The 65,274-nt window shown below is 29.1% G+C and overlaps 8 protein-coding genes and 6 pseudogenes across 14 annotated transcripts, besides 48 other annotated features; 9 read left to right on the top strand and 5 right to left on the bottom strand.

The window, feature by feature from the left end:
• The first annotated feature begins 614 nt into the window (after positions 1-614).
• Positions 615-1,536: a mobile genetic element.
• Positions 1,537-3,108: 1,572 nt separating this feature from the next.
• Positions 3,109-3,131: a terminal%2Cinverted (terminal inverted repeat of MuDR-6/TvMULE4 transposon ID:TVAGG3_0028120).
• Positions 3,109-3,211: a mobile genetic element.
• Positions 3,212-4,499: 1,288 nt separating this feature from the next.
• Positions 4,500-5,376: a mobile genetic element.
• A 148-nt stretch (positions 5,377-5,524) lies between these two features.
• Positions 5,525-5,692: a mobile genetic element.
• A 238-nt stretch (positions 5,693-5,930) lies between these two features.
• Positions 5,931-5,953: a mobile genetic element.
• Positions 5,931-5,953: a terminal%2Cinverted (terminal inverted repeat of MuDR-6/TvMULE4 transposon ID:TVAGG3_0028090).
• Positions 5,954-6,312: 359 nt separating this feature from the next.
• Positions 6,313-6,349: a mobile genetic element.
• Positions 6,313-6,349: a terminal%2Cinverted (terminal inverted repeat of Banshee-A3 transposon ID:TVAGG3_0028080).
• Positions 6,350-6,578: 229 nt separating this feature from the next.
• Positions 6,579-6,615: a mobile genetic element.
• Positions 6,579-6,615: a terminal%2Cinverted (terminal inverted repeat of Banshee-A3 transposon ID:TVAGG3_0028070).
• Positions 6,616-7,791: 1,176 nt separating this feature from the next.
• Positions 7,792-7,828: a mobile genetic element.
• Positions 7,792-7,828: a terminal%2Cinverted (terminal inverted repeat of Banshee-A3 transposon ID:TVAGG3_0028060).
• A 155-nt stretch (positions 7,829-7,983) lies between these two features.
• Positions 7,984-10,446: a mobile genetic element.
• Positions 8,700-10,358, top strand: TVAGG3_0028050 (MULE transposase domain-containing protein; the record flags this gene model as incomplete). The annotated part of the gene is made up of 1 exon (XM_051220347.1): positions 8,700-10,358. One exon carries the CDS (start codon positions 8,700-8,702, stop codon positions 10,356-10,358), a length of 1,659 nt encoding a protein of 552 aa, XP_051105333.1.
• A 2,000-nt stretch (positions 10,447-12,446) lies between the features above and the next one.
• Positions 12,447-12,484: a terminal%2Cinverted (terminal inverted repeat of MuDR-5_TvMULE4 transposon ID:TVAGG3_0028030).
• Positions 12,447-13,758: a mobile genetic element.
• Positions 13,722-13,758: a terminal%2Cinverted (terminal inverted repeat of MuDR-5_TvMULE4 transposon ID:TVAGG3_0028030).
• A 273-nt stretch (positions 13,759-14,031) lies between these two features.
• Positions 14,032-14,068: a mobile genetic element.
• Positions 14,032-14,068: a terminal%2Cinverted (terminal inverted repeat of Banshee-A3 transposon ID:TVAGG3_0028020).
• A 1,168-nt stretch (positions 14,069-15,236) lies between these two features.
• Positions 15,237-15,274: a mobile genetic element.
• Positions 15,237-15,274: a terminal%2Cinverted (terminal inverted repeat of Banshee-A3 transposon ID:TVAGG3_0028010).
• Positions 15,275-16,131: 857 nt separating this feature from the next.
• Positions 16,132-17,070: a mobile genetic element.
• A 28-nt stretch (positions 17,071-17,098) lies between these two features.
• Positions 17,099-17,185: a mobile genetic element.
• Positions 17,186-18,322: 1,137 nt separating this feature from the next.
• Positions 18,323-18,360: a mobile genetic element.
• Positions 18,361-18,422: 62 nt separating this feature from the next.
• Positions 18,423-18,460: a mobile genetic element.
• Positions 18,423-18,460: a terminal%2Cinverted (terminal inverted repeat of Banshee-A3 transposon ID:TVAGG3_0027970).
• Positions 18,461-20,387: a mobile genetic element.
• Positions 19,669-20,175, top strand: TVAGG3_0027960 (MULE transposase domain-containing protein; the record flags this gene model as incomplete). The annotated part of the gene is made up of 1 exon (XM_051220346.1): positions 19,669-20,175. The coding sequence occupies one exon, from the start codon at positions 19,669-19,671 to the stop codon at positions 20,173-20,175; it is 507 nt and encodes a 168-aa protein (XP_051105332.1).
• Positions 20,350-20,387: a terminal%2Cinverted (terminal inverted repeat of MuDR-5_TvMULE4 transposon ID:TVAGG3_0027950).
• A 3,735-nt stretch (positions 20,388-24,122) lies between these two features.
• On the top strand, positions 24,123-25,293 carry TVAGG3_0027940 (annotated as a pseudogene). The gene has a single exon. A coding segment is annotated over exon 1 (1,171 nt).
• A 1,308-nt stretch (positions 25,294-26,601) lies between these two features.
• Positions 26,602-34,963: a mobile genetic element.
• TVAGG3_0027930 lies at positions 26,797-27,339 on the top strand (annotated as a pseudogene). Its single transcript has one exon. A coding segment is annotated over exon 1 (543 nt).
• Positions 27,359-27,631, top strand: TVAGG3_0027920 (uncharacterized protein; the record flags this gene model as incomplete). The annotated part of the gene is made up of 1 exon (XM_051220345.1): positions 27,359-27,631. The coding sequence occupies one exon, from the start codon at positions 27,359-27,361 to the stop codon at positions 27,629-27,631; it is 273 nt and encodes a 90-aa protein (XP_051105331.1).
• Positions 28,865-29,734, bottom strand: TVAGG3_0027910 (phage tail repeat-like family; the record flags this gene model as incomplete). The annotated part of the gene is made up of 1 exon (XM_051220344.1): positions 28,865-29,734. One exon carries the CDS (start codon positions 29,732-29,734, stop codon positions 28,865-28,867), a length of 870 nt encoding a protein of 289 aa, XP_051105330.1.
• TVAGG3_0027900 lies at positions 32,141-32,522 on the bottom strand (annotated as a pseudogene). The gene has a single exon. A coding segment is annotated over exon 1 (382 nt).
• On the bottom strand, positions 33,121-33,431 carry TVAGG3_0027890 (annotated as a pseudogene). The gene has a single exon. A coding segment is annotated over exon 1 (311 nt).
• Positions 33,548-34,363, bottom strand: TVAGG3_0027880 (uncharacterized protein; the record flags this gene model as incomplete). The annotated part of the gene is made up of 1 exon (XM_051220343.1): positions 33,548-34,363. One exon carries the CDS (start codon positions 34,361-34,363, stop codon positions 33,548-33,550), a length of 816 nt encoding a protein of 271 aa, XP_051105329.1.
• Positions 34,964-36,098: 1,135 nt separating the features above from the next.
• Positions 36,099-36,314, top strand: TVAGG3_0027860 (uncharacterized protein; the record flags this gene model as incomplete). Its single annotated transcript, XM_051220342.1, has 1 exon — positions 36,099-36,314. The coding sequence occupies one exon, from the start codon at positions 36,099-36,101 to the stop codon at positions 36,312-36,314; it is 216 nt and encodes a 71-aa protein (XP_051105328.1).
• Positions 36,315-36,338: 24 nt separating this feature from the next.
• TVAGG3_0027850 (N-acetylmuramoyl-l-alanine amidase family) lies at positions 36,339-36,575 on the bottom strand (the record flags this gene model as incomplete). The annotated part of the gene is made up of 1 exon (XM_051220341.1): positions 36,339-36,575. One exon carries the CDS (start codon positions 36,573-36,575, stop codon positions 36,339-36,341), a length of 237 nt encoding a protein of 78 aa, XP_051105327.1.
• Positions 36,576-42,708: 6,133 nt separating this feature from the next.
• Positions 42,709-42,756: a mobile genetic element.
• Positions 42,757-46,582: 3,826 nt separating this feature from the next.
• Positions 46,583-46,620: a mobile genetic element.
• Positions 46,583-46,620: a terminal%2Cinverted (terminal inverted repeat of Banshee-A3 transposon ID:TVAGG3_0027830).
• Positions 46,621-50,420: 3,800 nt separating this feature from the next.
• Positions 50,421-51,341: a mobile genetic element.
• A 186-nt stretch (positions 51,342-51,527) lies between these two features.
• Positions 51,528-52,559: a mobile genetic element.
• Positions 52,560-52,815: 256 nt separating this feature from the next.
• Positions 52,816-52,838: a terminal%2Cinverted (terminal inverted repeat of MuDR-6/TvMULE4 transposon ID:TVAGG3_0027800).
• Positions 52,816-52,920: a mobile genetic element.
• Positions 52,921-54,206: 1,286 nt separating this feature from the next.
• Positions 54,207-55,084: a mobile genetic element.
• A 148-nt stretch (positions 55,085-55,232) lies between these two features.
• Positions 55,233-55,401: a mobile genetic element.
• Positions 55,402-55,641: 240 nt separating this feature from the next.
• Positions 55,642-55,664: a mobile genetic element.
• Positions 55,642-55,664: a terminal%2Cinverted (terminal inverted repeat of MuDR-6/TvMULE4 transposon ID:TVAGG3_0027770).
• A 361-nt stretch (positions 55,665-56,025) lies between these two features.
• Positions 56,026-56,061: a mobile genetic element.
• Positions 56,026-56,061: a terminal%2Cinverted (terminal inverted repeat of Banshee-A3 transposon ID:TVAGG3_0027760).
• A 231-nt stretch (positions 56,062-56,292) lies between these two features.
• Positions 56,293-56,329: a mobile genetic element.
• Positions 56,293-56,329: a terminal%2Cinverted (terminal inverted repeat of Banshee-A3 transposon ID:TVAGG3_0027750).
• Positions 56,330-57,500: 1,171 nt separating this feature from the next.
• Positions 57,501-57,537: a mobile genetic element.
• Positions 57,501-57,537: a terminal%2Cinverted (terminal inverted repeat of Banshee-A3 transposon ID:TVAGG3_0027740).
• A 156-nt stretch (positions 57,538-57,693) lies between these two features.
• Positions 57,694-60,035: a mobile genetic element.
• Positions 58,679-59,733, top strand: TVAGG3_0027730 (annotated as a pseudogene). Its single transcript has one exon. A coding segment is annotated over exon 1 (1,055 nt).
• Positions 60,036-60,831, top strand: TVAGG3_0027710 (annotated as a pseudogene). Its single transcript has one exon. A coding segment is annotated over exon 1 (796 nt).
• A 166-nt stretch (positions 60,832-60,997) lies between these two features.
• Positions 60,998-65,274: part of a mobile genetic element that runs on past the window's edge.
• Positions 61,599-62,042, top strand: TVAGG3_0027700 (protein of unknown function, DUF4106 family; the record flags this gene model as incomplete). Its single annotated transcript, XM_051220340.1, has 1 exon — positions 61,599-62,042. One exon carries the CDS (start codon positions 61,599-61,601, stop codon positions 62,040-62,042), a length of 444 nt encoding a protein of 147 aa, XP_051105326.1.

Below are 65,274 nucleotides of genomic sequence, written 5' to 3'. Positions count from 1 at the left end.
AAACGTTATGCATTCCCATTATTTTGGATTCTATATACTTATTCCTAATAATATATATTATAACTCATATAGTACCCCTCATATCTACTGTGATAATATAAAAAAACGATTTCTGTGTTAAGATATAATTTATTCTCACATATCAAACTATGGATTTAACCTATAATAACACAAGAAACATATATATATACATTATGTTCTATATGCGCACATGACAATTAGGCCTATATTAGATAATTTTTCGTTCACAATAATCTTATATATCTGACCAAAAAACTCAGATTTGCCTGAGAGTTACTGAGGATAATCTCATATGTACCCTCTATCTTCCTGCTTAACCTAGGCTCTAAGTCTTTCTTTTATATGTATGCTGAACCTCGGGTATTCAATTTTTCCCAACGGTTCAGCACGATACGAATATAATGCTTATCTATCATAAAACCATATGAAATATCAATTTTTGCTTTAAGCCTAATTTTTGACGACAATTAGAGAAAAATGTTAAATGTTAAACACTCAGTCCATTTTGAATTATGAAAAATAAAATTGACTTTGATTAAATGTTTTTATTTATCATGCAAATTCTTCTTTGCGACCAAGATTTGAATAAAATTAAAGGGAACTAAACTCCTTTCGCCGATCCGATTTGCCCCATATTTAAAATATAGCTTGCATATGTAGAAGAAAAGCTAATTTTGAAGTACGCCGAAATCACCAACAGGATTTCGAGCTACTAAAAAGTTACTTTTAAATGTGATTTTTTTTTTATAAAAAAAAATTAATTATTTTAAGATCAGACTAAAAAACTAATTTTATGGAAAATCTATATTCGACAAATTTATTTACTTATTGGGTATAATAGATTTTGATTATGGCGATTATGTCTGTATATGCTTCCAAAAGCCAAAACACATTTCATACTGATTTCTATAAAAGTATCTTTATTATAGAAGTGTAAGCTTAATCTGTTTGTTTTTTATTTATAACAAATTCAAATTCTCTTATAAGGACTAGATGAAATCTGTATTATTAAATCATTAGCTAAATGAAGGTTCAAATAGAAAGTAAATATCAATTTATATGATACTGAAACCAAATAGTTCTTTTAATAAAAGATAACACGCTGAAAATTATTGAGTATTTGCAAATCTCAAAAATCTATTGGTGAATTTGGCTCAACTTTTAAAAATATAACATCCATATCAAATCATAAAAGCAGACAAAAATTAAAGCCAAACCTATCGGCCAATTTTTTTTGATATTTTGATTTTTGAGGTATACTTTTAAAAGTGGATTTAAAGCACTGATGAAAAAACATTAACTTCTGTCGTTATGATTATTGATTTAGACAATAATGATTTTAATCTTTGATTATCAAAAACATAAAGTCATCTTTAACATTTGCTTGGTAGCATTAACTCAAGTCTAAAGTACTATTTTATGTGGCACTCTTAGAATTTTTGTATTCATTGTACACGCTGAAATAGTACCATTAAAGTTATGGCGGACTTTCCAAAAAATAGTTTGGTCACCTTTAATAAAATTTCAAAAAATAAGATAGCTTAAAAATAATATACGGTAGTGTTTACTAATAGATGAATAGTATATAAAATCTCTTTAAAATGGATTTGATCCAAAAAAATATATAAAATTTGATCATAAATAAAATTGTTTAGTAGTCATTTAAAATGATGTAATTATTCAAATTTTGCTAAGACCCATTTGTCTTGATATATAACTTCCATTTTTGAATTTTGGCTGCGTACCAAAAATTTTTGAAACTTCGGAATAATTCGTTAGGATGTAATTACTAATTCGTTTTTGGATTAATATCGAGAGATAAAATGTGGTGTTTGTTGTATTTTTCAATGAACTGCTGAACTGAGTCCTTGATTTTTGAATATCATCCAACTCGTCTGGCAAAAACTTTTCTAAGCTTGGCCACAGGCGCTCCACCTTGCCGTTCTGTCTTGGCATATACGGCAAGGTGTGCTTCCAAACTATTCCGTTTTCCTGCATAACCTGGCCGAATTCACGCGGTTTTCACCGCCGTTATCGGTCCAGATGCAGTAAGGAATAAACTCCTCTAAAAGTTTTCTTAAAACCTTCGCTTGTTGTTGGAAGACTTGTTTTTCAATAATTTAGTTTTGAGAACTTTACGTGTCATATCATCCAATATGGCAAAAAATGGAAAAGAAACATTACCGTGAAGGTAATGAATATCGCAGTGCCATATCAAATTCTTTATATTGCACAATATTTGGTAGGTGGATCTGCTGGTTTGTAATCTCTTTTTGAAGATAAACCTGATTCCATCATAAATTTTTCCACTTGATGATGCTTTATTTTTTGTAAATTGTCAAAAATTTGATCTTTTGTCAAATCTTCTATATTTTCAAATTCTTTGCAATTTCTTCTTTTTCTTTCTCACAATCGGGATTTTGAGGCAATATTTTGAAACCTTTTAATCAATAAATAAGTTTTTGAAATTCCTCCTTTATATTGTGAAACACAAGAATTAATTAATTGTTTTTGCTCAAATGTTGGTGGATTTGGTTTTCTGCCGCGACTAACTTTGGTAATTCGATTTCTTGAAGTTGAAATGCTCTTCTTATTGTATTTTCGGCAACAATTCAATTTAATTTTACCATTTTCCAATTCAACTTCCTTTCCCACACTTTTGTAAGATTCACCTTCTTCTATTCTTCTTTTAGCTTCAAATAGCCATTCTCTGCTTATAGATTTGGCAGTAGTCATAAAAGTGGTCCTTAACATATTGTAGTAAAAAGATTCATAAAAAAAAATAATAAATGATGTGAGATAAACAAAAAAAACAAACACAAATAAAAAATCTTAAAAAAAATAAATAGATATAATTATAATACATAGAAGAAAAAAAAATTAAACAATAAATTAAAAAAATTAATTTTAATAAGAATAAAAACACATAAATAAAATAAAATAATATCATATTTTAAAGAGGAATCAAACATCATTTTATGAAATTATATATACTTTAACCATACTATTTAGATAAACATACCGTATATATTATTTTTTAAGCTATCTTATTTTTTGAAATTTTATTCAAATCTTTGGTCGCAAGAAGGGGCGGCGACAAATTTGCCCAGCCAGTAAAGTATTCAATTTTTTTGCATTTTTTAAGGGTGCACACGAGAGGATCATGTAAACTTCAGAATTTGCTTCTTAAGGGTCACCCATATGTACGTTTATTTGAGAGGAGGAGGATTACCCTCTCAATTTTTTAGGGATTCGTTAGTTTATTTTCTCGATGAATATGCAATAAAATTTGATTTTTACCTTATCAATTATACTTCATCTAATATACACATGTTCATGTAAAAACTTTTTTCCAAAATCCTCAGTAGGGTTGTTAAAAATATCAAAAATTAGCGTTTTGAAGACACCATGGTGTCTTATAATTTTCCCTTCCTTATTGGCGTGTAGAAATAAATGCGCAATAGATTGAAGAAGAAGAATTGTTTTTCTCTTAATGAACTTTAATCCTTTTGATATAAGAATATTAAAACATTAATATAATTTTCGATTTCGGAAATTAAATTTTCCAAATTTTTTTGTCGATTTCGGAAATAACAGGATCCCGCATCCAACACGCAACAACAAAACACAAAACACACTTTTTTGGTTCTTTCATCGTTTTAATCGTAATTTATGTCATACATGATTTGGATAAATTTTACAAAATAGAACCTATATTATATTCTTTTCAAAGATTCTTGCAAATCATCAAAAATAATTGTATTTTAAAAAAACGATCAAATTATCCTTTCATTATTTTAAACTTAAATTAGTTTTTATGATTGACTTAAGCAATCAATTTATTCATCATTAAATAAACAAAAAATATATTTTGAGAGTTATTCAAAAAACACATTGAATTTATTAATTTGTCTCAATTTCAGTATTATAAATTTTTATAATTTCAATATTTTGAAATACACTTTTTAATATTTCAATATTTATGATATTTCAATGTATTAAGTGGTCTCAAATTGAGCTTCTCAAATATAAGTTGGCCTATTCAAAATAATAAAATTAAATAATATTTAAAATAATAAATAAAAGTGATTGAGGTCATAGCAAAACGACTGTTTCAGTCATTAATTCTTAAAAATAAAAAGGGTAAAAACTAAATACAATGGGTAAAATTCAATAGTGTCTGTGCTATCGTTCAATTTGAAGGTGTCTTTTGAAACCGCAAGACACATTGAATTTTTGAATAGTGTATTATGGTTTGACAGACACCAATGAAAAAAATAAAATGATATTTATTTTAAATATATAAGATCCTTATATAAAATATAAATATTTTATCGTTTTATTTTCTTGTTTTAGAAATGTTTTTTTATTGAAAAATCAATAAAACTAACTCCAAAATAAATTTTTTGATTTAAAGACACTATGATGACACCAGGCAAATCTTCCAAGACACCTATCGTCGGGAATCTAACAACCCTAATCCTCAGGAATTAAGGGATTTTTGAATTTTAAGAATTTTTTTCGAATTTTTTCGAAAAAAATATTTTCAGAACAGCCTTAACGGCTAAGATTTAGGAACAATGTTAAGTATCAAAAAGAAAGGAGGTCTGATATAGACAACATATATCGTTGAAGGTTGAAAAAATCTCTAATATTTGAGCCCAAAATTTCAAATTTTAATTTTTTGAAAAAAGAGGCCACCCGTATGTACGTTTATTTGAGAGGAGGAGGAGGATTATATTTTTGAAAGGGTGAAACATTATGAATATGTTAATTATATAATAATATGTATTATTATAAAAAAGAAAAAATAAAGCACGTTAAAATTTTTCTTTCTTGATTTTTTACAAAATCTACTTAGAATTATGCAAAATATGACTAAATAATTATAAATTTCAAGTTAAATTTTAATTTTGATAAATAATTTAAATTTCAAAATATCAAGTTCAGTTCGACTATGTATGTAGTAATTCCTCAATAAAGTGCCAAAACCCTATTAAAATATATGAACATTTTCAACATTTTAATGTTTTTATTTAAAAATTTGATGGAATATGAGCTTCAAACAATTATTATGTAAATAAAAATAATTAAATATATGTATTTATTCGTATTACAACCGTAGTAAGTCGATTCTTCCTTTCTTCTACTGAGTTTTGAATTTGATTTCGAATTGTAAAGAGATTCAAAGGGAAAATACTAGCGGATAAAAACTACCTCCATGAAAGGGTCATAATGGAGTCAAGTTGTATTTTTTGATATTTTTTGCTTTTCGAGCCTAAATAGGTAGCCAAGATAATGCCTAAAAATAAGGTTCTAAATTCTGAAGTTTACATGATCCTCTCGTGTGCACCCTTAAAAAAAATGCAAAAAAAATGTAATAAAATAAAAAAATTTTTAGTATCGATAATCTGAAATATGTTGTTTACTTAAGCCGCTCGCTTCGCTCGCGGCTTAGTTTCGTAGTTTCATACAATCTTTTTTCAAATCTGTTCTTTTCGTCAGCCGCGAGCGAAGCGAGGGGCTTAGTTTCGTAATTTCATACAACCTTTTTTCGAATCTGTTCTTTTCTTAAGCCGCGAGCGAAGCGAGTGGCTTAGTTTCGTAATTTCATACAATTATTTTTCGAATTTGTTCTTTTTGTCAACCGCGAGCGAAGCGAGTGGCTTAGTTTCGTAATTTCATACAATTATTTTTCGAATTTGTTCTTTTTGTCAACCGCGAGCGAAGCGAGTGGCTTTTTATTTTAAAATTTTTTTTCTTTCTTACTTTTTTCCCCCTTACTTACAAATTTGATAGTAACTTACCAAATCTCTCTATCATATAATAATAAAATAATCCATTTTTTGTTTCAAATCTAACAGTTTACATTTCTGACATGTAAACCCATCACTTTTCACTTCACCTCGCTGGGCAAGTTTGTGCCCCCCTCTTAACATTTAACATTTTTTGCTAATTGTCGTCAAAAATTAGGCGTAAAGCAAAAATTGATATTTCATATGGTTTTATGATAGATAAGCATTATATTCCCACTCATTATATTCGTAAATTTTGAGGTTTATCCTTCGCTTTTAAGATCATTGAATTTGATTTTTATATAAAATAGTTATATATTAGAAAATAATATGAGTTTATGTGATATTATTTTTCAGAAGATTTCATTCTATATGCCTATGAAAAGTACTCTCAAAACTAACTTTTTCCTAATTATAATTAAAACTAGAATATTGTATTATGCTTAGTATTATTTCATTTTTCTCATTCAATTTAGAATTTACAAATGTCAAAAAATTGAGAGCTGTCACTTTTGATGAATTTCTGTTTATTACACTACTCATAATAAAAATGAAAAGCCAAATTCCTCAAAAAGTTAAGTAGGACCAATTTTTTATAAAAAAAATCCAATTCCATTATGAATGTTAATTAATTTATATAATTATTGAATAAAAAATTTTCTTTGAGATTATGAAAAGTTCTTTGAAAAGTTATTTTTTCTCATTTTTAAATATTGTATTAGCCTATTTATTTATAATCCAAATTAAATAACTTTAAATTTGTAATAAACAGAAATTCATCAAAAGTGACAGCTCTCAATTTTTTGACATTTGTAAATTCTAAATTGAATGAGAAAAATGAAATAATACTAAGCATAATACAATATTCTAGTTTTAATTATAATTAGGAAAAAGTTAGTTTTGAGAGTACTTTTCATAGGCATATAGAATGAAATCTTCTGAAAAATAATATCACATAAACTCATATTATTTTCTAATATATAACTATTTTATATAAAAATCAAATTCAATGATCTTAAAAGCGAAGGATAAACCTCAAAATTTACGAATATAATGAGTGGGAATATAATGCTTATCTATCATAAAACCATATGAAATATCAATTTTTGCTTTACGCCTAATTTTTGACGACAATTAGCAAAAAATGTTAAATGTTAACACTCAGTCCATTTGAATATAAAAAATAAAATTGACTTTGATTAAATGTTTTTATTTATCATGCAATTCTTCTTGCGACCAAAGATTTGAATAAAAGTTCAAAAAATAAGATAGCTTAAAAATAATATACGGTAGTGTTTACTAATAGATGAATAGTATATAAATTCTATTAAAATGGATTTGATCCAAAAAAAATATATAAAATTTGATCATAAATAAAATCGTTTTAAATTACTTCTTCATTTAAATTATAACAATTATTTTTGGTTTTATATTTTTTTGGATCAAATCCATTTTAATAGAATTTATATACTATTCATCTATTAGTAAACACTACCGTATATTATTTTTTAAGCTATCTTATTTTTTGAAATTTATTCAAATCTTTGGTCGCAAGAAGAATTGCATGATAAATAAAAACATTTAATCAAAGTCAATTTTATTTTTCATATTCAAATGGACTGAGTGTTAACATTTAACATTTTTTGCTAATTGTCGTCAAAATTAGGCGTAAAGCAAAAATTGATATTTCATATGGTTTTATGATAGATAAGCATTATATTCCCACTCATTATATTCGTAAATTTTGAGGTTTATCCTTCGCTTTTAAGATCATTGAATTTGATTTTTATATAAAATAGTTATATATTAGAAAATATTATGAGTTTATGTGATATTATTTTTCAGAAGATTTTGTGTTCTTCTTCAAAATTTTATTTTTTTATTAAAAAGAATCTTTACAAAATATACATTTACTTTAATTAATATTTAAAAACGTGCTCTATCAAAAGTTCCAAAAATTCAATATTTTAGCTTTTCTGAGGTGTCACTTTTGATGAATTTCTGTTTACAACGAAAAAACCAGAATTTTCGAAAAAGTGACACCAACTATTAAAGTTATTTTATTACTAGATTTATTTACAAATTATAAGATAATATCATTAACCGAATATATTTTTAATATAAATAAAAACTTTTTTTATACAAAAAATTACAATCAATCGATAAAGAGAAAGGGACAAACTATCCAGTGTCACTTTTCAAAGGAATAAAAAAAATAATAAAGATGAAATAATAACATGAACTCTTATATAAATATAATTTTATCTAAATAGATAAATGAATTAAGCAGTTTACAGTTATATATATTTAATGAGAGACAATATCTAGTTCTATGGTAGAAATGACTCTTAGACTCAAATAAGTAACACAGATAGAAAGTACTCAGTATAACAATTATATATGTACACTCAAAGTTAGTCGCTGCTAAAATCTTAACCTTGCATTTCGGGAAAATCTGACTAATGGCTCTTAGACTCAAATAAGTAACACAGATAGAAAGTACTCAGTATAACAATTATATATGTACACTCAAAGTTAGTCGCTGCTAAAATCTTAACCTTGCATTTCGGGAAAATCTGACAATGGCTCTTAGACTCAAATAAGTAACACAGATAGAAAGTACTCAGTATAACAATTATATATGTACACTCAAAGTTAGTCGCTGCTAAAATCTTAACCTTGCATTTCGGGAAAATCTGACAATGGCTCTTAGACTTGTTTTGATAATTAATTCTTCAATTATATTATAATTTATAACAAATTTCCTCAAACTATCTGTATGTCATTCAATTCCCGGCCACTACATTCAATGATGGACCATTTCCTTCAAATTTTGAAATACCTTATTCAATTTGTTGTATGGAGCCCGTGATATTCAACACTATGGAGCTCCTCCAGTTTGGTATCCAAGAAGAGATAAAAGCTAGCATGGGCTACTCTCAAAAATGCAGGAAAGAATACTCCACGATCGAATACAAATGTAAGTATCCACAATGTCAAGCTAAATTCAAAGTCCGGATAATAGATCAAGATAAATATGAACTACTAATCCACTCTGACTCTCATGATCATTCTGCACCTCCGAAATCAACAAAAACAATATCCTCATTATTTGTCAGAAATTATCTTAAACATTACTTTGAAAACAATATGAATCATGCTACAGCTCAACTTAAGTGTTTCCAAGACTTAAATATTTCATATACAGACGAAGAGTTACTTTCAATATTTGCACAAGGTCCAGATGCATTACGTAAATTTGCTCAAAGAGCTGAAATTGTTTCCAAACGCTTTAGTTCGGATGAAAAAGTTTCTTTAGCTATCTTTGTCGAATCTGTTCAAGAAAGTTGTCCAGAAGATTTAATTGAATTTATCTCTGAGCCGGGAAAACTAGTTTTTTTATATGCACCTTTCGAAGCGAAGGCCCTTGGTCACCAAATTTCTACGTTTCACATCGATTCAACGTATAAACTTCTAAGGGCTAACATTCCATTATATGCACTCACAGGAAAAACAGAACATACTATTGTTTTTCCTTTTTTGTATTTCTTTATTTCTCCTGACACAAGCGAAAATATTCAATATTGTGTTTGTCGTTATTTTCAATATATTAATAGAGAACCCGAGATGATAAGTATGGACTGCGCCCCACAAATAGCCGAGGCAATTGAGCGAGGTATTCCAAACTGTCATATTCTTTGGTGTGGCGTGCATGTCCTTCGCGCCATATTAAGAAAAGCGGATAAGTTTAAATCACGAGACAATTTTGAAGAATTTTATAATCTAATGAAATTATTAGTATTCGATACTAAAGAAGAATCTCCCGAGGAAGAACAGAACCAAGAAGAAGAAAATCCTAGAGAGGAACCAGCTCAATCTCACTTACTTCAAGCAGAAGAAATTGAAGAAGAGGAACAATATGAAGAAGAATTCATCGAAAATGAATTTCAACCTTCTCAAATCTTTTTACCACGAGAATCTTCTGATGATCCAAACGATTCTGAATTTATTCCAGAAGAAGAAACGTTTGAAACAAGTGAAGAAGTTCCAGAGCACCTCACTCAAGAAGAAGCTGCAGACCTAGATGCAGTTTATGATCGAATTCTTGAAATTCTTTCCACTGAACCGAAAGCCCAAAAGTACTTCGATAGGCAATGGAGGCATCATTTAGATCGTTGGAATAAGCGCTATCGCAACGGAGGTGACGCGACTAATAACGTCAGTGAGTCACATTTCAAAGTTCTCAAGCATTCTTATTTCCCAGAGAGAAGGAATATTCGATTAGACGATTTTGTTGTTGAATTATACACAACGGTTGTTCCAGCATTATTGATTAAATTTAAAGTTCAATTAATCAATAGTGATAAAGTTGTTCGTATATTACGAAAAGCTAATGACCATGAACAAATATTGGAAAACAAAAAAGTCGAATGTTTGAAAATGCTTGAAGCAATATATTCAAGTTTGCAACAAGGATCAATAGATTCAAATCTTGTTTATTGTACTTTAAAGGTACTTTTAAAAAAGAAACAATTAATGTAAAAGATTCAAATAATTTTTTATTATTATTTTATTAATTTTTTAAAATAAGGTTAATAAAAAGTGACACTGGATAGTTTGTCCCACACTCATCGATAAATATTATAAAACATTTATTCCAAAAAGATTAAGTAATAGGTGGGATCCTGCATATAATATAATTTTATGTCATAAAGTTTACAAATTTTAGATGGACCACAGTGAGAATGTGAGTGGTTAATTTAAAGGTGGTCTGATAAAGATATCGAAGCTTACTCAACACAGCATGAAGCAGTTTCTAATACACAATCTTACTAGTGGTGTTTCGGTCGCCAGCGCTCTCATAGGGTGCTGATTTCAAAAACCACTACTTCAAATTATCAACAATACTTCAATGCAGCATGAAGCAGCTACTAGTGCTGTATCTTACTTGTAGTGTTTTGGTCGTTGGCTCTTGCACAGTCTCTCAGATTTTCAAATTTTTTTTTCAACACTATCTTGTTTCGCTCTCAGAAAGCTATCCTACAAAGACATCGAAGCTTACTCAACACAGCATGAAGCAGTTTCTAATACACAATCTTACTAGTGGTGTTTCGGTCGCCAGCGCTCTCATAGGGGTGCTGATTTCAAAAACCACTACTTCAAATTATTCAACAATACTCAATGCAGCATGAAGCAGCTACTACTGCTGTATCTTACTTGTAGTGTTTTGGTCGTTGGCTCTTGCACAGTCTCTCAGATTTTCAAATTTTTTTTTCAACACTATCTTGTTTCGCTCTCAGAAAGCTATCCTACAAAGACATCGAAGCTTACTCAACACAGCATGAAGCAGTTTCTAATACACAATCTTACTAGTGGTGTTTCGGTCGCCAGCGCTCTCATAGGGGTGCTGATTTCAAAAACCACTACTTCAAATTATTCAACAATACTCAATGCAGCATGAAGCAGCTACTACTGCTGTATCTTACTTGTAGTGTTTTGGTCGTTGGCTCTTGCACAGTCTCTCAGATTTTCAAATTTTTTTTTCAACACTATCTTGTTTCGCTCTCAGAAAGCTATCCTACAAAGACATCGAAGCTTACTCAACACAGCATGAAGCAGTTTCTAATACACAATCTTACTAGTGTGTGTTTCGGTCGCCAGCGCTCTCATAGGGGTGCTGATTTCAAAAACCACTACTTCAAATTATTCAACAATACTCAATGCAGCATGAAGCAGCTACTACTGCTGTATCTTACTGGTACTGTTCTTCGCTTCTTACTATCAACTCTAAAACTAGTTTGATGTATTATTTATTCAATATTAACCTTAATTATTTACAATTCTCACTTTTTTCATTTTTTAAATGAATCAATCCGTTCCTGCCCCTTGCTGATACAAAACAATATATTGATTTCATTCATTATCTTCAATATGGAGTTCAAGCAGAGATGCGTGCTAACTGCAATTATCGGAAAGATTCGCATTTGAATTCAGATGGAGTAACAATTATTAGACATTACTGTAGATGGGGAAGTTGTAGTGCTAACTTTACCTTTGAAATGAAATCTAATCAATACAGATTTGTAAATGGACATCATTTTCATAATCATGTTGGTGAACCACCGTCTTTTAATATATATATATATATATATATAAATATATACATATATAAATATATACATATATAAATATATACATATATAATATATACATATATAAATATATACATATATAAATATATACATATATAAAATATATACATATATAAATATATACATATATAAATATATACATATATAAATAATACATATATAAATACATATATAAATATATACATATATAAATATATACATATATAAATATATACATATATAAATATATACATATATAAATATATACATATATAAATATACATATATAAATATATACATATATATAATAATACATATATAAATAACATATATAAATATATACATATATAAATATATACATATATAAATATATACATATATAAATATATACATATATAAATATATACATATATAAATATATACATATATAAATATATACATATAAATATACATATATAATATATACATATATAAATATATACATATATAAATATATACAGAGAAAGGGACAGACTAGCCCATTGTCACTTTTTAATTTAGCAAATGAACGCTTATGGAGTGGAGTTTTTGGGTAAATCTGATTTGCTTATAAATGAAATAAAATCAAAAGAAACCATATTGGCATTATATTATGCAAAAATAAATGATCTTACTTAGTACTTTTAAAGTTAATTTCAGAAAAAATTTGACACAATGGTATCCGGCACATACAAGTGGTGTACAACCAAAATATAAGTTGGTTTAAACATATATTGCTATATCTCATGATCTTACTTAGTACTTTTAAAGTTAATTTCAGAAAAAATTTGACACAATGGTATCCGGCACATACAAGTGGTGTACAACCAAAATATAAGTTGGTTTAAACATATATTGCTATATCTCATGATCTTACTTAGTACTTTAAGTTAATTTCAGAAAAAATTTGACACAATGGTATCCGGCACATACAAGTGGTGTAACAACCAAAATATAAGTTGGTTTAAACATATATTGCTATATCTCATGATCTTACTTAGTACTTTTAAGTTAATTTCAGAAAAAATTTGACACAAATGGTATCCGGCACATACAAGTGGTGTACAACCAAAATATAAGTTGGTTTAAACATATATTGCTATATCTCATGATCTTACTTAGTACTTTTAAGTTAATTTCAGAAAAATTTGACACAATGGTATCCGGCACATACAAGTGGTGTACAACCAAAATATAAGTTGGTTTAAACATATATTGCTATATCTCATGATCTTACTTAGTACTTTTAAAGTTAATTTCAGAAAAAATTTGACACAATGGTATCCGGCACATACAAGTGGTGTACAACCAAATCTTCGACTCGATGAACTTGTCATCGAGTTATATTCCAGTGTTGTTCCTTCATTCCTGATTAAGTTGCAAATTAAAGGTCTGGATTCAGAGAGAAGTGTTAAAGTTATCAAAAAAGTCACAAGAGATTTCGAAGAAATGACACAATTTAAAAAAGTCGAATGCATCAGTATGCTTGAAGCTGTTCAGAAAGGTCTGAAAAATGATACACTTGATCCCAACATTGTTTACTCAACATTAAAAATATTATTGCAAAGAAAAATTTGATTTAATAAACATTTAATTTATTATAATTAATTTTTATTACAGTATAGTAAAAAATGCTATAAATAAATTATTATATTTTATTAAAATGTGACTTTTAATAGTAAGTGAATAAAATAAATCAGGAATTGGGAAAGAAATAAGGTTAATTAAAAATAATGAAAATTACAAGTTTAAGGTTAATGAAAAGTGACAATGGGCGAGTTTGTCCCCCACTCAATATATACATATATAAATATATACATTATAAATATATACATATATAAATAATACATATATAAATATATACATATATAAATATATCATATATAAATATATACATATATAAATATATACATATATAAATATACATATATAAATATATACATATATAAATATATACATATATAATATATACATATATAAATATATACATATATAAATAATACATATATAAATATACATATAAAATATATACATATATAAATATATACATATATAAATATATACTGTAATAAACAGAAATTCATCAAAAGTAACAGCTCTCAATTTTTTGACATTTGTAAATTCTAAATTGAATGAGAAAAATGAATATACTAAGCCTAATACAATATTCTAGTTTTAATTATAATTAGGAAAAAGTTAGTTTTGAGAGTACTTTTCATAGGCATATAGAATGAAATCTTCTGAAAAATAATATCACATAAACTCATATTATTTTCTAATATATAACTATTTTATATAAAAATCAAATTCAATGATCTTAAAAGCGAAGGATAACCTCAAAATTTACGAATATAATGAGTGGGAATATAATGCTTATCTATCATAAAACCATATGAAATATTAATTTTTGCTTTACGCCTAATTTTTGACGACAATTAGCAAAAATGTTAAATGTTAACACTCAGTCCATTTGAATATGAAAAATAAAATTGACTTTGATTAAATGTTTTTATTTATCATGCAATTCTTCTTGCGACCAAAGATTTGAAAAAGTTCAAAAAATAAGATAGCTTAAAAAATAATATACGGTAGTGTTACTAATAGATGAATAGTATATAAATTCTATTAAAATGGATTTGATCCAAAAAAATATATAAATTTGATCATAAATAAAATCGTTTTTAAATTACTTCGTCATTTAAATTATAACAATTATTTTGGTTTTATATTTTTTCCCATTATATTCTTGTGGAAAGTGACAAATAGCAACTTTGACCCTCTCTCCTACCGTATTATTATTTTTTAAGCTATCTTTTTTTTTGAAATTTTATTCAAATCTTTGGTCGCAAGAAGAATTGCATGATAAATAAAAACATTTAATCAAAGTCAATTTTATTTTCATATTCAAATGGACTGAGTGTTGTAACATTTAACATTTTTGCTAATTGTCGTTCAAAAATTAGGCGTAAAGCAAAAATTGATTTTCATATGGTTTTATGATAGATAAGCATTATATTCCCACTCATTATATTCGTAAATTTTGAGGTTTATCCTTCGCTTTTAAGATCATTGAATTGATTTTATTAAAATAGTTATATATTAGAAAATAATATGAGTTTATGTGATATTATTTTTCAGAAGATTGTTGTGTTCTTTTCTTCAAAATTTATATTTTTTATTAAAAAGAATCTTTACAAAATATATATTTACTTTAATTAATATTTAAAAACGTGCTCTATCAAAAGTTCCAAAAATTCAATAGTTTAGCTTTTCTGAGGTGTCACTTTTGATGAATTTCTGTTTACAACAATACATATATAAATATATACATATATAAATATAACATATATAAATATATACATATATAAATATATACATATATAAATATATACATATATAAATATATACATATATAAATATATACATATATAAATATATACATATATAAATATAACATATAAATATATACATATATAAATATATACATATATAAATATATACATATATAAATATACATATATAAATATATACATATATAAATATATACATATATATATACATATATAAATATATACATATATAAATATATACATATATAAATATATACATATATAAATATATACATATATAATATACATATATAAATATACATATATAAATATACATATATAATATACATATATAAATATACATATATAAATATACTATATAATATACATATATAAATATACATATATAAATATACATATATAAATATACATATATAAATATACATATATAAATATACATATATAAATATACATATATAAATATACATATATAAATATACATATATAAATATACATATATAATATACATATATAAATATGTTGCATGCTAAGTTCGGTCAAAATGTAAACCTCTCAATTTTATCGTCGGGGGAAGTAACTCAATTCCTTCAAAATTATTCTTTAAATATTGAATTTAAAGTTATTTAATTTGGATTATAAATAAATAGGCTAATACAATATTTAAAAATGAGAAAAAATAACTTTTCAAAGAACTTTTCATAATCTCAAAGAAAATTTTTTATTCAATAATTATATAAATTAATTAACATTCATAATGGAATTGGATTTTTTTTATAAAAAATTGGTCCTACTTAACTTTTTGAGAGAATTTGGCTTTCTCGTAAACGAAAAAGGGGATTTGACGGAGTCAAATCCCCGCTCACAAAAAGTGGACTTTACATGTCAAATTTTATATGCATGTAATGTCCACTTTTATGAGTTTTAGGAAGGAATTGGAAGCCATGAGTTACTGACATTGCATCAGTATCTCATAGCCTCCAATTCCTTCAAAAAATGGGAGAAACTTTGTCCGAATAGTTTAACATTCGGACAAAGTTTCTCCCATTTTAAGAAGGAATTGGAGGGTAAGAGATATACCATATGAATGTATATCTCTTACCCTCCAATTCCTTCTAGAAAGTGTCCAAACTTTGGGTTAATTGCAAAGTATTAACCCAAAGTTTGGACACTTTCAAGTGGAGATGGAAGGCTTTGGGGTATATATTAATACAATATACCTCAAAGCCTTCCATCTCCACTACAAATGGGAGAAACTTTGTCCGAATAGTTTAACATTCGGACAAAGTTTCTCCCATCTTTCAATGTAATTGCTACCTGTGAGGTACTGACTTGAAGTCAGTGCTTCACAGGTAGCAATATCCAAAAATTTAAAAACATTTTATCAGTTCGTTAGAGAACTAGAGCCTCCTAGGTACTGAACCAGAATCAGTGCCTAGGGGACTCTAGTGATCTATATAAATCTGAGAAACTTTGAGGAAATTGTTCGACATTTCCTCAAAGTTTCTCAGCAATTTAGCGAGGAATGTTCGTTATCGTGTCGATATTTATAATATATACATGATAACAAACATTCCCGCTAAAAGATGTAAAATCTTATAAGAAATAATTGCAAAAGAATAACAAATTGCAACAAATTTTATATGAAACTGAACCTTATGAGGTAGTGATTCAAGATCACCGCCTCATAAGATTCAGTTTCAATCTCAAGTATCTCAAAAGTAAGGCTCTATTTTTTGCCATGTAAAGTGTCACTTTTTCTATCCAAATGATAAGTTATTCAGAGAAAGTTTCCCAGCTATCAAGAGGGAATTGTTCCTTATGAGGTATATATTCATACTATATACCTCATAAGGAACAATTCCCTCCTTAAAACGAGAAAACTTGTTCGAAATTGTTTATCATTTCGAACAAGTTTTCTCGTTTTTAATAAGAAACTAAAGGCTATGAGGCACTGATTATATATTAGTGCCTCACAGCCTTTAGTTTCTAATAGATAGCTGGGAAACTTTCTCCAAATGATAAGTTATTCAGAGAAAGTTTCCCAGCTATCAAGAGGGAATTGTTCCTTATGAGGTATATAGTTATAATGTATACCTCATAAGGAACAATTCCCTCATTAAAATCGTAGATATTTTTTACTTATTACTCATGCTTTCAAAATCACAATCCTCTGAAAAGTTATTTTTTATTAAGAATTTAGAATTTTGATAAATACCTTTTTTCAATTTGATATAATACTTATATATTTTCAAAAAGACATTTTGAAAAGATATCTCAAAAGTTCTCTGAAAACCTATTTTTGATTAATTTTGAGAAATATCCGTATTAAATTAATCAATAAATTCATTCAACACTACTTTAATTTTTAAATTCAAAAAATTATATGTGCTTCTTAAAATGTCTCACAAAAATTTTATTATAAAATTATATACAATATTAAAAATCCCACAACATTTTTTACTTTACATAATCGTACTTCCTCGACGATTAATTTCCCCTCAATTCCTATCGTTGACCGAACTTAGCATGCAACAAATATACATATATAAATATACATATATACATATATACATATATAAATATACATATATAAATATACATATATAAATATACATATATAAATATACATATATAAATATACATATATAAATATACATATATAAATATACATATATAAATATACATATATAAATATACATATATAAATATACATATATAAATATACATATATAAATATACATATATAAATATACATATATAAATATACATATATAAATATACATATATAAATATACATATATAAATATACATATATAAATATACATATATAAATATACATATATAAATATACATATATAAATATACATATATAAATATACATATATAAATATACATATATAAATATACATATATAAATATACATATAAATATACATATATAAATATACATATATAAATATATAAATAACAAAATACAATCAAAAAATAGTGTTTGGAAATTTAAGGTTAAGTGTCACTTTTCTAGTGTCACTTTTTCGTAAATTCTACCACACTCATATTTAAAAACGTGCTCTATCAAAAGTTCCAAAAATTCAATATTTTAGCTTTTCTGAGGTGTCACTTTTGATGAATTTCTGTTTACAACAGTTTAAACATATATTGCTATATCTCATGATCTTACTTAGTACTTTTAAAGTTAATTTCAGAAAAAATTTGACACAATGGTATCCGGCACATACAAGTGGTGTACAACCAAAATTTCATATCCCTAGTTTTACATTTATGTTTAGTTTTATTTCACCTAATTTTCAAAGATCATAATTGAATTAGATGGCCAAGCTATTCAAAACACGACCAAGCTTATCAAAATAAGACCAATATATTCAAAATTCTTTATTCTTTCAAATCATTTCATTTTAATGCAGATCCAAGATCACGAACTCACATATATCGAGTTGCTTAAGTATGGAGTGCAACAAGAAATCCAAGCAGGTTGTAGTTATTCATATAAAACTAGGAAAGAAAGAAATCAAATCCAATTTAATTGTAAGTGGCCGAATTGTCCATGTCGCTTCCTTGTTGATACACTTCCCGATGACAAGTACCACATACGAAAATGTATTAACACCCACAATCATTCTGCCCCTTTTCCAAACAAATCACAACAAATTACATCATATTTTTATAGATCTTATTTAACAAGATATTTTGAATCAAATCAAGACCGTGTTTACGCACAATTAAGGTGTTTCAAAGATCTTAATATCCCATTTGATAGTGGGATCATTCCGGAAATGTTTCAACAATCTACAGATGCTTTAAAAAAGTTTTCTAAACGCCTTCATGCAATCAATACCAGTTTCTCAGTGGATGATGTTACATCTCTTGCAATTTTTGTCGACATGGTTAAGAGTCATTCTCCGGTGATCTCATCGAGTTTATTCACGAGCCAGATCGTATGATTTTCTATTACGCCCCATTCGAAGCAAATGCTTTTTCACATCAAATACAAACTTATCACATTGATTCCACTTATAAGCTCTTGCGCTCTCGCATACCATTTTATGCCGTCACTGGCAAATTCGCGGAATCAATTGTTTTTCCGTTTTTGTATTTTTTCGTTTGGCCCGACACAAGTGAAAATATACAAGTTTGTCTCACAGCATATTTTGGCTCCATCAATCGCGAACCATCTTATTTTTCAATGGACTGCGCACCTCAAATCACAAATGCTGTTGAAACAGCCATCCCCTTATGCCAGATCATTTGGTGTGGCGTTCATGTGTTGCGCGCTGTCATGAGAAAGGCTGAAAAGTTTCAAGATCGTTCCAACTTCGAAACTTTCTATAACTTAATGAAGTTATTGGTCTTTGGTTCTGAAGAGGAAGAAATTGATCCTGATGAAGTTTACAACAATTTAGAAGAAATTTTAAATGAGGAACCTGCTGCCCGTGAATACTTTGACCGACAGTGGCGCCATCATCTTGACAGGTGGATGCTTCGCTATAGAAATGAAGGAGATGGAACAAACAACATCTCAGAATCACATTTCAAGGTTTTGAAGCACCAGTACTTCCCAGAAAGGCGAAATCTTCGACTCGATGAACTTGTCATCGAGTTATATTCCAGTGTTGTTCCTTCATTCCTGATTAAGTTGCAAATTAAAGGTCTGGATTCAGAGAGAAGTGTTAAAGTTATCAAAAAAGTCACAAGAGATTTCGAAGAAATGACACAATTTAAAAAAGTCGAATGCATCAGTATGCTTGAAGCTGTTCAGAAAGGTCTGAAAAATGATACACTTGATCCCAACATTGTTTACTCAACATTAAAAATATTATTGCAAAGAAAACATTTGATTTAATAAACATTTAATTTATTATAATTAATTTTTTATTACAGTATAGTAAAAAATGCTATAAATAAATTATTATATTTTATTAAAATGTGACTTTTAATAGTAAGTGAATAAAATAAATCAGGAATTGGGAAAGAAATAAGGTTAATTAAAAATAATGAAAATTACAAGTTTAAGGTTAATAAAAAAGTGACGATGGGCGAGTTTGTCCCCCACTCATGTGTTTTTTTTTTGAAATAACTCTCAAATATTATTTTTTTGTTTATTTAATGATGAATAAATATGATTGCTTTAGTCAATCATAAAAACTAATTTAAGTTTAAAATAATGAAAGGATAATTTGATCGTTTTTTAAAATACAATTATTTTTGATGATTTGCAAGAATCTTTGAAAAGAATATAATATAGGTTCTATTATTGTAAAATTTATCCAAATCATGTATTACATAAATTACGATTAAAACGATGAAAGAACCAAAAAGTGTGTTTTGTGTTTTGTTGTTGTGTGTTGGATGCGGGATCCTGTTATTTCCGAAATCGACAAAAAATTTGGAAATTTAAGTAGTATATATTGCGGGTTTTGTGACTTTTTTTGTAAACGTAAGAATTCATACAATATCGAGTGATTTTGTATCATTTTTTTTAACATATGAAGTAAAAAATGTATGATTCTTACGGTTTTTATTCTTACGTTTTTGAATAAATCAAGATTTAAAAAATTTTCAAAATTGTAAGACATTTACACTAAACCCATACATAATGAAATAAAAAAATAAAAAAAATAAAAAATAAACTTTAAAAATTCATGTCTTACATTTTTGAATAATTTATTTTTTAATTTGTATGAAAATGAGTGTCAAAACTAACAACGTTAAAAAATTGGGATTCACAAATGAGGAAATAAAGGATATATTAGAGGAAGCGGTTATGAGGTTAGTAAATATTATTTAAGAAATGTCAAAAATTCGCGGAGTTTTTAAATGAGTTTGATTATGATAGAAAAATGAATAAAGATGATGTTATAATTTCTTATATCCCACATCTGAAGAAGAAAAACCTAAAGAACCTGATGTTTTCCCTGAATATTATGAAGAACGGATTAAAGATGATGAATATGATGAAATTGAAAGACTGGAAAAAATAAGAGATGAAATAGATGAAAAAATTAAGGAATTAAGAGAAGTTGAAAATATAATGAAAATGAAGTAGAGGGTTTAATGAATATCCAGCTTCAGAATCAGCAGTTCAAAAATCTCATGAAGAAAGATATAAAAATTATGTCTCAGAATCAACACAAAATTTATTAGATGGTGAAATAGACGAAACACTTTCAGAAGAAGGTACTAAATTTATTCATAAACATAAGTTACAATTTATTGACGATGGAGATTATCCATGTATATTACTTCACCTCCTCTTGATTCTGAAAAATTCAAAAAGCACTGAAAAATGTAACATATGCAACAAATACGATTAAGAAAGAGACCATGATATTTACACAAATTATTATTTAAATAAATGTACAGGTGTTGATAAAGTTTTTGATTTGTTAGATAAAATATCAAAAGAAACAATTGGTACATATAAAATTTTATGCGATTGTGGTTTCATTATTGAAGATACCAATAATGTTTCATATGAAAGAACAGCACCGAAGGAAGATGAAGTTGAAAGGTCTATACCATTCATTATTAAGAACATAAAAGATATGAAAACGTATAAGCATTATATTTATTCATTTATTTCAGAAAAAATGGAAGCAACCCATAAAACATCATCTCATCATTTTATAGCTATTCATACATTCCTTTTCAAAGTTGTGAAATTAAATAAGACAGGAATTAGATTTAATGTATCAGGGTACGCATTCTTGAGTAAATTAAAATGTATTCGTCACGTCGCAGATGATAAAAATTTATGTGTTCTTAATTCATTTTATGGACTTTAGCCCTGGACTTTAAAAAAATAAACTTTATTTTTATTTATTTTTTTAATTTTTATTCTTACATAAATGAACAAAAACGGAACAGCTAAAATGAATGATAATCAAATTAGAGCAGAAGGTAGAAGGTTATTTAAACGCTTCTATAACATTCCTGATGGTGTTAATCCTAAAACTCGTAGAAGCTATTTAAATGAAGCAATAGATGCATATGAAGGGTTTGACATTTCATCAGAAAGTGAGAGGTTTAGCAAGAATGTTAAACGTTAATATTGATTTTTATTATTGTGACCCTCAACCAGAAGACGTAGACATTAACAAGGTAGACTTTCCATTAGTGGAATCAATAATGATAGATCCAGAATTTGAAACAGTAAATATTTTATTAACACAGAGTCCATGTGGAAAACTTCACGCTGACAGAATAAACACGTTGAAGCACTCACCGGCTATAAAGTTTGTCCATATTGCAAAGAAGAAGTTTATTCTATCCGTGATGATCCAGAAAGGAAAAACCAAAGAAAGATTTTTAAAACATTGTGAGAAATGTAAAGAAAATAATGGAAGATTAATTCAAGACGTTCAATTGCAAAACACACAACAACCATATGCACCACATATCACGAAACAGAAGATATATCAATGGCTATTAGCACATAATTTGCAGGAATATTATAAACCAACAAGATATTATATTACTTTTGACTTCGAAACATTAGAGACTAAAGAAGAACTTCAACTTTCTGAATGTGCAACTTTGAACGCTTACTTAAAACCATTTATGGTATCATCAACTGTCAAAATAAAGCCGCAAAGCGGCGAGGTCGTAGACCGTGATAAAACATTTACGAGGAATTTTTGCTTAACTTCGAGTGATTCTTTTATTTCTGATTGGATTGAGTTTTTATTTTCAACCTGTTCATTAGTTGCTAAATCAAATATTGAACAATATGAAGAATTAATGAAGCCGCAAACGGACCAAACGGCGGGGACTTTGTCTCATACATTAAATGAGAAACAAAAGGAAGCAATGAAAGAGCTTTTAGATGAAGAATTTAATAAAGTGAATATCATAGGTTTTAATTCGGGAAAGTTTGATTTAAATTTAATTCTTCGTGATTTAAACACTGCAAAATGGAAAATAAAATCAATGCTGGGTTCATCTTCTCAATTTAAGCAAATCATTGTAAAGAAAACAAACTGTCCATATGAATTAAGATTTATTGACATCAGAAATTATATAGCGGGTGGGACATTAGACCAATTCACTCAAGATTTCGGAAACAATAAATCACGTGTTAAATCCTTTTTCCCTTATCAATTCATCACGTGGGAAAATTACGAAGATGAATTATATAAAAAGGAACCATTCACGAAAGATTCATTTTATTCAGCATTAACTCAAGAAACTATATCCGATTCAGATTATCAAATATATCTCAATGATGCTAAAAATTTTGAGAATAGATTAGAATATTTTATTCATTATTGCAATAAAGACGTTGAAATTATGATTGACCCAATTGATAAAATTATTGAAGAAACATTTGTTTATAAAATTGACATGCTTCATAATCTTTCTTTATCATCGAATGCATCAATGATTCGTTACGCGTTAGCATATAAGAACTTCAATCCTAACGAAACATATCCAGAAGAAGAAAATGTGGAATCAAGTTTTGAATTAACGAAAAAGTATTGGAAATATAAAATTGAATCATATAAGAAACAAGATGAAAAAGCAGAAAGGGATACTAAAAACAATGTTTCAATGAATGACTATCAATACTATCACGATTTAATCCTTTCATCTAAATGCAAAATGTGTGGTAAAGCGTTTACATATGCTAATAAACCAACATTGGATAGAATCGATAATGAAAAACCACATACCAAAGAAAATTGTCAGTTAATGTGTTGTTATTGCAATGTCGTAAAATCAAATAAAGATGAAGATGTTCAACGTTTAAGAATCAATTTAAGAAATTATGCATTAAAAAATAATTTACCAATGACTTTAGATTCAGTTGAAGCTTATCACATTCTCCGTAATGGAATTACTGGTGGTCTATCAAATGTTCAACATCGTGTTAATCTTAAAGGAATCACGCACATTAATAAACTTTCATATAATCCAGAAACTAAAACTGTATCAAATGAGGACACCACCAACATTATGACTCATTTTGTTGGTGTTGATTTTAATTCATTATATCCTTCATCATTTTCATCTAATCCTCATGATTTCATTCAATATACTGACCATAAAATGTATATGCCGGGAAGATTGAATGGTGTTATCATTTGTGATACAGCAACAAAGAAAGCAAAAGCACTGGGAATAATTAGAAAGAAAAATACTTTATTCGTGGCTGAAGTAAAGGGTCACATTGATGAAAAATACATTAATGATTACATAAACTTTTTACCAATAATAAGAAACTTAGATATTATCACAGATGAAAAAACAATTGGCAGTTTTATGTATAATTACATGAAATCAAACAATCTACCAGTTGACCAGAAACAGAGGAAATTAACTCAGTTAGCATCAACACACAACCAATATCAACCATTTTCTTCTTATTATCTTTGGTATCTAATAGACAGATTTCATTTTATCATTGATGATATTCAATCAATTTTAACATTTACGAAAAACACTTGCTTTAATGAATTTGCGAACGAATTTATGAACGAAAGACAAAAGGCTGAATTAGAAGGAAATAAAGGAAAAAGTTTATTTTGCAAGATTTCACTTAATGGATCATATGGTTACGATGCAATGAATACACAAAATTACGCAAAGACTAAAATAATGAATGCACAGAAGGCACGCGTTGCATGTATGTCAAATAAGTTTAAAAACATAAGAGAAATAGGTGAAGATACGTATCAAGTGATGCTTAAAGATAGATTTTATAGATGTGATACATGTTTACAAGAGGCATTCTTCACTTTAGATAACGCAAAATACTGGTATTTGGTTTTCATTTATGATTTTATGTATAAATGCATGAATGTTAATCGTTTTCATTTCATTGAAGGTGATACTGATTCATCTTATTGGGCAATCGCTGGCGACCCAAATCTTCCTAACACTCAAGCATTTCAAGCAATTGTTACTGATAAACAATTTTATGATAAAAACATTTACAAATTCGCACCTTTTGATTTCTTTTGTTTTAATGAGAAATTTAAACCTAAATTAAAGAATAAAGCTGAAGAAAAAGCACATGAGAAGAAGTTATTGGGTTTAGCAATTGAGAAACAAGGTGATAACATGGTTGCTTTATGCCCTAAGTGTTATACATCATTCAACGGTTCAATTGATGGAAGTGATTTTAAAAAGATTGCACAAAAAATGAAAGGAGTTAGTTTACGACAAAATAAACAATTAACACCTAAAAATTATTTGGATATAATAAATGATAAAGTGATATTTGATGGTCAGAATATTAATTTACAACTTAAAAACGGGTCAATGACTCGCTTAACAATTGGTAAGACTGCATTAACAGGAGCACACACTAAGGCTGTGTGTTGTGAAAATGGATGTTGTATGCCATTTATTTAATAAAATGCCACAGAAGAGACAAAAGGAACCGTTAATGATGTTTTTGATACTATGATTCAAAGAGGTGGGCACCCTTAAAACATTTATTTTATTTTTATATAAATGGATAACGCAGATTTAGAAAATTTAATTGATGATTTAGTACTTAATCAAAAAATTCTTAGTTATTATGAATTAAAATCATATCTCCAAAAATATAATAATAATATAACGGGTGATGATATGGATATTATTATCCATATTATAAAAATGAAATTTTGAAATATCATGATAGAATAATTTCTAAAATTAAAGACAAAATTAAAAATAATGAATATTCAAAGGGAAAAACTAAATCACAACTGAAACAATTGAAAGATTTTAAAAATAAAGTATTAACAGAAGAAGATATTGATGAATTATATAAATTATATAATCCTGAGCCGCAAAAGCAAAAGAAGCAAAAACAAAAGGTGCAAAACGCCCAGGTCCTTCAGACCATAAATGATGCACAAGCTTTAATTTATGATTCATTAGTTAAACCATATTCAGCCCGACTTTTAAATGAAGATCAACTTTTGGAATTCATCCTTCAACATAAACTCGAAGCGGGAAAGTATATTAAACCTTTATATACAGCATATTTAAAACAAATGAATAGAATACATCCAGAATTAATGAAGGAAGGAAGGAATTCCAAAACTTCATCATCCAAAATCAAAGCAGATAAAATTAAACCACTTGCAACACCAAAACCTCTAACGACAGTACCTGCAACACCAAAACCACCTCCTCCTTCAGTTAATCTTCATCATTCACTTTATTATATCCATTTCAAACATTAAAGAAACAAAAAGATTTTAAAAAGGATTTCAAGATATTAAATAAACCAATTGACCCAAAAATTCAACCGTTAAAGGAAAAATTTAGTCGCCCTTCATTTGCACCATATCCATATTCATATGAAATCGATCATTTAGAATATTCAAAAGGAAACGTTACTTATTTATTTACCATTAACATTAACACCAGATATTTATATTGCATTCCAGTGAAAGGGAAAACAGAACAGGAAACAAGAAGAGCTATTCAATACTTACTAGATCATGAAAGAGTAGATAATATCAGGGGTGATGGTGATAAAGGATTTCAGGCAGCTATGACTCATTATTTCCCACAAATTAATTTTTACTTTTCATCCTCTCCATATACGTTTCATAATAAAATAGTTGATGCGGTAATGAGAACTCTTAGAGATGCGTTAGGGGTTAACGGTCAGATATACTGGGATGGAAATCATGACTCCATCATACAACAGTTAGTATATTATTACAATAATACATGGCATAGAACAATAAACATGAAACCAGTGGAAATGAAAAATGATATTTCAAAAGAATGGGAATATATTAGAAAGCAAATGGAAAGGTTGAATGATGTTAAACGTGAACAAATTAATTCGGGGCTCATGAATTTTAAACAAGGGGATAAAGTTTTGATTCATCTCGATTATGGAAAAACTGATAAATCAATGACAAAAAGAAGACGAAGATTTGACACAATAGCTGAATTTGTTAGATATATTAACGGCAATGCATTAGTTGAGGTTAACAATAAATTAATAGAAATTCCGATTTATTTTATTACTCCATTATATTTAAATAATATTTAATTTTTTTATTTCGTAAGAAATGAGTGACAACGAAGCATCCAAGAGTCCAGACAATGAATATAAAAAGAAACTAAACAGAATTAAATCAAAAATATGCTATTACAAAAAGAAGCCACAATGCGGTGAGGTTGAAAACGATAAAGAGAGGAAAGAAATAATCGAAAAATTAGAAACTTACCGTTCAATCCTTAAACTGAGTGAAGCAAAAATAAAAGAATTTAATAGAATAAATAAATTGATTGGAAGAGATGAATTTAATAAAGATGAATTTTTAAACTCAATCCAAATTTAATTTTTATTCCTCTTCGACAACATCTCTCTTTCCATCATTACTGCATAACCACATTTTCTCATTTTAGTGGTTTGTTATTTTTAACATGTTCTTGCATCATTTTTATCATTTCCTCCCTTGTTATGATTCGTGGTAAATTTTGAGCTTGTGGGGTATTCATTTATGATAAAAATAAAAATTTAAATTATGCCGTTTGCTCTTTTGGAGCTCAGGACTTTCAGTCCGTTCTAAAGTTTGAGACAACATGACATTTTGACAACAACACAGGAAATAAATGTTATCGTTTATGTTTTCATTAATGATTTTAGGTTATTCAATAATTAATTATTTTTGAATAACTGGGAAATAAATTTACGTCAAATATGCAATTTATAAAATCTTATGTCGACAGGCTACGTAGCACAGTGGTCTAAGGTGGTGTTATGGAGGGGTCAGGTCTGTGGTTCGAACCGCGACAGCGCCGTATTTTCTTATTTTCTTTGTTTGTCTTGTTTGTCGTGAATAAAAAGTGTCATAAAAGTGCTCTATCTTCCACGGGAATAAATAAAAAATTTACTTTTTCTTATTTCTTCTTTATTTCTTTGTTCCCGTGGAAGAAGGGTTTTGCTTTTTCTCAGCCGAAATCAATGATTTTTTCATTTTTGGAATCCTTAGCGAATGAGGAATCTTTTCTCTCGTGGAAGCTTTGACCTAAAATATATTTAGGTGAAGAGGTGAGATCTCACCTGTTTTTTCACCTGTTTTTATGGTAGCAGTGAAATAAAATTTTGTTATCAGTTATTTTATCATCATTTTATTAAGTTCATCTTTAGTTAATAATTTGAATGGATTCGCTAATGTTCCACCTTGAGTCACAACACTTGCCCCGGCTAATTGTGAAGAACCTGGGATAAGTACTCCACGAAATGATTTCATTGGTATCATTAATTTAGAAATAGTTGGCTTAATTAATTTGGTCATTTATGATAAAAATAAAATTGCATAATTTAAATTTTTTTTCTTTCTCATTTTCTCATTTTCTCATTTTTCATTCTGTTTTGGTTTCAGCAACTTTTCAAGTTGTTGTCTTGTCAGTAACTTTAATTTTAACTTTGGATCAAATATTGGGTTTCCATCTTTATCTCTTCCAATAACACCATATGGTAGAATCTTCATTTATACTAAAATAAAAATTTAAATTATGCTGTTTGCTCTTTTGGAGCTCCTAAAGTTTGTTTCACAAACATTGAGCGTTCATTGAACTCTATACCATGCGAATACAGTCATAAATGGTGGCATGTAATCTTTACTTTGTCCCGTTGTTTGTGTATATCCTGAAACGCGATGTGTATGGTTTCCTTCTCCCTGAGTGTCACTCCAGTAACAATTTATGGCAAACTTAACGTTGTCTTTAACATCATATCCTTTACCTTTTGTCATTCCTGACCAATCCCAATATCTATGCTTATGCCAACCCGCTTGAGATGTACTTAAATCTATGTAGTGACTGTGTGCAGGTAAATTTTCACCTGTAATCGTTTTACTTCCCCCTGTTTCCTTTGAAGAGTTTGCACAATACAAAAACCTGTCGACTATTTGTTCCCATGCACCAACACCAAACATTGCTTGAGGACCTCTCACATCCATAGATGTATAAATAGAACCTACTGGGTTCATTAAATCAAACATATGAGATAATATAGGATTGTCTCTTTTGAACTTAAAATATAGTGTAACTATTTCGGGTTTCTTCTGGTTTGTGTCAGAATATTTTTTATAATATAATCTTATGTTTTCAGGGTATGTAAAATCTTGACTATAATATTTATTTTTGTCATCTATATAATAATATACTATTCTCGTTTTTTCTATTGCATTATATCTTTTATATCTATAATAATCTAAATATAATGTTTGCTTTTGTTCATCTACATGCGGCGTTCTGACATCATCTCCAGAGTCGAAATAATACGGTGCTGGAGCTACGTTAGACAATGTCATATCCGTCATTTCATAAACTCTTAAATATTTCTTTTGTTCGTCTCCATATAAGTTTAAGTAACAGTTGTTGTCTAATGGAACTTTAACTTGTGTGTCATCATTCTTTTTATAACTTACATACATTTCATTGTTATTTTTCGGAATGAGTTTATACCGTATACCATTTTTTAAGGAGTGTACAAACTCCCATCTAAAATATTTATTTTCTTCATAGACGGAAAAGTCACCAGCAATAGTTTCAATATTTTTAGTTGTTCCTATCAAACTTTGGTATATTTCATTCACATATTCTTTATTTGCTTTCTTCTCTAACTCATCGTTAACATAAGTTTTATCTGCTTTAAGGTCTAAACATTCTGAAACCCATCCTGTATCAGCTTTAGTTTTTAAAATCTTCGATGTCCGTTCATGTACCATTCAACCCTTTCGATAATTTCATTATCTTTTTCATTAACATATTCCTTATCTGCTTTCTTCATTAATGCACTAGCCACAAGTTCCTTATCTACCTTCTTCATTAACTCACTATCCACATATTCCTTATCTGCTTTCTTCATTAATGCACTAGCCACAAGTCCCTTATCTGCCTTCTTCATTAACTCACTATCCACATATTCCTTATCTGCTTTCTTCATTATGTCATTTAGGAAACCTTCTATGAATTCCTCATTTAAATTAAATCTTCCAATCTTCAAAACTTTAGGAAATGCATTTAATGCGTAATATCTTTGTTCTTCTGGTGGAATTGATGTTATATCATCCGTTATTCCTTTAATTTTTGAATTCATAAATAAAATTTCTTTTATATTTGATATCACTGCACACCCTTGCAAACGAATTCAAAACGGTCATTTTCAATACTATCTCCAAATCTCCATATTTCAACATTTGCGTTTGTTCTGCCGTCTTTGAATTATATGCATATATGGCGTATGTAATGGTCTGTGCCTTAAGTTGTTGTGGTTGCTGTTGTTTAATCATTTATTATGATTTAAAAATAAATATTTAATCTGTTATCTCATCAGCTATTTTTTCTATTTGAAATTGCCATAATATTTCATTCATAAATTCTAAATCACAATCAAATAGGTCAGTTATTCTAAATTTAATATTTGATAAATCTTTTGAATGAAGAATAAATGAATTCCCGGATAATTGAAACGGATATGATAAAGAAAATATGTTTAAGTTGATGGATAAAATGTTTTGTATTGATGGGTAAGAGTTAGGGTCTAATGTTTGATGTGAAAATCTCATTGGGGTATTAACTTTATCACATTTGATTAAAATGAAATTGGAACCAGTGTCAGAATACAAAACATCCCCAACATCTTTTTCAAAATTTAATATCCCCAACAATGAACGAAGATGAGGAGTACAAAATTTAATTTTCAGCGGAAATTTAATAAGGTTATTTATTTCATCAAGTTCAAAAAGTTTATCAGGTTTTGATTTAAAATTTTCTTCATACCATACGATAAATGATTCATTTAAATAACTTAAAATCGTGTTAATATCCCATTTCGTTATCACATTATTTATATACATATCATACGTTTTTTCAAGGTCATCTTTAATAAATGATATATAATCTGAAGGGTCTAAAAGAATGGGATTAAATTTACCACTCACAGAAACGAGAGTAACATTATAAATTCCACTAACTGTTAAATTTAATTCACAACTATTATTCGAAATAATATTGATAATTGACATTTTTATTACGATTAAAAATATGGTAAAGCGTTATTTTCCAGTGATAAATAAAACTAGAATAAGATTACCTCAAGAATTCATAAATTCAACGAATAAGAAATTCATTCATGTTATAAATTTCAGTGTTTTCAGAAAATATGAGTCAATGTCATATTCATCATCGGGTTATATTTCACTTCATTCAAATTTAGTTCAATCAAACCCATATAATGACCATTTCATAAGATTTTCAGATGGTATTAAAATGCAATTGATAGATTAAAATATGAACAGATTGACAATATCGAATTTTTGGAATTTTGGTTTAAATATCCTGATGGAAAAAAGATTGAAGTTAAAGATAAAGCTGATACTATAACAAAAACAATTACAATGACCGATCCAGATAGTGGGGAACAAAAAGAAATAAAACAAACGATAGAAACTGGTGAAAGGTCAATTATTATTGATTATGATTCAAAGGATTATTATTCAATAATGTTAATGCTTGAATATTAAATAGCCTTAACAAAGAATTTTTCAAGTGATATTTTATATTCATCAACTATTTTATTATAAATATCATTATATGTTAAATGAAGTTCAGTTGTTGTTCCGTTCTTTGATATCTTAATTGTGCTAATATCCTTTATAGGATTTATTTTTGCAACTGTTCCGCAGCATGAAACCTCATCATCTATGAAAAATTGAATCTTAACGTCTGAATCTTGAACATCACAAAGAATGGCGATAATGTGAATTAATGATTCATAAGGTAAAATAATTAAACCGATTGGTCAATTAAATTTATTATTGAATCATAATTATCAGTTATTATATCACGGTAAATTTTCATTAATTCAGAATTAATGTCTATTTTATATGGCGCATTGCGACTGGAATCGTATATTCCTGGGTTCTCGATGTTTGATGAAAGAGGTGGGGGGTATGTTGGATATGTGGGGATTTCAACGGGTTCTTTACCGGGTTCAGATAAAATGATTGGGTCTCCATTCTCATGGTTTTCTTCATTCTCCTCATTCTTCGGTAAGTCACGAGTTAATAAATTTGGTTGAGTTGCTGACCTTGTTAATTCAGGGCTAACATTAACTTTAACATTTTGAATAATTCGTGATTTATCATCATTTACGTTATAACCAACCGTAATCTCTGCTTTTGCGTTAGTGTTCTTTTGACTTGTGAAACGTCTTCTCATTTATAATTGAATAAAAAAAAAAAAATATATATTTAAAGTTTTATTTAGTTGTTACGGTAATATCCCAAGGTTCATCATTGTTTGCTTATACTTTCTTTGTAACTGCACCAATAATGTTATTGATATTGCTTTGAGTTTCTTCCAGTCTTATTTCATCATTTACAATATCTTTAATCATTTCATTACATGCATTCTTAAAACCATCTGATTTTTCTAATTTACGTCTATCACTTTCTTTAATTAAATCAAAGTTATAACCTTGTTGAGAATAAAGTGGTTTCTTTATCAATTCCTTGAACGCTTCTGCAAGTGAAGATGAAGAAATTCTTGCCACTTGAATTGGTTTAAATTCTGCTTTCATTGCTTCTTTCTGTTCATTGAACACTGGATCGAATAAAGCAACTTTAAAGAATTTCTTAGCTGGAATTTCAGGTCTCAAATTTGCATATTGACCATCAAACTGATTAACATATTGTGGTAATCCATCCGGTCCTTCTTCAATAGCGTTTAATTCTTCATTGAAATAAGAATATGGATTATGACGGTATGAATTAATTGGCCATGTTCACCTTCTCCAATGTATTGTTTAACAGCTTTTCCATTTTCATCAAATTGCATAGGATAACATTCATTATATGCTTTACGTTTAGGATAATCAGATACAGTTAATTTGTAACCATTTATGACTTTAATATTACCTCGACCATCAGTAACGAAAACTTCATTTATACCATCAGGTTTTCCATTTGGACCTGTAATGTCTGCTTCATGTGCTTCCCAATTTGGACCTTGACGTTTGGCATATGCTTGAGCTTCTGGTAATGTTAAAACGTTTCTCATTTGTTTAACATCTTTTTGAAGACCAGCAACAATATGAACTAATTCTTTCATTCCGTCTGGAACTTTCATAGTTCTATTATACACACCCCCTTTTTGTTTGTCCCTGTTTTAATGGAACCTGTAAAAGATTTGCTATTTCTGTCATGTTTAATTATAAATAAAAAATAAAAATTAATTATAAAAAGTTAATCAAATTTAACACATCCTTTATTTAAATCAACTATTATTTTTCCATGTTCACCTAATTGTTGATATTGTGTGTAAAGTTCATTAATGCTCATTGGTAAATTCACTTGATAAAGCATAACGTTCAACTGTTGACGACTAAAACCACTGAAAATGAAAAGTGTTGATAGATTTGATTTAATGTTTGTGCTTAATGCTTTGAAGTATTGAACAGCCATGAAGAATGAACACTGAATGTGTCGACATTGAGTTAATAACTGATTAAAATATGATTTCTCATTTGTTATTAGTTTTGATTTCACCGCATCATCTAGAAAAATGAGTGAATGCAAAAATTCTCTATCAAAATTTGAAATAGAAAGTGTTTCAAATAATTCATCCCGTTGTTTATCAATAATTTTATCCTCTAATCCTTGCTTCTTGATTGTATTATATAATTCTTTATACATTAAAAAGTTTTTTAAATAATCTTCTGCTTCTTCTTGTGATAAATAAATAATTGGAATTTTGATTAAATGCTTTAAAGATTCAAATGTATCATCTGAAGGTGAACCTGAACGGTTGATATAAATTAACACATGTGAATGGGGGGAAGTGTTAGCAATAATGATAATTTGTTTTAATATCGTTAATGTTTTACCTTTATTTTGTTTACCAATTGCTGCAGTGATTGAATTTAAGTAACATTCAGAATATGGAATTTTCATTAATTTTTCCTTAGATAGAGCATTTCTATTATCACTCAATGCTTCATTAATCATATCATCTACGTATGTATTATATACTCCCGCTAATTCTTCAGAATTTAAATCCATTTAATCAAAAATAAATTTATAATTTTATACATTTCTATTCATCAATATTTCATCATATGAACTTCTATACTGTGGTGGTGTACCTGTTGGATGATATTTCAAACCTTCATCCGGTGTCCATGTCCAATACGTAGTCCTAGTAAACCAAACCTGAGGAGGATTTGTCACCTTTGAACAGTAAGTGTCATTTACACCCTGAATGATTGGATAAGCTTTCACTTGTACTGTAACTTGTGAGTTGAAAGTTTCTAATCCATCAAAGAATATACCCGCTCCATCACGTTGAACTGGAATAGTGCATAAGAATGAAGTTTGGTCTTTCCATGTTCTAGCTAATGGCGTGCCATTATCATCATTCAGTGGTCTAGTTAATGAGTCCTCGTATTCTTCCGTGCATTCATTCACTCCATCTAAATCAGAAGCTTGAAGCATACGTGTAAAGAATATGTCGCCCACTGTGGTCATCGCTTGATCGGGGAAGTTTCTGGAATCTATAGTGACCTGAAGACCTCGAAGCATTGGATTTTCTAAAACCGTTCTTTGCATTGCATTCTTCGGAAATGCTAACACAACATCTGTAACATTATGAAGAGCGTATGAGAAATCTGAACTGATACCTTCAGGAGTGATGCAACCTCCATTTAGTGAACGAACGTCAATATGTTGAGCTGGAATCATGAATGGATCTTCCTTACTGAATAAACGTGGGTATTGCTTTAACTGATTCTTCAATTAAACCGTATCCTGGTGTAATGCATTTATCCTCTAAAACTTCCATCTTTGTGCATGAAATAATAACGTCATCAACTGTTGCGTCAGCAGATGTAGCGGCTAAGCTTGTAATTAATTTGGCAGGAAGTCCGATTTGTTGGAATTTGCGATCATATTTATAAACATGATTCATAATCTTTTCATAATTTTCATCAGTTATCTTTTCATAAACGTAATTTTGTAAATCAGCAACTCTTAACGGGTCAACCTGACAAAATACTAAAGTATCCCTGAAAACATAATATTTAAGAATGATTTCACCAAATGATTTAGGATAATCATCGAACGCCTGAAATGCTAACAAATCATTTACCGGAATAATCATATCAAAAGTGATATCAACTTCTTCATTTGCTTTCTTGAAAACTTCTGAAGGGTCAATATATTTACCACATACTGAGTTATCATATTTTTGAACATTATTATATAACGAATGAACAAACTTTTTAACTTTCCTTTCTGATTTTGGTTTATATGTTGCAAATGCGAAAGATTCACGGGCGCAATCCATCTGAAGATAACCGGCATCACCTCTTTCGGTTTCTACTTCTAATTGTTTAAAGCTTTGATTTGATGATTTGTAACCAACGAATAAACGCATACATTTAAAAGCGGCATCACATGTGAAAGCTTTATTTGAAACTAGAGTTGCTTTAACTTTGCGTTTAATATATGTGTCACCTAATTGGTTCACATCATGAGCCGGATTTGTAATTCTTAAATGAGTTTGTTTATCATCAAAATATGGAGCATCAGAGTCATAGCATGAACTTTCAAGTTCTCTATAATATCTTCTTCCGTCATTCTTTGCAAATATTTCATTTATCTTTTCGAATGAATGAAACACATTTCCATTAATTGGTTTAGTGTTTGGCACCAAATAGTTAGTCGTCATTTATTATTAAATAAAAAATCAAAATTAAAATATGAAAATGAATTTTTAATTTTAATGAAATAATCAACTATGGCTGCAGGATTCTTTAAGAAACTGTGGGATAAAGTAAAAAGAGGAGCGCATAAAGTTTGGGAAACAATGAAGAAAGGAGCGAATTGGATATTTAAGAATAAAGAAGCAATTAGTGACGTTGCTGAATCAATAACACCAAAAGCTGCCCCAATAAGAGAAATTTTAAATAAAGGAGAAAAAGTTTATCAAAGACTACAACCAATACTAAGATAAAAATAATATTTATTTATTTTTCCACTATTTACCCCCTATTTTATTAAGTATTCCTTCAGCAATTCCACCAATTGCGTTACCTGCTTGTGCTCCCATCGCCGGATTACCTGCTTTAGTACCTAATACTCCACCTATGATAGTTCCTGCCGTTTTCGCTACTGGTGCCAAAAAGTTTGCAACAGGTTTAATAACCTTTTTATAAACCCAACCTGCAGCTTTCTTAATTCCATCCCATAATTTTTTAAAGAATCCTGCCGCCATTTCTGATTTAATATTAATTAAAAAATATATTTCATCACTTATATTCTAATTTTTATTTAATGATAAATGAAACCAATTTTAAAAATAAATGAAACAGAGGAGGAAGAAATAAATGAAAGTGAAAATGTTCAACAAAAAATAAACGTTGTTAAACCAATTACTGAAATAAAATTTTTTTCATCTGTTGATGAATTTAATGACTATTATGCTAATAATAAAAAATTATTTGAAGAATTGACAACATGTAAATTGAATAAAATGTTTAAAGTTGATGGATTCAAAATTTCAAAAATAAAAGGAGTGGTTAGTTTGAAATCTATTCCTCAATCAAGAATCACCTCATTAATGAAAATTGATGATTTAACAAAAAGAATAGAAATTATTGAAGAGCGAATAAATCAAATTATTGATTTCATAAATCATGACTCGTTGAGCCCGGGTCCTTAAAGCTCATCACTGAGTTCAAGGTTATATTCATCAAATATTTCATTATTAAATGCAACTTCTGCTAGTTTATTTATTTTTTCAATACGATCATTTGAAAGTCTATCGTTTAATTTTTTCTGAAGTTTTTCATTTTCTAGTTCTGAAACTTTATTTGGATGATATTTAAACCCGTTAAATTCTTTTTCCTCAGTTTTGATCATTAATTTACAAAGAACTTTTGTGGTTGGAATTTGTTTAAACCATTTATCATTAATATTTGTTATATATTCAATATCTGGAATTAATTCCCAAATTTTTGCATTTTCAATTAATTTATTATCAAATGCAAAAGCAATAAGTTTAATATTAAACTTACCTTTATAATATAAACTTTCTACATAATCATCGAAATAAACATCTACTTGTTTAACATTTTCAAGAATTGGTGAAAGAGCATCCATTAATTGATTGACGGTTACGAATCTTGATCCACTCATTTTCATACAAATTAAAAAATAAATTATTCAAAAATGTAAGACATGAATTTTTAAAGTTTATTTTTTATTTTTTTTTATTTTTTATTTCATTATGTATGGGTTTAGTGTAAATGTCTTACAATTTTGAAAATTTTTTAAATCTTGATTTATTCAAAAACGTAAGAATAAAAACCGTAAGAATCATACATTTTTTACTTCATATGTTAAAAAAAATGATACAAAATCACTCGATATTGTATGAATTCTTACGTTTACAAAAAAAGTCACAAAACCCGCAATATATACTACTAATTTAATTTCCGAAATCGAAATTATATTAATGTTTTTAATATTCTTATATCAAAAGGATTAAAGTTCATTAAGAGAAAAACAATTCTTCTTCTTCAATCTATTGGCGCATTTATTTCTACACGCCAATAAGGAAGGGAAAATTATAAGACACCATGGTGTCTTCAAAACGCTAATTTTTGATATTTTTAACAACCCTAGCTATATAACATATATTAAAAAGTGAAATTAATATAGATTTTTTGTAATATAGTAAAAAAGACACCACAAATCTCAAATATATACGATGGTATTTATAAATTACGTAAAAACAATCTCGAATCCTCATATTTTCGACACACTACTTCTACTTTAATAAATGAAATTCCGAAATATTTGGCCATTCGTGATGTTCCGTAACATATAGTGCAATATTTATAGCTTTATATGTTTTGGTGATATTAATATATTGAGGAGATTTTTCTCTAAAAGAAAATTTAGGTTCTGTAACTACTATTGAATAAAGGTTGCATACAATTTCTTGAACGGTGACAGCAAAATTAAAACTAGGAGGACAGATTTGAACGACACAAGTAAATGGATGCATATAAATACTTCGAATTAGATTGCTTCCTGTAGATCCAACCAACACTCTTAAAGATGCATGGATTTTTGCAATTTCAAGCGTAGTGTTTGTAATATCTGGAACATACATAAATTGTATTGATTCATTAAGATTTTTTGAAAAATTAATAATTTCGTTCAAATTAGCAATCACACGTGTAGGACCTCTTCTTTTGTGCAATCCTACATATAAGGGCTGGATTTTAGTTAAATTAAAATACTTCCTTACTACAATTGACAAATTTCCTAAACAAGGGCCATAATAACCACCATGAGTTCTTGGATCGCAAACTGTATAAAGATCACGACAAAATACAAATTGATCACAGGTTAAGTATATAATTCGATCCTCAAAATCAAGTACTCTGACTAATTCTTCACACATGCTTCTGTTTCCTTGAACAACAATATACGATTTTTTCCTAATTTCAGCAGGGATTAATTGTGAAGGAGCCATTATTTCATTGATAAAATGCCCATATATTGCAGTATATAAATGCCCTATAGCAACAACACTTTCATACTCCCCAACTATGGTTCCATTAAAAAAAGGTGAAACAGTCAAATTGTTTCTGTCTCCTATGTCATAATAATATTTAAGAGTACATATTGCGTTGTCACCTGATACAAACATATTTCTCCCATGAATAACAGTTGAATGAAAATGTTGAATGTCATTATACTCTGGTGTTTGAGGTAAGAAACCGTTATTAGCGAACGTGTTTAGCGTTGTATCATTCTCATATAAAAGCAACATTTTTGTTTTAGGAGGGTTGAATGTTTCGTTGTATTTGCATATGATCTCAAAATCTGGAAAGAAAGAAAATACTTTTTTAGAGAGCTTGATTTCACTGTAAGTAGAAAATAATTCAATATCAAGACGAATCAATGCAGTTTGAACGCGGATAATGAAATTTGTTATTGTCATAATTATTAACATTGAAATCGCGATATGCAGCTTTGAATGAGTGCGATTTAGATTAGTTATCATATTTTGGTTCTCAAATTTTGCAAATTACCTCAGACTTTTCAGAGGATTGAGTGGCAACTCAATCCTCTGAAATAGTCTGTGGTAATTTTTAGTCTCTACACTATTTCAATATAAGCTCCATTTTTAAACAGTTTTTAAAAATCGAGCATTGAAAAGTGTGATGAGACTTTAAAATTACAAATTTTATAACTTTAAATGGTCAAACACAACTGTATATTAGCTTCTAGAAAAAGGAATAAAATAAGAAATTCACACAAATTTGTGAGAACTCATTTAACTTTTTGAAAACTTCGATGCTTGAATTTTTTCCTCAATCAAAAAATGTTTTCTCACGAAATTTTTGATTAGAGATTTAATATGAAGAATTTGATTAATACTATATTAACTTAACGAATAACGGTTTTTTAAAAATTAGGGCAAAATTTAATAGGATAATATTGATCATTTAAATCACCCATCATTAAATATTTTTTTCTCACTCTTTTTGTATTTCAAAGTATCGTTAGATTTTCCGGAAAATATTTAATTGGTATTGTTATAAGAATCATAACAAAAAAAGTATTATACTATTGACTTGCTTCAAATTTTCAAAGTATCTCAAATTATATTTTCTCTCTCTATTTTATTTTGACTAATAATAAACCGTATTTATGGATTCATTACCAATTTTCAAGAAAATTCAAAAATTGAATGCAAAACAGGAGTTATCGTTATCGAAAATCCAAATGTTATTTTAAAAACAGAATATAAATTTCTTATAGAATTAGAATCTATTATTTTTAATAAGCCTTTCCATATCATTTTGGACTTTTAACGATAATTTTCGTATGGCCGAACCACACATCCATCAATCATGCAAGCTAAATTGAATTCAAATTGAATTTCGGCACCCATAATTAGAATATTCAATATTTCTGCGAATACAAATATATAGTTGCTACAATGCAATAATCAAATGAATCAGAAACCATATCGAAAAATTTCTTAAAACAATCCGAAAAGTGTTAGCAGTTCTGGGATTGCTGCCTCTCAAAAAATGAAGAGTATAGCTTCAATTTCCATAACTTTCTCATATCAGCTAAATTCAAGTAGGGTTGTTAGATTCCCGACGATAGGTGTCTTGGAAGATTTGCTTGGTGTCATCATAGTGTCTTTAAATCAAAAATTTTATTTTGGAGTTAGTTTTATTGATTTTTCAATAAAAAACATTTCTAAAACAAGAAAATAAAACGATAAAATATTTATATTTTATATAAGGATCTTATATATTTAAAATAAATATCATTTTATTTTTTTCATTGGTGTCTGTCAAACCATAATACACTATTCAAAAATTCAATGTGTCTTGCGGTTTCAAAAGACACCTTCAAATTGAACGATAGCACAGACACTATTGAATTTTACCCATTGTATTTAGTTTTTACCCTTTTTATTTTTAAGAATTAATGACTGAAACAGCCGTTTTGCTATGACCTCAATCACTTTTATTTATTATTTTAAATATTATTTAATTTTATTATTTGAATAGGCCAACTTATATTTGAGAAGCTCAATTTGAGACCACTTAATACATTGAAATATCATAAATATTGAAATATTAAAAAGTGTATTTCAAAATATTGAAATTATAAAAATTTATAATACTGAAATTGAGACAAATTAATAAATTCAATGTTTTTTTTTGAAATAACTCTCAAATATTATTTTTTTGTTTATTTAATGATGAATAAATATGATTGCTTTAGTCAATCATAAAAACTAATTTAAGTTTAAAATAATGAAAGGATAATTTGATCGTTTTTTAAAATACAATTATTTTTGATGATTTGCAAGAATCTTTGAAAAGAATATAATATAGGTTCTATTATTGTAAAATTTATCCAAATCATGTATTACATAAATTACGATTAAAACGATGAAAGAACCAAAAAGTGTGTTTTGTGTTTTGTTGTTGCGTGTTGGATGCGGGATCCTGTTATTTCCGAAATCGACAAAAAATTTGGAAATTTAATTTCCGAAATCGAAATTATATAGAGGTAGGGCAACGATAGGTCAAAAAGGCTTCTCTGATAGATTTCCTTGCCTTTTGGATATGCTATAATATATAGCCTAGCATGATAGGATATGATGTCAAAAGTTAGAACATAACTTAGGATCTTGAGAAAAATGAAAAACAAAAATTACATAAAAAAAGAAAAATTTTATCTAATTTGTTTTTTTGGACCGAATAAGTAATTTTATTGAATTTCAATACGACACATAGATTTTATTATTAGTAATAAATATAATGGTTTACTATTAACAAGGAACCTAAACTAATGAAAATTTGATTTTAAATATTGTATATGATTATCATAGATTACCAAAATATATTGCTATTTATGAGGATATAATATTGATTATTAGTAAATCGTATAAATTTAATAAATATACCATGAATATTGAATGAATTTCTTGATTCATAGGGGTAAAACGCGCTTTTATATGATTTAGACAGAGAATTTATGAGATGTAAATAACACAATAAAGGTTTATATTGAATATTTTCTAAAAATAAATCGAAATTATAAAAAACAATACATTTATTCATTGAAACTACTTGGACAAATATGAAACAAGCATTCAGGCAATACTTTTGAGACTTCAACGCATCTGATAATTTTTATATAACTTCACCTCTTATGCTTAGAGTGGAGGTATTGAGATCGTATAAGTATAGATGAGCTCACATTCAGATATGATGTGTGAACTTCTGTTTTCACTGCAATTTTGAATCAGAATAAACTCAAAACAAGAATAAAATGATATACTCACTCTCTAAATGTGTTCGAGATTTAAAGTTGTATGAATAAAACGATTCATCTTTCGAAGCCTCCCATTTAATGAGAGACTTCGAAAGATGAATGTATTCATGTAGATGAAATACTATATATGACCATGTGTGATACTAAAGATATCAAAATGTTCATTTTTAAGTGCAATAGAAGGGTTATCTCTCGTAAAATCTCAATTTAAGGAAGATTTAGAAAGAACTCCTTTCCTAAGTAGATAGTGTGTGGTTTCTGTCTTTTGGTTGATCAGGAACTATGAAATTAAGTCGGACAGAAAGAAGTTCTTTCCAAAACAGACTCCAAATGAGTTGTTCGAAAAGAACTTCCTTCTGTATATGGATAATTGTAGTTACCGCACTGAAGTATGTGATTGTGATGATGGAGTTCTCGATAAATCTAAAATCGGATTAAGATTAATTGAAAACTCAAGTAATTCTTTGAAATCTTGTGTTGTCTGGCACTATAATAACCAAAGAATGAGAATATTATGTTGAATGATGAGTACGTGTGCTCGGCATTCGCCGAGCGAATTGAGTTTAACGTACTATGAAAAGTGACGAATTTGGGCTTTTTTTCCTAGGGTTATGATCTCTTCCTTTCTGCTCAATACGACAGAAATGAAAGAATGAATTTGTACTCCCTAATTGATTACTACAATCTGTATCTATCTTTAACATAGAATTAGCTGCATTGTGATTTATACTCCAGAATTATTCAATTTAAGATCAACCTCGTAAATTTTAATCATATTGCACCAATACTCCTACGTTGAGATAAGAACATGATTATACATACCAAAGCCCCATATTAAAAATCAAAATTTAGCACCTCCATTATGCAACCACATTATTCGTCGCAAATAAGTATATTTACGCATATTATGATGCATATTCACACAACTCGTATACATGAAAAGTTATTAAAATCAGACAAAATTATTGCAATAAGGAAAAAAAAACAACTTTATTATATATGTTAGTAATGAATTACAAATATTTCTACAAAGAATGCTCAATACTTCATATAATCTTCGAATATTTCTTATTACAAGTTAATACATTTTGACTCGAACATTATAAACAAAAGCTGACACACTGATTACTACATTTATGAAAATATAGTACGTTTCCATTCATCTGTTTACTTGTTTTTGTTGGAATAAAATCATTTTTTTTTCTTTCATGAAATAAGAATTTTGCTGCGAAAGCAATATCTCTAACAATAATTAATACATTACGTCAACTCTGGAATGAGTATTTATCAAATATGATATCAAAATCAAAAATTAGTTGTTTTTTATGAGTAAAAACGATGTAAATTGATTATTTGACTAATTATCAAATACTTTGATTTTCCAAATTTTTTTCGAAATTGATTTTTTCATGTGAAAATTCAAATTGTTTAATTTCATTTTTGAAATTTTGAGTTGATCAATTCAGCAGAATTGATAATGCTATTGCTTTAGGGCATACCACAAGGTGATGAATAAAAGGTGAACATTAACAAATTATTTTAAATCACAAATATCATCCTCATCAACTTTAATTCTAAAAAGAACTGTACTGAATTATGAAAATGCATGATTTACATTATTAAAATCTTTGAATGAAAATAGTACAAGATAAGTTTTCATTCATTTTTAATTAGATTTAAACGAAAAACTACTCCATATTAAAATTTAAGTCGAGAAATCGTATTTTGTTCTTATTTGTTAGCATTTTGTAGACATTCTAATCTTGAATTAATTTGTTACATGATATTATTAACAAATTTAACTGAAAAAATATGTTAATATGGAATAAACCATGATTATATAAGCTATCAATGCTATATATACATATGTAAAAGATTCATATTAACTCAATTAACAAAAATGATAGATTTTCATATAGGTTCAATCTAGGTTCGTCCGAAAATTTTGATTTTTATATAGAAGACATAGTTTCATATACATAATTAAATTTTCAAACAAATTTGATCATACCATTTATTAAGCAGGATAGTATATTAATTACTATCAGTATAAAAATATAAAAATGATTATATTTAATTATTGCATAATTTAGTCAAAGAGTTATAAGCCTCAAGTGATCGTTATCACCTTCAATGCACGTATACTTTATTGATTCATAGATATTTAATCTATGTTTGACATGTTGTTGTCGTCATTCGTTTTGTTCCCATTCTTCCTAAGTTAGAATTAGAGAATACACCATCCACATCATCTAATTTGGTCCTCAGCGATAGATTGGTTCATTTTGGAGGAGTCCCATCAGACAGTTTTCGAGTACCAAATATCAAATTTTAATGTATACAAATCTTTAGTGATTTATCTCTTTTATGATGAGTAAAAGGTTTCTGCTCATCAACATTTGATTTCCGACATATATGATTTCTAATTGCAATTATTTACTTTCTTTTTATAATCTAACTCTGTGACTCATACCATAAATTAATTATTGGAAAGTGTCAATATGTTTGGCACAACGCATGGCGGAAGATACCAAACCATGCAGGGAATATGATACGTTTAAGATCTCCGAACTTTTTTTCCAAAAATTTTCTATCGTTGCCCTACCTCTAATTATATTAATGTTTTTAATATTCTTATATCAAAAGGATTAAAGTTCATTAAGAGAAAAACAATTCTTCTTCTTCAATCTATTGGCGCATTTATTTCTACACGCCAATAAGGAAGGGAAAATTATAAGACACCATGGTGTCTTCAAAACGCTAATTTTTGATATTTTTAACAACCCTAATTCAAGCATTTTGCTGGATACATTTAACATACTATTTATATTAGGGTAAGGATGTCGTTTGGGGGACATGTAAAGTGTCAAAATACATTTGTAAAGTGTCAAATCTGTATCCTTGAAGGTCTTGTCTTTAATGTTGTGGTTACAGTAATATATGATTTATAAATACGCTTTTTAAATGCTTTTCTTGGAAAAGAATATTTAATAAATCATGGTATCACTCTTGTATCTCATAATTTTTATGATTGTTAATCTCTCTGCTCTATCTGAAATTGAATAGTATGAGTTAATCAACGTTAATCTTTAATTTTCAATAAATCATGGTTTCATTTTTCCGTCTCCCAAGTGGAGGATGCAATTGTCCCCAATGGAATAAACGATATTGCCTGTGTAATTCTTATATCTTGTTCATTACTTGCAAATTTTGTAAAGCTCTCAGTAATGAACTTGAAAACGGCTTCACTCATTCAATTTTGTCCACAATTTGTTAAAATGCGCTGCAAAAGATCGACCTACCCTCGACTTTTTGATGGAAGTTATTCAATTATTTTATTTATAATGACAGGACAAGCATGTCATGAAGCTTTTTGTCAGAATGAAATAAATAAAGTTTAATGATCTGTAGCGTGGATGTATTTGCAACAATTCTTTAGGTAAAAAAAATCAAATTTGATATAATATAATTTCGGGCTTCAGTTGGCTAGACTTGCCCTTCGGGCAAGCCCAGCCAACTTCAGCAAAATAAATATATTATGATTATAGGAAATGAGTTTATACAATGAAATTTTAATTTGAGTGATTAATATTATATTTTAAAGATTATTATGTAAAACATCTGAGAAATTTTTATATGCATCGAAGTGGTTTAGAGAATACTTTGAGATTTTAGAGATTTTTTCAAAAAATATTGAAAGCAAAGCATTTATTAAGAATTTGTTTAGAAATGAATACACTTAGATAAGACATTAGATCAGTTTGTTACTTGACAAAATTAGAGCTGAAGTCATTATCATAAATGAAAAAAATGCCTTAACTATAGCAAACGGTTGTAACGTATTTGAAACATTAATAGTCTTAACGTATCTGATATTTAGATCATAGATATTATTTTGAGAAACTATTCGGAATTTATGCAATTTGTAAGGATATTTAGGAGCTCTAAAGTTAACAATTAATAAAGCACGGATAACAAAGAACTTGTTATAGATGAAAATCTAGAATTTTAGAATTTTCAATATTAATCTGTAACCAAATGTGCAAATTGTGAATCATTGAAGGTATGATGGAACACCAATGATGCATTAGATCAATGTAATACATTAGAAGTTTGTGCGGAATGTCTGGTTAAGAAAATATGAAATGAAAATGAAATATTTCTCTCAATTTTTCATACACCTTTTGTCTATCGTTTACGTAGTGGTGCTTCGCGCCGCTAATCATATTTTGAGAACAACTTTGGTTGTTTGTTCGGCAAAGTTATTTCAACGAATTTTGATTTGCAATCAGATGTAATGTAATAATATCGGATTTTTTTGACTTTTGATAATAAAAATAATAATAATATTTTGAAAAGTCATTTTATTTGCTATTTGATTGGCGCAAAGCGCCAATCTGTTGTAAACAGAAATTCATCAAAAGTGACACCTCAGAAAAGCTAAAATATTGAATTTTTGGAACTTTTGATAGAGCACGTTTTTAAATATTAATTAAAGTAAATGTATATTTTGTAAAGATTCTTTTTAATAAAAAAATAAAATTTTGAAGAAGAACACAAAATCTTCTGAAAAATAATATCACATAAACTCATAATATTTTCTAATATATAACTATTTTATATAAAAATCAAATTCAATGATCTTAAAAGCGAAGGATAAACCTCAAAATTTACGAATATAATGAGTGGGAATATAATGGAGGCGTGCTGAACCGTTGGGTGGAAATTGAATACCCACACTTCAGCATGGACCCTTCTGATGGAGATAGACCCAACATGTATATGGATGAATATTAGGACATTAGGTATAGATGAACATATATAGGAATGAGGACCACCTTGGGTCAGCATCAGATATCGAATTTTAGAACCATCTAATTTTCATTCAATATTCTATAGGTGCAATGTATGTTTCCTATATATAAAGGTTTGATAATAGTTAGGTCTCAATATAGATCTTTGGTCCCAATTTATATTATGAATATCATCAATTTGTGTGTTTTTAACATTATATATTAGTATTGTGTTGATATAATGCTATATTATGTAGTGGTAGGTGTGTCTTGATATAAATTATGTTATTGATTGGGATATGAGTACAAATGCAAGTTATCCCGGGGTGAGGTCAGGGCTATCGCGTCCTAATTCATAAGGAAGGGTTATCATGCCTAGTATGTGTGTGCTGTGCTATCCGTTTGTCCATTGGATGGCACAGCACACACAATCACAAGACAAAACCTCGAAGCGAGGAACAGTTCTTGTAAGGATGTGGTAACTATATACCTATCCTTACAAGAACTTGTATAGTGGAGCAATGTTTCGAATTGCTCCACTTTTCCTCCCATCGAGGTTATCCCGAGGTGAAGTCATAGCAATGGGGCTCATATTGATGGTGCACCATTGCTATGACTTGCACCTTCGTATGGTACTATCCATTATGAATTTTGAAATAATTTTGCAATTGAAATGATCTTAAATTTAACAAAAAAGGCCGAGAAGGGGGTCCTTTCTCAAGGTCAGGGCCACCTTCTAGTCTTTCTGGTATCGGAAGGAGTGGCTTTTGCCAGTATTGCCGCTCCTTCCGGCATCATCTTTGCATTTCGCAATTGTCGCGGCAAGTGCATTCTGGCACCACAGGTGCACTTGCCGCGACATATGATTGCGAGTGTCTGCTGCTCAGCCCCGGATTCGCAGCAGACACTCGCAATGCGAACCAAAGTTCGCCAGAAAGACCGGGAAGGGGGTCCTTTCTTAAGGTCAGGGCCCCCTTCTAGTCTTTCTAGAACTGTAATTTGACTTATTTTGCCGAATCTCAGGGAAAACCGTCCGTGATTTGAACGATCTCCTGAGATTCGGCAAATTTGATTGTAAGCGAGGCTCTGGCCTTTGCTTGGGCCAGAGCCTGTATTTGTATGTCTTTCAGGGCCGAGTTCCTGCGAGATCGTCGACATGATCGACGATCATCGCAGAACTCGGCCCTGAGGATGAATTTTGCAGGCTCTGGCCTTTGCTTGGGCCAGAGCTTCGTATTTTCTACTTCCCAGGGCCGGATTCCACTCCTGCCGCCCGGGATAAGGGCGGCATTTGGGAAAGCCGGCCCTGGGGAATGTAAGCCATGCCCTGGCCTTTGCTATGGCCAGAGCCTGTATTTGCATGTCTTTCAGGGCCGAGAAGAGAGGAGATCGCCAATGATGTGGACGATCTCCCTCAAACTCGGCCCTGCGGATTGTATTTACAAGCTCTGGCCTCGGAAAAGGCCAGAGCTTCGTATGGACGTTCTCTCGGGACTGGATTCCTCTCCGGCCGCCCCGAATCAGGGCGGTCTTTGAGGAAGCCGGCCCCGAGGATTGTTTGCGAAGCTCTGGCTTTTCCTGAGGCCAGAGCTTGTGATTTTCGTTCAAAGCCAAGTTCCTCTCGGATCAGGCCTAATGAGGACGACCGTCGAGGAACTTGGCTCTGAGGGGATGAATTGTTGGCTCTGGCCTCGATGAAGGCCAGAGTTTTGAATGGAATGTTTTGATGGGATGAGCCTATGAGCAGTAAGCTCGTCCCATCAAAACATTCGTTTAAAAATTGAATTAAAAATTATCGTATGCATTCAAAAATTAAAACAATTAATATGTATAATATTATTATGTAATAATAATAGAATAAAATATATATAAAATTATGTAAAATTTTCAAAAAATATTGGAAAATGGAATTTTGAAAGAAAAAATAAGAGTTTGTATATGAAAAATTGATATTAGAAAAAATCTAGATTAGTAGAGTTAGATTATTTAGAATTTAAATGAGAAATGAATTATGAAAAAGGAAGATTAGAAAGAATTGTATATTTATAATTTAATAAAATGAAGGAATCGAACTAAGGAGTTTACAATTACAATACAATAGGACAATATATTGTAATTGTAAACTCCTTTCGAGAAACGATTTTCGAATGTGACATTCGTGCCACAAAGTGAAAGCTTTTCTCGAAAGGAGTTTACAATTACAATACAATAGGACAATATATTGTAATTGTAAACTCCTTTCGAGAAACGATTTTCGAATGTGACATTCATGTCAAACAATTAAGCAAAATTCTTATCTGAGTACATGTATGCAGGGTGCTATGGAAAGACCCTGCATATATGCACTCAGATCGGAAACTTTGTTCACGATGTCACATCGTGGAACAAAAGTGGCCAATATTCCCGATCTGAGTACATGTATGCAGGGTGCCATGGAAAGACCCTGCATATATGCACTCAGATCGGAAACTTTGTTCACGATGTCACATCGTGGAACAAAAGTGGTCAATATTCCCGATCTGAGTACATGTATGCAGGGTGCCATGGAACGACCCTGCATATATGCACTCAGATCGGAAACTTTGTTCACGATGTCACATTGCGGAACAAAAGTGAGAGCAAACCGAACATTTTAACCACATTATAAGTTTATGTAAGGATAAAAATATAAATTCCCTGTCCTTGCACAAACTGTTGCTCGCTACGAAGTTTTGCTTTGTGATTGCGCGTGCAGAATCATTTTAAGCACATTTCAATAGCACAGAGCACATATAATATATGAATAAAACAACTTTATAACCTCATAATATAAAAATAAATGTTTTGAGTTCGCCATAAATTATGCATTCCCATTATTTTGGATCTATATACTTATTCCTAATAATATATATTATAACTCATATAGTACCCCTCATATCTACTGTGATAATATAAAAAAACGATTTCTGTGTTAAGATATAATTTATCTCACATATCAAACTATGGATTTAACCTATAATAACACAAGAAACATATAATATATACATATGTCTATATGCGCACATGACAATTAGGCCTATATTAGATAATTTTTCGTTCACAATAATCTTATATATCTGACCAAAAACTCAGATTTGCCTGAGAGTTACTGAGGATAATCTCATATGTACCCTCTATCTTCCTGCTTAACCCTAGGCTCTAAGTCTTTCATTTTTATATGTATGCTGAACCTCGGGTATTCAATTTTTCCCAACGGTTCAGCACGATACGAATATAATGCTTATCTATCATAAAACCATATGAAATATCAATTTTTGCTTTACGCCTAATTTTTGACGACAATTAGCAAAAAATGTTAAATGTTAACACTCAGTCCATTTGAATATGAAAAATAAAATTGACTTTGATTAAATGTTTTTATTTATCATGCAATTCTTCTTGCGACCAAAGATTTGAATAAAATTAAAGGTAACTAAACTCCTTTCGCCGATCCGATTTGCCCCATATTTAAAATATAGCTTGCATATGTAGAAGAAAAGCTAATTTTGAAGTACGCCCGAAATCCACCAACAGGATTTCGAGCTACTAAAAAGGTACTTTTAAATGTGATTTTTTTTATAAAAAATTAAATTTATTTTAAGATCAGACTAAAAACTAATTTTATGGAAAATCTATATCGACAAATTTATTACTTATTGGGTATATAGATTTTTTGATTATGGCGATTATGTCTGATATGCTTCCAATAAGCCAAAACACATTTCATACTGATTTCTATAAAAGGTATCTTTATTATAGAAGTGTAAGCTATATCTGTTTGTTTTTTTATTATAACAAATTCAAAATTCTCTTATAAGGACTAGATGAAATCTGTATTATTAAATCATTAGCTAAATGAAGGTTCAAATAGAAAGTAAATATCAATTTATATGATACTGAAACCAAATAGTTTTTTAATAAAAGATAACACGCTGAAAATTATTGAGTATTTGCAAATCTCAAAAATCTATTGGTGAATTTGGCTCAACTTTTAAAATTATAACATCCATATCAAATCATAAAAGCAGACAAAAATTAAAGCCAAACCTATCGGCCAATTTTTTTTGATATTTTGATTTTTGAGGTATACTTTTAAAAGTGGATTTAAAGCACTGATGAAAAAACATTAACTTCTGTCGTTATGATTATTGATTTAGACAATAATGATTTTAATCTTTGATTATCAAAACACTAAAGTCATCTTTTTAACATTTGCTTGGTAGCATTAACTCAAGTCTAAAGTACTATTTTATGTGGCACTCTTAGAATTTTTGTATTCATTGTACACGCTGAAATAGTACCATTAAAGTTATGGCGGACTTTCAAAAAATAGTTTGGTCACCTTTATAAAATTTCAAAAAATAAGATAGCTTAAAAAATAATATACGGTAGTGTTTACTAATAGATGAATAGTATATAAATTCTATTAAAATGGATTTGATCCAAAAAAATATATAAAATTTGATCATAAATAAAATTGTTTAGTAGTCATTTAAAATGATGTAATTATTCAAATTTTGCTAAGACCCATTGTCTTTGATATATAACTCCCATTTTTGAATTTCTGGCTCGTACCAAAATTTTGAAACTTCGAATAATTCGTTAGGAGTGTAATTACTATTCGTTTTTGGATTAATATCGAGAGATAAATGTGGTGTATTGTATTTTTCAATGAACTGCTGAACTGAGTCCTTGATTTGTTGAATATCATCCAACTCGTCTGGCAAAAACTTTTCTAAGCTTGGCCACAGGCGCTCCACCTTGCCGTTCTGTCTTGGCATATACGGCAAGGTGTGCTTCCAAACTATTCCGTTTTCCTGCATAACCTGGCCGAATTCACCGCGGTTTTCACCGCCGTTATCGGTCCAGATGCAGTAAGGAATAAACTCCTCTAAAAGTTTTCTTAAAACCTTCGCTGTTGAGTTGGAAGACTTGTTTTTCAATAATTTAGTTTTGAGAACTTTACGTGTCATATCATCCAATATGGCAAAAAATGGAAAAGAAACATTACCGTGAAGGTAATGAATATCGCAGTGCCATATCAAATTCTTTGATATGGCACAATATTTGGTAGGTGGATCTGCTGGTTTGTAATCTCTTTTTGAAGATAAACCTGATTCCATCATAAATTTTTCCACTTGATGATGCTTTATTTTTTGTAAATTGTCAAAAATTTGATCTTTTGTCAAATCTTCTATATTTTCAAATTCTTTTGCAATTTCTTCTTTTTCTTTCTCACAATCGGGATTTTGAGCAATATTTTGAAACCTTTTAATCAATAAATAAGTTTTTGAAATTCCTCCTTTATATTGTGAAACACAAGAATTAATTAATTGTTTTTGCTCAAATGTTGGTGGATTTGGTTTTCTGCCGCGACTAACTTTTGGTAATTCGATTTCTTGAAGTTGAAATGCTCTTCTTATTGTATTTTCGGCAACATTCAATTTAATTTTACCATTTTCCAATTCAACTTCCTTTCCCACACTTTTGTAAGATTCACCTTCTTCTATTCTTCTTTTAGCTTCAAATAGCCATTCTCTGCTTATAGATTTGGCAGTAGTCATAAAAGTGGTCCTTCTTTTGTGATAAGATTCAAATTTGAATGTGGATGATAAATAAAAATCAAAAATAATTGTTATAATTTAAATGAAGAAGTAATTTAAAACGATTTTATTTATGATCAAATTATATATATTTTTTTGGATCAAATCCATTTTAATAGAATTTATATACTATTCATCTATTAGTAAACACTACCGTATATTATTTTTTAAACTATCTTATTTTTTGAAATTTTATTCAAATCTTTGGTCGCAAGAAGGGGCGGCGACAAATTTGCCCAGCCAGTAAAGTATTCAATTTTTTTTGCATTTTTTAAGGGTGCACACGAGAGGATCATGTAAACTTCAGAATTTAGCTTCTTAAGGGTGCACCCATATGTACGTTTATTTGAGAGGAGGAGGATTACCCTCTCAATTTTGAGGGATTCGTTAGTTTATTTTTCGATGAATATGCAATAAAATTTGATTTTTACCTTATCAATATACTTCATCTAATATACACATGTTCATGTAAAAACTTTTTTCCAAAATCCTCAGTAGGGTTGTTAAAAATATCAAAAATTAGCGTTTTGAAGACACCATGGTGTCTTATAATTTTCCCTTCCTTATTGGCGTGTAGAAATAAATGCGCCAATAGATTGAAGAAGAAGAATTGTTTTTCTCTTAATGAACTTTAATCCTTTTGATATAAGAATATTAAAAACATTAATATAATTTCGATTTCGGAAATTAAATTTCCAAATTTTTGTCGATTTCGGAAATAACAGGATCCCGCATCCAACACGCAACAACAAAACACAAAACACACTTTTTGGTTCTTTCATCGTTTTAATCGTAATTTATGTCATACATGATTTGGATAAATTTTACAAAAATAGAACCTATATTATATTCTTTTCAAAGATTCTTGCAAATCATCAAAAATAATTGTATTTTAAAAAACGATCAAATTATCCTTTCATTATTTTAAACTTAAATTAGTTTTTATGATTGACTAAAGCAATCATATTTATTCATCATTAAATAAACAAAAAAATAATATTTGAGAGTTATTTCAAAAAAACACATTGAATTTATTAATTTGTCTCAATTTCAGTATTATAAATTTTTATAATTTCAATATTTTGAAATACACTTTTTAATATTTCAATATTTATGATATTTCAATGTATTAAGGTGTCTCAAATTGAGCTTCTCAAATATAAGTTGGCCTATTCAAATAATAAAATTAAATAATATTTAAAATAATAAATAAAAGTGATTGAGGTCATAGCAAAACGACTGTTTCAGTCATTAATTCTTAAAAATAAAAAGGGTAAAAACTAAATACAATGGGTAAAATTCAATAGTGTCTGTGCTATCGTTCAATTTGAAGGTGTCTTTTGAAACCGCAAGACACATTGAATTTTTGAATAGTGTATTATGGTTGTGACAGACACCAATGAAAAAAATAAAATGATATTTATTTTAAATATATAAGATCCTTATATAAAATATAAATATTTTATCGTTTTATTTCTTGTTTTAGAAATGTTTTTTATTGAAAAATCAATAAAACTAACTCCAAAATAAAATTTTTTGATTTAAAGACACTATGATGACACCAGGCAAATCTTCCAAGACACCTATCGTCGGGAATCTAACAACCCTAATCCTCAGGAATTAAGGGATTTTTGAATTTTAAGAATTTTTTTCGAATTTTTTCGAAAAAAAATATTTTCAGAACAGCCTTAACGGCTAAGATTTAGGAACAATGTTAAGTATCAAAAAGAAAGGAGTTCTGATATAGACAACATATATCGTTGAAGGTTGAAAAAATCTCTAATATTTGAGCCCAAAATTTCAAATTTTAATTTTTTTGAAAAAAGAGGCCACCCGTATGTACGTTTATTTGAGAGGAGGAGGAGGATTATATTTTTGAAAGGGTGAAACATTATGAATATGTTAATTATATAATAATATGTATTATTATAAAAAAGAAAAAATAAAGCACGTTAAAATTTTTCTTTCTTGATTTTTTACAAAATCTACTTAGAATTATGCAAAATATGACTAAATAATTATAAATTTCAAGTTAAATTTTAATTTTGATAAATAATTTAAATTTCAAAATATCAAGTTCAGTTCGACTATGTATGTAGTAATTCCTCAATAAAGTGCCAAAACCCTATTAAAATATATGAACATTTTCAACATTTTAATGTTTTTATTTAAAAATTTGATGGAATATGAGCTTCAAACAATTATTATGTAAATAAAAATAATTAAATATATGTATTTATTCGTATTACAACCGTAGTAAGTCGATTCTTCCTTTCTTCTACTGAGTTTTGAATTTGATTTCGAATTGTAAAGAGATTCAAAGGGAAATACTAGCGGATAAAAACTACCTCCATGAAGGGTCATAATGGAGTCAAGTTGTATTTTTTGATATTTTTTTGCTTTTCGAGCCTAAATAGGTAGCCAAGATAATGCCTAAAAATAAGGTTCTAAATTCTGAAGTTTACATGATCCTCTCGTGTGCACCCTTAAAAAAATGCAAAAAAAATGTAATAAAATAAAAAAAATTTTAGTATCGATAATCTGAAAATATGTTGTTTACTTAAGCCGCTCGCTTCGCTCGCGGCTTAGTTTCGTAGTTTCATACAATCTTTTTTCAAATCTGTTCTTTTCGTCAAGCCGCGAGCGAAGCGAGGGGCTTAGTTTCGTAATTTCATACAACCTTTTTTCGAATCTGTTCTTTTCTTAAGCCGCGAGCGAAGCGAGTGGCTTAGTTTCGTAATTTCATACAATTATTTTTCGAATTTGTTCTTTTTGTCAACCGCGAGCGAAGCGAGTGGCTTAGTTTCGTAATTTCATCAACAATTATTTTTCGAATTTGTTCTTTTTGTCAACCGGAGCGAAGCGAGTGGCTTTTTATTTTAAAAATTTTTTTTCTTTCTTACTTTTTTCCCCCTTACTTACAAATTTGATAGTAACTTACCAAATCTCTCTATCATATAATAATAAATAATCCATTTTTTGTTTCAAAATCTAACAGTTTACATTTCTGACATGTAAACCCATCACTTTTCACTTCACCTCGCTGGGCAAGTTTGTGCCCCCCTCTTAACATTTAACATTTTTTGCTAATTGTCGTCAAAAATTAGGCGTAAAGCAAAAATTGATATTTCATATGGTTTTATGATAGATAAGCATTATATTCCCACTCATTATATTCGTAAATTTTGAGGTTTATCCTTCGCTTTTAAGATCATTGAATTTGATTTTTATATAAAATAGTTATATATTAGAAAATAATATGAGTTTATGTGATATTATTTTTCAGAAGATTTCATTCTATATGCCTATGAAAAGTACTCTCAAAACTAACTTTTTCCTAATTATAATTAAAACTAGAAATATTGTATTATGCTTAGTATTATTTCATTTTTCTCATTCAATTTAGAATTTTACAAATGTCAAAAAATTGAGAGCTGTCACTTTTGATGAATTTCGTTTATTACACTACTCATAATAAAAATGAAAAGCCAAATTCTCTCAAAAAGTTAAGTAGGACCAATTTTTTATAAAAAAAATCCAATTCCATTATGAATGTTAATTAATTTATATAATTATTGAATAAAAAATTTTCTTTGAGATTATGAAAAGTTCTTTGAAAAGTTATTTTTTCTCATTTTTAAATATTGTATTAGCCTAATTATTTAATAATCCAAATTAAATAACTTTAAATTTGTAATAAACAGAAATTCATCAAAAGTGACAGCTCTCAATTTTTTGCATTTGTAAATTCTAAATTGAATGAGAAAAATGAAATAATACTAAGCATAATACAATATTCTAGTTTTAATTATAATTAGGAAAAAGTTAGTTTTGAGAGTACTTTTCATAGGCATATAGAATGAAATCTTCTGAAAAAAATATATCACATAAACTCATATTATTTTCTAATATATAACTATTTTATATAAAAATCAAATTCAATGATCTTAAAGCGAAGGATAAACCTCAAAATTTACGAATATAATGAGTGGGAATATAATGCTTATCTATCATAAAACCATATGAAATATCAATTTTTGCTTTACGCCTAATTTTTGACGACAATTAGCAAAAAATGTTAAATGTTAACACATCAGTCCATTTGAATATAAAAAATAAAATTGACTTTGATTAAATGTTTTTATTTACATGCAATTCTTCTGCGACCAAAGATTTGAATAAAAGTTCAAAAAATAAGATAGCTTAAAAAATAATATACGGTAGTGTTTACTAATAGATGAATAGTATATAAATTCTATTAAAATGGATTTGATCCAAAAAAAAATATAAAATTTGATCATAAATAAAATCGTTTTAAATACTTCTTCATTTAAATTATAACAATTATTTTTGGTTTTATTTTTTTGGATCAAATCCATTTTAATAGAATTTATATACTATTCATCTATTAGTAAACACTACCGTATATTATTTTTTAAGCTATCTTATTTTTTGAAATTTATTCAAATCTTTGGTCGCAAGAAGAATTGCATGATAAATAAAAACATTTAATCAAAGTCAATTTTATTTTTCATATTCAAATGGACTGAGTGTTAACATTTAACATTTTTTGCTAATTGTCGTCAAAAATTAGGCGTAAAGCAAAAATTGATATTTCATATGGTTTTATGATAGATAAGCATTATATTCCCACTCATTATATTCGTAAATTTTGAGGTTTATCCTTCGCTTTTAAGATCATTGAATTTGATTTTTATATAAAATAGTTATATATTAGAAAATATTATGAGTTTATGTGATATTATTTTTCAGAAGATTTTGTGTTCTTCTTCAAAATTTTATTTTTTTATTAAAAGAATCTTTACAAAATATACATTTACTTTAATTAATATTTAAAAACGTGCTCTATCAAAAGTTCCAAAAATTCAATATTTTAGCTTTTCTGAGGTGTCACTTTTGATGAATTTCTGTTTACAACGAAAAAACCAGAATTTTCGAAAAAAGTGACACCAACTATTTAAAGTTATTTTATTACTAGATTTATTTACAAATTATAAGATAATATCATTAACCGAATATATTTTTAATATAAATAAAAACTTTTTTATACAAAAAATTACAATCAATCGATAAAGAGAAAGGGACAAACTATCCAGTGTCACTTTTCAAAGGAATAAAAAAAATAATAAAGATGAAATAATAACATGAACTCTTATAAAATATAATTTTATCTAAATAGATAAATGAATTAAGCAGTTTACAGTTATATATATATTATGAGAGACAATATCTAGTTCTATGGTAGAAATGACTCTTAGACTCAAATAAGTAACACAGATAGAAAGTACTCAGTATAACAATTATATATGTACACTCAAAGTTAGTCGCTGCTAAAAATCTTAACCTTGCATTTCGGGAAAATCTGACTAATGGCTCTTAGACTCAAATAAGTAACACAGATAGAAAGTACTCAGTATAACAATTATATATGTACACTCAAAGTTAGTCGCTGCTAAAATCTTAACCTTGCATTTCGGGAAAATCTGACTAATGGCTCTTAGACTCAAATAAGTAACCACAGATAGAAAGTACTCAGTATAACAATTATATATGTACACTCAAAGTTAGTCGCTGCTAAAATCTTAACCTTGCATTTCGGGAAAATCTGACTAATGGCTCTTAGACTTGTTTTGATAATTAATTCTTCAATTATATTATAATTTATAACAAATTTCCTCAAACTATCTGTATGTCATTCAATTCCGCCACTACATTCAATGATGGACCATTTCCTTCAAATTTTGAAAATACCTTATTCAATTTGTTGTATGGAGCCCGTGATATTCAACACTATGGAGCTCCTCCAGTTTGGTATCCAAGAAGAGATAAAAGCTAGCATGGGCTACTCTCAAAAATGCAGGAAAGAATACTCCACGATCGAATACAAATGTAAGTATCCCACAATGCAAGCTAAATTCAAAGTCCGGATAATAGATCAAGATAAATATGAACTACTAATCCACTCTGACTCTCATGATCATTCTGCACCTCCGAAATCAACAAAAACAATATCCTCATTATTTGTCAGAAATTATCTTAAACATTACTTTGAAAACAATATGAATCATGCTACAGCTCAACTTAAGCGTTTCCAAGACTTAAATATTTCATATACAGACGAAGAGTTACTTTCAATATTTGCACAAGGTCCAGATGCATTACGTAAATTTGCTCAAAGAGCTGAAATTGTTTCCAAACGCTTTAGTTCGGATGAAAAAAGTTTCTTTAGCTATCTTTGTCGAATCTGTTCAAGAAAGTTGTCCAGAAGATTTAATTGAATTTATCTCTGAGCCGGGAAAACTAGTTTTTTTATATGCACCTTTCGAAGCGAAGGCCCTTGGTCACCAAATTTCTACGTTTCACATCGATTCAACGTATAAACTTCTAAGGGCTAACATTCCATTATATGCACTCACAGGAAAAAAGAACATACTATTGTTTTTCCTTTTTTGTATTTCTTTATTTCTCCTGACACAAGCGAAAATATTCAATATTGTGTTTGTCGTTATTTTCAATATATTAATAGAGAACCCGAGATGATAAGTATGGACTGCGCCCCACAAATAGCCGAGGCAATTGAGCGAGGTATTCCAAACTGTCATATTCTTTGGTGTGGCGTGCAATGTCCTTCGCGCCATATTAAGAAAAGCGGATAAGTTTAAATCACGAGACAATTTTGAAGAATTTTATAATCTAATGAAATTATTAGTATTCGATACTAAAGAAAGAATCTCCCGAGGAAGAACAGAACCAAGAAGAAGAAAATCCTAGAGAGGAACCAGCTCAATCTCACTTACTTCAAGCAGAAGAAATTGAAGAAGAGGAACAATATGAAGAAGAATTCATCGAAAATGAATTTCAACCTTCTCAATCTTTTTACCACGAGAATCTTCTGATGATCCAAACGATTCTGAATTTATTCCAGAAGAAGAAACGTTTGAAACAAGTGAAGAAGTTCCAGAGCACCTCACTCAAGAAGAAGCTGCAGACCTAGATGCAGTTTATGATCGAATTCTTGAAATTCTTTCCACGAACCGAAAGCCCAAAAGTACTTCGATAGGCAATGGAGGCATCATTTAGATCGTTGGAATAAGCGCTATCGCAACGGAGGTGACGCGACTAATAACGTCAGTGAGTCACATTTCAAAGTTCTCAAGCATTCTTATTTCCCAGAGAGAAGGAATATTCGATTAGACGATTTTGTTGTTGAATTATACACAACGGTTGTTCCAGCATTATTGATTAAATTTAAAGTTCAATTAATCAATAGTGATAAAGTTGTTCGTATATTAACGAAAAGCTAATGACCATGAACAAATATTGGAAAACAAAAAAGTCGAATGTTTGAAAATGCTTGAAGCAATAATATTCAAGTTTGCAACAAGGATCAATAGATTCAAATCTTGTTATTGTACTGTTCAAAATCCAGCACAACAACCAACAGTTCAAAATCCAGCACAGCAACCAACAGTTCAAAACCCTGCACAACAACAACCACAAACAGAGCAAGGACATAAAAGAAGTAGAGAACAAGGAAACCAAGAATTCTTAAAAATGCTTAAGGAAATATGGTTACCCAGATACTCTTGACTTTAGTGACAGATATAAAGAAGCTATTAGAAAGTTCAAGGAAGGAAATACTGACCCGAACCTATTTAGCTTTATGGCTCAGCACCAAATGGGATATAATTTCAAACCTGGAAAATACAAGCTCGCTAAGGGATATGATTTAATAGCATATCATCCAAATGACATGACTGAATTTACTCCGAGATATTTGGTGTCAGAGATAAATGATAATTCAACTATCTTCATGAAACGCGTAAAAAATAGAGACGGAACGAAAGAAGAAAGGTTATGAATGCGGATGACTTAAATAGGGAACTTGTTAAAAACGGTCTCGGAATATATGAAATGCCAGCAGATGAGGTACAAGAAACTCCACAGGAAGAAGTTCAGATACAACCAGACATGGAAGAAATAGTTCAGCAACAACAGCTAGAAGAGCCTGAAGGAAACGAACAAGTCCCTCCTTTGGAAACTAACTTCACAGAACTAGATGAAGATTTGGAACAGCCGAAAAATCTTGACCCTCAACAAGAGTATGAGGTGAATATGGAATCTTTCCAAGAGTCTAAGAAAAATTCGGCTGACATGTAGAAGAATATCGAAAAATGTTTGCCGACATACAAAAGACTCCAACACCAGATGAAAATATTCAGCATAGAATGGAAGTACTGAAAGAAAATGTACGCAAATACAATAACCCTTTTTACTTACGACCATATAACGTTCAATCTTTGGCTGAACTCGGTGAAAATAAAAGGTTAAATTTCAACAAAACATATAGAAATGAAACATTGTTTAAAGTTCATTCAGAACCTAACCAATATGGAAACAAACCTACTTTTGTTTCTGCAGACTATGGAACTACAATGAGATGGGGTCATAAAGCTAATCCGGATAGGTGGTTCATAAACTTACAACCACAATTCCAAGAAGTTGTAGACGCAATGGAAGTGAATGGTGAACCAGATATAGCTGGTATTTTCAGCGCGGCTTAATGCCATTGAAAGATATGAAAGATGCAGATATTTTGGACCAGTATGAAATGAACATGGCTGATGGAAATATAACACCTGACGTTCTAGAACATTTATCTCAAAGAACTACACAGAACCATAGAGATGGTATATTTGGTGAAGAGTTTAGAAAGAAAGTTAGGGAGAAGAAGGAAGAGAACCTATTGTACATGACCTTGCAAACGAAAGTTTACAAAATGTCATAAAAACTTACTTTGCAGACAATGAACCGAGAAGGGATGAATATTTAAGAAAACTCAAATGGACAGTACCAAATGAAATGTTAGTATTGAAAAACATGTTCCTTGACAAAATAAAACCAACTACAGAAATAAATGACGCAAGACTGAAACATTGGGTAAAAGCTTTCCCATTCACAAAAGATATTATTGGTAACATGGAAAGAAAACCAGAATGGCTACAAAAACATATATTTGGAAACGAGCTTATTCCATATGGACAAGCTCTGTTTGAAGAGCTTGAACCGGAAACTCAGGAAAGAGTCATGCAAACAATACGCGAAGACTCAAATACAAACTATGACAAAATCTTTCTAGGATATAGGTTACCTGAGATGGGCGACCAGAGCCCAAAGGCAAAAAGGACATGGGAAATTTACAACATACTAGGTGAACATGAGGCAAAGATGCAACAACTTGAAGCAGAGGGCAAGTTACCAAAAGCGACACCAAAGAAGAAGAGAAGAGTAGAACAAAGTGAAAGTAGTGAAGAAGTAACTTCATCTAGTGAAAGTAGTGGCAATGAAGGAAAAAGAAGAGTTAAAAACTCAGTCAGGAAGAAAGTAAAGCTTGGTCCGAGTGGGTTCTATTATGACATATAAATCCAACTATTCTATATTTTTACCCATATGAAATGTACGCCGCTCAGAATATAACGCCAACAGTTTTGGATGCCATGAACGGAAATGTTTCCGAATGGTATAACGAATGCGACAATGCCATTAGAAGGTCAGAAATAGTTCCTGGAACTTACGAATATACAACTGCTGTTTCTTATGGAAACGTAGGTGAGTTTGGAGAAGGTTCTTCAACAACAGTAGATATTGCTTGCGACAGGTTTCATATTATTTCTATTGACAACTCATTCTTATACGTGGAACAAGACATTGAAATAAAACCTTCTGCCAAGTTGTCTGACAAGAAAGGTTGCAATGGAATTTTCTATGTCGGATACCAATATGCTCCAGAAGTTTTCATGGGATATAAGATATATTCTAACTCTGACTTAGTTCAAACAGTAACATGGGCAAACTATGAATGGTTCGCTTTGAGAAACTCAGTACAACCACAAGCTAGAGAACAAACAGACCAGTATGCAACTATTGAGAAAATAAGAAGACTTGACCCTAACGTTCCAGGAGTTTATGTTAACCTTTCTGGACAAACTGCTGCACTAAAAAGTAAAACTGAAACTTAGAGTTCCTTTGTCATCTTTCCTCATCTTCAGGTTTTTAAGATACTTGCCAAACTGGGCAGGAAAAATTTCTATCGAACTTACTCCAAGCAAAAATAACTTAGTCATTGCACCAACACAAGACCCATTCACTATTACAGACGTAGGGAACAAATCAAACGTCATTCGCCGAATTTTGCAAAGACAAAGTTGACTTAGACTTTGGTTTCTCAAACCAACACTGAAGTAAACTATTATTTCAATGCTGCTGGAACTGCTTGGGACCCAGTTAAGTTCACATGCGAAAAATTTGAATGCAAGAGAATAGAAAGCAGACTTGCAGTCTATATGTTGGACCCAGATATTTCAAATGCTTTAGCTGCCAAATATATTGCAGTTCCACTTATGTTCCCTATACACCAAATATCTGTCAAAGACTTTGCAGGTGAAGTTGGAAACCAAAGTGCTGACCCAGGTGCAAGAACAGATATTGCTTTAACAACTGCAATGAAACATGCAGATACTATGTTTGTACTGTTCAGACGAACTATAAATGACTATTCTTGTTTCTACAACCCTGGTATTAAATATCATATAAACATAGATGGCAAATATTATCCAAGAGAAGAATATTCTACAGTTGAGGATATGAGGTCATACAACTTGACATTAGATGCTATGAACTTTAACAACAACTTCACAACAACCATTAACCCTGAAATGCAAAGTTCTATTATGCCATATGTGAAAGTATGGACTCATACAGGAGGTCAAAAAACTCAATATACAAATGGAGACCGTTCAAACTTTTGGCTTGGCATTCCATTTGCTGACTCAGAAGACTTTATGGGTGGTATTTCAACTGTTGGTACTGTACAAATACAATATACTGGTGACAGAGACGGTCCAGATGAATTGAGAGCAAAGAAGTTTACAAAACCAATAGCACTTTTCACGGAAGATGCTCTTTTGAAGATTCGTTCGATGAAACCTGCTGGGGCTCCTCAGATTGGCATAACGACAGCTTCCATCGAGCAGATTTTGGCAGCAGGTCAGTAAGTTGTTCTTGAACTGACTTCTCTCCGTCAAATATTGACAGTACGCCAGTTTTGACATAATATTGTATTATAAACTTACCTTTAGAAATATCTGTAAGTTTTGAAGTTATATTTTTGTCTGCTTCAAGAACTTTCACCATTTCAGTTATACCAACTTTCTTTGCTTTATGAAAATATTTTGGTTCAGCAAAGACTGCTATTCTATAACATTTTCCATTGTTTGTGTAAAGAACTATTCTGTCAATGTATTTGTATTGTTTGTGTGTGTAAACTTTGTTCTGCTTCAATTCGAAGAGATATCCGAATACGTCCATCTTTTTATTCTAAGTAAAATGTCATTTCCGAAAAATAGAAGCGTAAGTGTTTCAAAAGGTTTAATGGCGGTGGCAGATGTGAAGTTAAATTCACCAACTCAAACAAACAGTCAAAGTGTTATTGTCAATGTCAAAGACAGAGATGTTGAAGTGGGGAAACCATACGAAGACGAAGATGGTATAACAATTGTTCCTGTAAAAGAACAACATATCCTGAAGTTAGCAGAGACTTAAGTTCTGTTGCAGATATTCGAAACGACTACCAACAACTGAAAGACAAACTTCAAACTCAGGAGAAGATTTGTCAAGCTTTAGTATAATGTTAAACTTGGTCGAACACAACCCTGTAAAAGTGAACTCATATGTCATTGCACCTCATGAAGTTTTGAAAGAACTATTGAAACTTTTGACAGAGGCAGACGATATAAACATCAAAGAAATAGAACCCGACATTAGTTGCTGTGGTGTTTCATATAATGTCATTGACAAGATATACGTTATGAAAGGAGGTGAAACGTTGAACTTAAAATATAGTTTCCCAGACGTTATAAAAATATTTGACGACCACAACATTTCATTAAAATTTATTTGCTAAGTAAAAATGTCAAAACTTCTTGAAAGATGTTTGAAGAAAAATAATATAGACTTTATTTCATGTAAAGGACTTTACACACTTTTGAACGATATGAAAGACCCTGTTTTGTTTGTTCGTGTAGACAAAGGAAAGTTCTATGTCTTTACAAAATATTTGAACTTCTTAGACAGAGAACTTCAAGAAACGCCATGTGAAAGTTTAGATGAAGTTCTTCTCCACTTTCAGAAAAACTTTTAAATATATTAAATGGCAGAAGACATAATGGTTTATACTATTACGACTAAAAACCCTGAGTCATATAATTCTATAACAACAAACTTACAAAGTCCTCAAGGACGATATTGTAAACTAACCTTAAACACAATGACGACTAAAGCCTGTTTTGCTCTTTTGACACCAGAAGACTTTATTGTTGTGAATGGTAAAAAATACTCCTTTGAAGATACTTACTCAGATATACCACCAACAGGTTTTGTTGACTTATTTAATACTTTAAGGACGGTGTAACATGTGCTGCAACTAGAGCAGGTTTCATTATGTTTGGATGTCCGACTGAGTTTACTATAAACGATATGAGCTATAATACAAAACTTATATCTGGTTTTTACTACCAACAGTTTCCTATAACAGGAAAAGGTGTCATACAAGGAATGTCTGTTCCATTGACTTTAAGTACACCTATTTTATATATTG

The sequence above is a fragment of the Trichomonas vaginalis genome, chromosome IV, assembly GCF_026262505.1.
Source record: "Trichomonas vaginalis G3 chromosome IV, whole genome shotgun sequence".
NCBI classification, from domain to species: domain Eukaryota; phylum Parabasalia; order Trichomonadida; family Trichomonadidae; genus Trichomonas; species Trichomonas vaginalis.
The sequence above is the reverse complement of the archived record's forward strand: the minus strand, read 5'-3'. Positions and strand labels throughout refer to the sequence as shown.